The sequence below is a fragment of the Cervus elaphus genome, chromosome 20 (assembly GCF_910594005.1).
Source record: "Cervus elaphus chromosome 20, mCerEla1.1, whole genome shotgun sequence".
NCBI lineage: Eukaryota > Metazoa > Chordata > Mammalia > Artiodactyla > Cervidae > Cervus > Cervus elaphus.
This window is the reverse complement of record NC_057834.1, coordinates 119043795-119113988: the sequence shown is the minus strand read 5'-3', so window position 1 is coordinate 119113988 and position 70194 is coordinate 119043795. Positions and strand designations below refer to the sequence as shown.

General features: G+C 49.7%; 3 protein-coding genes across 8 annotated transcripts; 2 read left to right on the top strand and 1 right to left on the bottom strand.

Annotated features, from left to right (window-relative positions):
* Positions 1 to 29436: 29436 nt before the first annotated feature.
* LOC122677339 lies at positions 29437 to 52735 on the bottom strand. Of its 6 annotated transcripts, XM_043877331.1 has the most exons (9): positions 52311 to 52735; positions 44694 to 44864; positions 42909 to 43008; positions 40733 to 40818; positions 38718 to 38824; positions 38426 to 38465; positions 36847 to 36940; positions 34768 to 34906; positions 29437 to 30682 (listed from the first exon to the last, which is right to left on the bottom strand). In XM_043877331.1, exons 4-9 carry the CDS (start codon positions 40770 to 40772, stop codon positions 30080 to 30082), a joined length of 1023 nt encoding a protein of 340 aa, XP_043733266.1. In that variant the 5' UTR covers positions 40773 to 40818; positions 42909 to 43008; positions 44694 to 44864; positions 52311 to 52735; the 3' UTR covers positions 29437 to 30079. The 6 variants fall into 6 exon arrangements, 5 of the variants coding, with proteins under 5 accessions (XP_043733266.1, XP_043733265.1, XP_043733267.1 ...); XM_043877330.1 differs by having other exon boundaries at positions 42909 to 44864; XM_043877332.1 differs by lacking the exon at positions 40733 to 40818.
* FOXE3 (forkhead box E3) lies at positions 35113 to 37075 on the top strand. The gene has a single exon (XM_043877335.1). It carries the CDS (start codon positions 35379 to 35381, stop codon positions 36306 to 36308), a length of 930 nt encoding a protein of 309 aa, XP_043733270.1. The 5' UTR covers positions 35113 to 35378; the 3' UTR covers positions 36309 to 37075.
* A 225-nt stretch (positions 52736 to 52960) lies between the features above and the next one.
* On the top strand, positions 52961 to 56245 carry FOXD2 (forkhead box D2). The gene has a single exon (XM_043877328.1). It carries the CDS (start codon positions 53160 to 53162, stop codon positions 54618 to 54620), a length of 1461 nt encoding a protein of 486 aa, XP_043733263.1. The 5' UTR covers positions 52961 to 53159; the 3' UTR covers positions 54621 to 56245.
* Positions 56246 to 70194: the final 13949 nt, after the last annotated feature.

Here is a 70194-nt window from a genome sequence, read left to right as displayed (position 1 = left end):
CTAAAGTTTCATGGCTAACTTTTAGATTGGGTCAATATTCCCACATCAAGATGACCAAGTTAAAACAGCGGTATCAAAAAACTGGCATCAAGTGCTGTGTCAGAATGTCTTTGTCATATTCAGTATCAAACATGGTTGAGCAGAGACTATCTGTATTCCTTCCTCTGTTTAGGGCCTTTATCTAGGTCTGGTTAAGTACTGTTTAGAGAAGGAGCTGACTTGAGGCTGTTGTTGTTACTGTGTGCTAATGGAGGATTAACAAATTTAGAGGCTGGGATAGGAAGAGGGTAGGGAGAATAAAACCATTTGTATAGAGAAGTGGAGTTGATTGAGCCCTGTGCCGGGGGAAATATCAGTAACCTCAGATATGCAGATGACACCACCCTTATGGCAGAAAGTGAGGAAGAACTAAAGAGCCTCTTGATGAAAGATGAAAGTTGGCTTAAAGCTCAACATTCAGAAAATTAAGATCATGGCATCCGGTCCCATCACTTCATGGCAAATAGATGGGGAAACAGTGGAAACAGTGTCAGACTTTATTTTGGGGGGCTCCAAAATCACTGCAGATGGTGATTGCAGCCATGAAATTAAAAGACGCTTACTCCTTGGAAGGAAAGTTATGACCAACCTAAACAGCATATTAAAAGCAGAGACATTACTTTGTCAACAAAGATCCATCTAGTCAAGGCTATGGTTTTTCCAGTAGTCATGTATGGATGTGAGAGTTGGACTATAAAGAAAGCTGAGTGCCGAAGAACTGATGCTTTTGAACTGTGGTGTTGGAGAAGACTCTTGAGAGTCCCTTGGACTGCAAGGAGATCCAACCAGTCCATCGTAAAGGAGATCAGTCCTGGGTGTTCATTGGAAGAACTGATGTTGAAGCTGAAACTCCAATACTTTGGCCACCTGATGCGAAGAGCTGACTCATTGGAAAAGACCCTGATGCTGGGAAAGACTGAGGGCAGGAGGAGAAGGGGACGCCAGAGGATGAGATGGTTGGATGGCATCACCGACTCAATGGACATGGGTTTGGGTGAACTCCGGGAGTTGGTGATGGACAGGGAGGCTTGGCGTGCTGCAGTTCATGGGGTCGCAAAGAGTTGGGCACGACTGAGTGATTGAACTGAACTGAACTACTTCGTACATGTTGGCTTTTATAGGAACTTATTTATTCCACCCATAATCACTCCTACCAACCACCAATTCTTAATCTGTCCAGAGGTCTTCCTGATCATAAATCTCATTCCCACTCCTCTCCATAAGTATTCTGTTAATGAAAATGGGTTTCAGCTGTTAAGGTGATGCCCTTAACACCATCTATCTTTTTACTTTTAACTTGTGGTTTGAGTAATTTCATGATGTTTCTGAGTTTAGATTGTGTCTTTGACTTAAGAAAGCAGCCATTTAATAGTCATCAGCTAAATCATTCTTTTATATGGTAATACACAAATTATGGCCAGTTGCTAAAATAATAGATGCAATAGGAGGCATTATTACAGTGTGTGATCACATTCATTCCAGGGTCTGCCATCTTCATTGAGTTAATTGATCACATAGCAAGCCAAATTTCAGAGATGATAACCCTGTGACTGAGATCAGAGAGTCAGTTAAAAATTTGGTTGTCCATTCCTTCAAAATATCTTTGAGGCAGACTTGTTAGGAATACAGTATACAACCCCTGGTTTCTAAACTGTATTCTGTCTCTGTAGAGTGCTTTTAATTATGAGAACCTTTTTACCTCTGATCTAATTTTGTTTTCCCAACAAGGCAGGTTGGGATGATTCACTTACCAACCTGTTTCATGGGTGATTAAACTGAGGTCCAAGGAGCCCAAGTCAGTTGCCCCATGATCTTTACAACTTGATAGTTGTGAGTCTGGAGCTGGAGCCCAGACCTCTGGACCTTGCCACATCTGCCTCCTGTCTCTAGTAGTCCCTGCTGCCCTGTACTTAAGCCCAGTTTTGAAGTGTGACTCTAACACCTTACCAGACTTCCTCAGTCACTAGCCCATTACCCTCATTTATCTTCTCTGTTGCACATATGCACAATTTATGAAGTTTTCTCGGTGTACTTCCTGTTGATCTATGCTCGATTACAAGCGCCAGGAGAGCAGAAAGGTTGTCTGTCTTGTCATCTCTCTTTTCCAGGACCTGCACATTGTTGTCACTCAGTAATTATACGTTATATAACAGTTCTTGATAAATGGAGTCTTTGGGAAAGAAGTCTCTAAAAGGTCTTAGTTGTATTTCTTTATTCTCTTATCTAACTTAGCACAAAGTATATTCTTAATAGATTTTATTATTAATACATTTTATTGGTATTGAAAGAAGGAAAGTGTCTTCCTCAATGCCCCCTGCCTCCAGTTATTTAGAAGCAGAATTAGGCCTAGAACCAACTCCCATTGCTTAACACCAGTATGCCTTTATCCCCGTCATTACTATCAAGGACTTGGGAAAGCAAGTGATTCATTGTGTGATGCACCATAAACTATACTTTTTAATAGATTTCATTCATGTGCTTCAGTTTTAGTCAATGTCTTTTAAATCTTTTTTTTTAATTTAACCAATGCTGGCCTTCACTGATGGCTCAGTGCCAATACAGGAGATATGGGTTCTATCCGTGGTCTGGGAAGATCCCACATGCCATGGAACAGCCAAGCCCATGTGCCGCAACTACTGAGCCTGTGCTCTAAAGTCCAGGAACCACAACTACTGAGCCCTTGTGCTGCAACTCCTGGAGCCCGCGTGCCCTAGAGCCTGTGCTTAGCAAAAAGAGAAGCTACTGCAATGAGAAGCTCACTCATCGCAACTAGAGAGTAGCCCCTGCTTGCCTCAACTAGAGAAAAGCCTGTGCAGCAATGAAGACCTAGAACAGCCAATAAATAAATAAAATTATAAATAAACCTCATGAAAAAAGGAAAAAAACAATGCCTCGGGCTCCAAAAATTCTGATTTAAGCGTTCCCCAAGTGAATCTAAACCAGTGGTTCTTAAACTTTCAAATGTATCAGAAGCATTTGGAAGGCTTGTTAAACCCAGATTGCTGGCCCACACCCAGAATTTATGTGGTTCAGTCTATTTGAGATATGGTCCAAGAATTTGTATTTCTTTTAAGGTTCCAGGTGATGCTGGTATAGGTACTCTGAGAACCACTGTGCTAAACAGAGTGGCCGGAGGCAATATTGGAAATTACCAGTCTTGCTTCTTTATAGGCAAGGGACTATGCCTTCTTGGTCTTTGTTTCCGTAATGCCTAGCATGGTACTCAGTGCATGATGAATTGACAAACTGATAACAACCTTAATGGAAGCTTACAGATCAAACATTTGCCTAGCCTGCCATTCCTGAAGCTCATGGGTTTAGGGGAGAGAAATACTTTGAGAAAATCACATATGGTCCCCCACTAAAGAAGTTGTCAAATGAATGCCAACTTGACATAGTGGAGCTGGCTTCATCTCACTTAGCAGCTGTCACTGTCTTGAAAGTTAAGGTGAGCCCAGGAGGCCTCTGTCACTTTATTTAGCCTAAAGAAAAAGAGTAGCTATGTTTAGTGTGGGCTTGAGGGCAGAGCAAGGGCACCAGAAGCAACATAAGGAAGACCTTTGAAAGTCAGAGCCACCCAGCGGTTAACTGATCTGCTTGAGAATTTGATGAGTTTCCCATCACTGGAGAAAGCAGAGCCTAGGAGCCTGCTCTGCAGGATGCTTTAGAGTATTCTAGCCCAGCGATTTATTCACAGACCATTCTGTTCAAATTGTAATCTCAGTCTGAAGTCCACCTGAACCCCAGCCACATTCTCTGATCTCTCCTGAAACTCAGGACACCAAACAGCTCTCTGTCCGTAGAAGTGGGGAGGAGAGACTGAGATATGAGACTCTGCCTTCACATAAGAACTCAAATAATGAGAAGTTTCCCTAAACTTCTGTTTCTGCCTCCCAGGGCCCCTTGCCAGTACCTGGGATAGGTACTCAGTGAAGTTTGCTAATGGTAATGCTGCTGGTGGTCAGGAGGTACCTGGTTTGCATTGGAGGAAAAGTGTGTTCCAAGAGAGGGAAAGAAACAGCACTAGCAAAAGGGTGGCAGTGAGACTGCTCGAGGGGCAGGGGAGACCGTGTTCCAGACAACAGAGATGGGAATATGCAAAGAGAAGGCAGGAAAATAACAATGAACAAACCATAAAAAAAAAAAATCTAAAAGAATATAGATTTGTCCTCTGTTTAGCTGCATCCAGACCAGAACCTGGATAGCTCCTAGGCTGGATGAGCTGGTGTGACAAACGCTTCTCAGATTTTGGAGGCTGTACTTTTCCTCCCCTCACCCCTCCTCTTTATTCTTCTCTTTCTCCTCCTCACTGTAAGCTGTCCCTTGAGTTCTATTCTGAACTCTTAATGGTTTTTCCATCTCGCTGGGGACAGTGTGCAAACCCTCCTTGGCTTGGCCTGGGTTGGGGCTGGGCCCAATGCCAACTTAGGCAAGCAGGAGAGAGGAGGTGGCTCCCAGCAATAAGCAACCCACAGAATTGTGTCTGTTATTTAAGAAAAAGTTTCTGGGTTTTCGGCTAATTGCAAAAATACATAATGGATGCTTTTCGCATCTGCTAGTTATTCTCAAACAGGCCTGCATCCAAGAGCAAACTTTAAACAAACAATAAGATTACAGAGCTTAACTATTTCAATGTGTGACAGAAAAGAAAGCCAAGGCCCCCAAATTTGTGTTAACACACATGCTCTCAGACACGAGCAATGGGACAACGATACATATACAAATATACAGATGCACAACCTGGCAACGGTGCATACAAATGCATGCTTGGGTACTAGTACATACATGGATGCAAAACTCAAAACGTGCCCAATTACAGGCATCAACACACATACTCAGACACATAGACAAATGCACTTGCATGTACTCACATGGGCTTCCTTGGTGGCTCAGATGCAATGCAGGAGACCCAGGTTCGATCCTTGGGTCAGGAATATCCCCTGCAGACGAGCATGGCTAGCCACTCTAGTATTCTTCCCTGGAGAATTCCATGAACAGAGGAGCCTGGCAGACTATATACTCCATGGGTTGCAAAGAGTCATGTATATACCTACACAGTTGGGCAACACAAGCACGCAGACACACAACCCCAGGTACTAATGCAACAAGTGGCCCTCCAAGGTGGGTGAGTGGGTCCTCCCTGTCCAGAGGTAAGTGAGGTACTCAGCTGGGCACTGGCTATGCCTGGGTGTTATCAGGTGTAGTTATTCATTGTGGCCACCAAGGGGCACCCAGGATCCATACTACATCCACGTTTTTTTGCTATACCTACAAGTCAGTTTTTTCTCTACCTACAAGCCTGCACCTTCTTATATTCATTCTCTCCTTATCCCTGTCTCGAACCATGGAAACAAGCACATGTGTCCTTCCTGCCTCCCTCCTAGCTGAATGCATACTTCAGAACCCCCTGCTCAGTCCTCAGAGTGCTCTTTGGAGAAGTGGATCTGTCAGGTCTTAATCATAATGTGACCTCTATCAAAACTTCTCTCCCAGGAGCACCTGTCAAAATCCCACCTACTTCTCAAAGTCTACTTCAGCATCTCCCCATGTAGGACAGCCAAAGTTAACCATGTGTGTTAAACTAATTGAACGGATGAGTTAATGCCCCGCTCACACCTGACTCCGCCTCTTCCACTGACTCCAGCTGGAGAGGTCTCTCGCTGTCTAGCACCTGCCTCCAGGCTTTTTGTGTGCTTTTATGGAATGGATCCCAGCATCAAAACACAGTGAAGGCAGAAAGAACCCAGATCTCATGAAGTCAACCCTTTCCGGCACCCCTGACAGGTAGCTACCCTAGTAACAGAACTTACCCTTCCCTGAGCAGCCGGTCACTGGATCTAGAAAGTTCTTCTGTGTTCTTCCTCAAGAAACATTCTCAACGCTCCTTCTTCATGACGGGACTATGGCAGGCTCCAGACAGACCAGGATTTTGCCCTTCAATGAATTAGCAGTCTCAGTTCAGTTCAGTCACTCAGCTGTGTCTGACTCTTTCCAACCCCATGGACTGCAGCACACCAGTCTTCCCTGTCCATCACCAACTCCTGGAGCCTACTCAAACTCATGTCCATCGAGTTGGTGATGCCATCCAACCATCTCATCCTCTGTCATCCCCTTCTCCTCCTGCCTTCAATCTTTCCCAGCATCAGGGTCTTTTCCAATGAGTCAGTTCTTCGCAGATGGCCAAAGTATTGGAATTTCAGCTTCAACGTCAGTCCTTCCAATGAATATTCAGGACTGATTTCCTTTAGGATGAACTGGTTGGGTCTCCTTGCAGTCTAAGGGACTCTCAAGAGTCTTCAACACCACAGTTCAAAAGCATCAATTCTCTGGCGCTCAGCTTTCTTTATAGTCCAACTCTCACATCCATACATGACTACTGGAAAAACCATAGCTTTGACTAGATGGACGTTTGTTGGCAAAGTAATGTCTCTGCTTTTTAATATGCTGTCTAGATTTGTCATAGTTTTTCTTCCAAGGCGCAAGCATCTTTTAATTTCATGGCTGCAGTTAAACCATCTGCAGTGATTTTGGAGCCCCCCAAAATAAAGTCTGTCACTGTTTCCACTATTTCCCCATCTATTTGCCATGAAATGATGGGACTGGATGCCATGATCTTAGTTTTCTGAATGTTGAGTTTTAAGCCAACTTTTTTGCTCTTCTCTTTCACTTTCATCAAGAGACTCTTTAGTTCTTCTTCACTTTCTGCCATAAGGGTGGTGTCATCTGCATATCTGAAGTTATTGATATTTCTCCTGGCAATCTTGATTCCAGCCTGTGCTTCATCCAGCCTGGTGGATGTACTCTGTATATAAGCTAAAGAAGCAGGGTGACAATATACAGCCTTGACGTATTCCTCTCCCCATTTGGAACCAGTGTGTTGTTCCATGTCCAGTTCTAGTAATGGCTTTAATCAGTACAGTATGAGGCATGCAATAGTAGAGTAAGTACAAAGTGCAGGAGAGGATGTAATAAACTTTCCACAGGCGTGAGGTGGGGAGTCGGGAATATTTACAGAGGGAGTGAGAGCTGAACTAAGACTCACAGAATGAATAAGAACAATCATCATAGTTCTGTTTATTGAATGTTTACTGTGTTCATGACTGCTCATCTTTACAGAGGTGAAATTCTAATTCTAGCCCAGGTCTGCCTAGCTGTAGTCTGAGAGCCTCTGGGCTAAAACACCTCTTAGAACATAAATGAAAGTTTGGGGGAGGCAAGGAAGGGAAAGGCATGCCAGATGTCTTAGTTTTCTATTGCTGCCTAATAAATCACCACAAACTTGGTGAATTTAAATATCACCCACTTGTTACCTCACAGTTGTATAGGTAAGAAATCTGGGTTCTCTGCTCACAGTATCACAAAGCTGAAATCAAGGTTTCATTTGGAGGATCAGGAAATAATCCACTTCCAGGCTTCCACACTGTTGGCCAACGTAAATTCCTTGCAGTTGTAGGACTGAGACTCCTGTTTTCTTGATGACCGTTGGTCATGGGACACACAGTGCTAAAGGCTGTGCTCAGGTCCTTTCCACATGCCCCCTCAATTTTCCAGTCAAGAAACATAATCTTCCTCGTGCTTCAAACTCCTGACTTCCTCTTCTGTCACCTGCTGGTCTATCGTCTTTAATGCTTTGTTTACAGATGCATCCCAAAACTTAGAAACTAATAAACTGCTTTGCATGTAGTTGTGTTACCATCATTCACTGAAGAGGTAGTGATTCCTAGAATGCATGTTCTTTCTTATACCACTTTTCCCTTCAAATTCCTACCTGCCTCGTAGCTCTCCCTCATATTTATCCAGTCTCTCTTTCACCCAGTTTCCCTCTCTCCCCAGAGACTTCCTTCCAAGGCCTTCTGTTCTCATGCTCTATTGTGGTCTGCTAGTGTCCAAGCCTGCTGGGTATCTCACTTCCTCTCATAGCTTTCTATGTGGAGTCCATCCTTTTCTGAAACACAGTTTCTTCTTTCATGGTTTATATCCACGTTTGTCTAGAGCACACCCTCTAAGTAACCCTGAGGAAGGATGCATAGGACAAAAATTCTGAATCCTGGCATCTCTCTGTCTTTACTATATCTGTATAGTTGATGGTTCATATGACTCTTTTCCTTCAGCACTTGGAGGTATTTCTCCACTAACTTCTAGTATCCTGTGTTGCTGCTGAGAATTCTGAAGCCACTCTGATTACCATTCCTTTGTGATCTTTTTCTCTGTTTTTATTTTTCTCCCCTCTAAAAGGTTTTAGATCTCCTCCTTAAACCTGTGTTTAAAAGTTTCAGAACATGTTATCCGAGTGCAGACCACTTTTTCACTCATTCTGGGGGCACATATTGTGCTCTTTTAATATGGAGGCTTGGGGTTTCCTTGGTGGCTCAGTGGTAAAAAATCCATCTGCCAATGCAGGAGACACGGGTTAGATCCCGTGGAAGATCCCATATACTGTGGAGAACTAAGTCATGTGCCACAACCATTGAGTCTGTGGTCTAGCGTCTGAGAGCCACAGCTACTGAGCCCACATGTCACAGCTGCTGAAACCCATGTGCCCTAGAACCCATGTCTGCAACAAGAGAAGCCAGTGCGATGAGAAGCCCACCCACTGCAACTTGAGAGTAGCCTCCACTCACTGCAAGTAGAGAAAAGCCTGTGCAGCAATGAAGACCCAGCACAGCGAAAAATAAATAAATAAAATTATAAAAAATATGGAGGTTTCTCTCATAGTTAACTACCTCCTTATCTTTTTATTTCACTCTCTGAGAAGTTTCAACTTGAAAACATCGAAACCTATTAACATTTGAAATATAAATTTTCAAGATCTGTCTCTTGTACTCTGGTTGTTTCTTTTTTCTTCATACCATCTAGTTTTTATTTTATGAATATACTATCTCCTTGAATATCCATGAGGATGCTATTAAGAGTGTAAAACCTTGTTTTTTTTAAGTTCTTTTCTGCTCTTTGCATTACTTTCATTTCCGTTGCACTCATATGTTTGTCTTACTCTCTTTCAGTTTGGTGGCTTTCCTCAAATGTGTGGCAATCTTTGGCTGTCCATTCATATTTACAAATGAAGTACTACAGAGCTGCTAATTTGTATGCCTCAAGTTGACTGGGCAGTCGGTCAGTCTATAGCAAAGGACTTCCTCCACTCCCAACCCTGATGCTAGAGCATGGGAACGTTAGATTGTTCCAGAAGCCCCCTGGTCTCCCCCTGGAGAGTAGATCCTGATCTCTTGGTGCTCTGTGCCCAAGGTTGGGGAGATACTGTTCAATGTAAGATGTTTAATTAATCTGCAAGTCAAACTGCCTCCTTCCTTTACTGTATCTTCCCCTCCATGCACTCTGTCCTAAGGCTTTCTCTGCTCTGCTGCATCTGTTACCCATCCATCTGCTTTCTATTGTCCTGAAATTTGTTGTAATATCTGTCTACTAAGGTTACCTCACCCATCACCTTTATTGTTGTGTGTTTACATCCTTTGTATTGCTTAATAGTCACTTTAAAAGTCTCTCAAGAAAAAGAGGGATAAAACAAGCAATCAATTTATCATCCTCAGGGACATGTCAGCCCAAAGCTCTTTCTCATTATCCAGCTGATGATAGCACTGACCCAGTTGTGAGGTCCTCCAAGTATGTCTCCTGTGCTGTCTCTCTCCTCCCCTGGCCCCAGGCCCCTCTTCCTTACTTTTCAAAGCTCCTCCTTAGGAAAGGACTGTAAACTCTACTTTGAGGGTGCCTGTCAGATTAGAACTTCAGAATACACAGTCCCATTGGTTGGAACCTAATGGTGGGGGACTTCCCTAGCAGTCCAGTGGTTAGTGTTTCATGCTTGTGCTGCAAGGGGCATGGGTTCAATTCCTGGTTGGGGAACTAAAATCCCACATGCCTTGTGGTGTGGCCAGAAAAATAAAGCAAGTGAATGGTGAGATATTGGTTCTAGGACATAGCTTAGGGAAGTTCTATCTCAGGCATAAGTGTGTATCTTCCATGCCTCGAGGTGCTAAAATGATCCCATTGATGTTACTCACTGATGATACTCACTGATGTTCAGTTCAGTTCAGTCGCTCAGTCATGTCTGACTCTTCGCAACCCCATGAACTGCAACATGCCAGGCCTCCCTGTCCATCACCAACTCCCGGAGTTTACCCAAACTCAGGTCCATTGAGTCAATGATGCCATCCAACCTTCTCATCCTCTGTCATCCCCTTCTCCTCCTGCCTTCAATCTTTCTCAGCATCAGGGTCTTTTCAAATAAGTCAGCTCTTTGCAACAGGTGGCCAAAGTACTGGAGTTTCAGCTTCAACGTCAGTCCTTCCATTTCCTACTCCAGGGGATCTTCCCAACCCAGGGATCGAACCCACATCTCCTGCAGCTCCTGCGTTGTAGGCAGGTTCTTTACCCACTGAGCCATCAGGGAAGCCCAACGTCAGTCCTTCCAATGAACACCCAGGACTGATCTCCTTTACGATGGACTGGTTGGATCTCCTTGCAGTCCAAGGGACTCTCAAGAGTCTTCTCCAACACCACAGTTCAAAAGCATCAGTTCTTTGGCACTCAGCTTTCTTTATAGTCCAATTCTCACATCCATACATGACTACTGGAAAAACCATAGCCTTGACTAGATGGACCTTTGTTGACAAAGTAATGTCTCTGCTTTTTAATATGCTGTTTAGGTTGGTCATAACTTTCCTTCCAAGGAGTAAGCGTCTTTTAATTTCATGGCTGCAATCACCATCTGCAGTAATTTTGGAGCTCCCCAAAATAAAGTCTGACACTGTTTCCACTGTTTCCCCATCTATTTGCCATGAAATGATGGGACCAGATGCCATGATCTTAGTTTTCTGAATGTTGAGCTTTAAGCCAACTTTTTCAGTCTCCTCTTTCACTTTCATCAAGAGACTCTTTAGTTCTTCTTCACTTTCTGCCATAAGGATGGTATCATCTGCATATCTGAGGTTATTGATATTTCTCCTGGCAATCTTGATTCCAGCTTGTGTGTCTTCCAGCCCAGCATTTCTCATGATGTACTCTGCATATAAGTTAAATAAGCAGGGTGACAATATACAGCCTTGATGTACTCCTTTTACTATTTGGAACCAGTACTCACTGGTGATAATAGCACAAATATATCTTTCCCAGAGGACTGAGGGCTTCCCAGGTGGCACTGTTGGTAAAGAATCTGCCTATTGATGCAGGACATAAGAGATGTGATTTGATCATAAGTCGGGAAGAACCCCTGAAGGAAGAAATGGCAACCCACTTTAGCATTCTTGCCTGGGAATTCCTATGGACAGAAAAACACGGTGGGCTACAGTCCATTGGTTTGCAAAGTCGGACACTACTGTGTGCGTGTCACACACACGAACAGAGGACTGAGACGGTCGGGCCAACTAGAGCTGGAGAATGACTGCTTCTCCTCTGCACTACACGCCCTGCCCCCGGGCCCGGATGTGCAGCCTGTGATGGCCGAGGGACTGTTGTTTTCCCTGACTTAGAGACTGTAAAGCCAGATTGCCCTGGAGGTGGCTCTGCATCCCAGGCCTCCCCAAGGAGGACTCACTAAGTCCTGGTGTGCTCCAGCCGGAGGACCCCATGCAGAAGGAGTTGACCAGCTGGCCTGGTTTGCCCTGTACTGGGCAGCTCCCCAGATGATGTGAGATTTTCAGTGTAAGACGGGAAGGACATGCGCACATGCGCACTGGAACAAATTGATCACCACACCTGCAGAGGACGGCTCCCTGTCCCAATTTGGGCTGGTTTCCATAGAGGAAGGCCTCACCAACTACTCTAAAGCTGATTGCCCAGGGTCCCACCCAGGCCCCTCCCATCAGCTCCTCTTCCTCCTTACTAAGCTCTAAGGGGCAGTCCGTCTTCTCCCAAGGCAGAAGCCCTTCTGCAGCCTCCCTCACGGGGCCCCTCAGCTCTGCCTGTGCCCCCAGATGTGGAAGCTGGGCACTCCCAGAGGCAGCTATGTCCCTCACAAAGTGCTTTCCTGATGCCTCCCCTCAATAGCCTCAGCAATGATGTCAGGAACCACACATAGCAAGCTGGGTTTCTCTTCCTCATCTCAATAACATGATAAAATAACGATGATAAATAACATTTACAGACCACTTACTACGTGTCAGGGCTCATACTAAACTCTTACTAGGTATCATTTCATTTAATTCTCAGAATGAACTTAGAGCCAAGTTTTATTATTCCTAATTTACAAATGAGGGAATTGAAACTCACAGAGGCTAACTTGCTCAGACTCACATAGCTAGTAGTAAATGCAGAACCTGAACCCAGACCTAGGGGTATCAGGTACCAAAGTCTAAGAGTTTGAAATGATTTTGAAATGTCCAGTTTAAGCCCCACCTTCTCCAGGAAGTCCTCCTTTATTGTGTTTGCTTCTTGCTTCGGACTTTGACAGAAAAGCCAACTTACCATGGCTTAAGCCTTTAGAACATTATTTATTTACTTAAGTCTAGAGACTGTGAGGTAGCTCATAGGTAACAAGGACCATGACTCTTTCCCTGTTCCATATAATCATCCTCAGGGTGTGGGTATGGCAGATTACATTTTCCAAAGATGGAGGCAACAATATTTTCCATGCCCCTTGCTCTTCTGCAGTGTGACCCTGCTGTGCTTTCATCAAGAGCTGAAAATGGAATATTACTCAGCCATAAAAAAGGACATAATGCCATCTGCAGCAACATGAATGGACCTAGAAATTATCATACTAAGCAAAGTAAGTCAGAAAGAGAAAGACAAATATCTGATATCACTTCTTTGTGGAATCTAAAATGCAACAAAAATGAACATATTTATGAAACAGAAACAGGCTGACAGACACAGAGAACAGACTTCTGGTTGCCAATGGGGAGTGGGGTGAGGAGAGGGAAGGACTGAAAATGTGGGGTTAGCAGGTGTAAACTATTATATATAGGATGGATAAATAGCAAGGTCCTACTGTTTAGTTCCCTACAGGAAACTATATTCAATATCCTGTGATAAGCCATAATGGAAAAGTATATATATATATATATATATATATATATATATATATATATACACTTGTATATATTATAGTCACTTTTCTGTACAGCAAAAATTAATAACACAACATTGTGTATCAGCTATACTTCAATAAATTTTAAATAAAGAGATGGAGTCTAATTCTCTTCCACTTGAATCTGTACTGGCCTTAGTGACTAGCTTAACCCATAGAATGTAGTGGAAATGATATTTTGAGCTTTGAAGGCTTAGGTCATAATCCTTGCAGCATCTGTCTGGGCCTCTTAAAATGCTTAGTTAGTGCTTGAAACGCTCTCAGACATCCACACTGGGAGCCACCCAAGCCGCGTGAAGAGGCCCTGTGCAGGTGTCCCGGTCAGGAGTCCTGTCTGAGCTCTCACTGGACATCCAGCAGCAACTGCCAGCTACGTGAGGGAGCCATCCAGGACACCTGGCCCAGGTGAGCCTGCAGATGCCTCCTGGCCTAGCCTCTACCGGAAGAGACCTCAGGTGAGAACCATCTCTTTGAGCCCAGCCCACCTACCAAATGGCGAAGGACAATATTAAACTGTTGTTGTAAGATTCTGAATTTTGGGGGGTAATTTGTTACATAGCAAAAGATGACTGGAACAGTTGGCTTTCTTCCTCCAGCCTGTTGCCTCAAATTATAAGATGGCTGCCTCAACTATGAGCATCATTATAAACAACCACATCTGAAAGCAGACATGACGGAGTGAATATGAAGCAAAGCCTTTCTCCTTGAGTGACTTTGACTTCTATCTACCCAGAAGTCCCCCAGCAGAATCCCCCATATTCTCAGTTGGCCAGAACTGGATCACACAGCCTCTCCTAACCACAAGACAGGCTGGGTATAGCCTCTTTAGTGGGAGGCTAGCAAAACAATAGGAGGCTGGGAATACACTATCGTGTGGGCAGCCAACAGTGTCTCGTCTACTTGTTGATGGGATGGTTGTTCTAGGAGAAAGAAGAATCAGGTGGGGAAATGACACGATGCTAAAGAAGGAGCCCTCACTGTTCCTTCCAGAAGTTGCCTCGGTGGGTACAAGCTTATCGAAAAATCCTTCATTAGATAGAAGCATGGTGTACTGCCTGGAGACCTACTCTGGGAGGCAGGACCTGGCTCTAGAGCTTGCTAGTGGTGCAGTATTAGTGGATGAGTTCCCCATCCTGTGCTTCAGTTACCTCATCTGCACAATGAAACGATTCTTTCCAATCCCTTCACACCAGGAGAAGCCAGGGCAAAAGGGAAGTGCTGGACGCTTACCATGTGTGGAGGCCATGCGCTACCCAAGTCAAGTTCAGCAGAGCCTGCCTCTAGCCACAGATGTTGGGATTTGCCAAACAAACCCTAATCACTTAATGAGAAATGAAAATGGTGCCTGGTTCCTCCACTTAATTGCCCCTTTGAAAACAACACACGGGAGATTTATAGTAATCACCATAATCGCCTCGTAAAAACCCAAGAATTTGAGGACTGACACGCCTCATTTCTGGGAGGAATTAGAGGCAAAAAATTAAGGCAAGGAATTCTTGGCCTGCCTTGGCCTTGGCTCCTTGGAATCCAGGACCGTGCCCACAGAGCGCCTGCCACCCTCAACAGCCTCCTGGCCCAACCGAATATCACTCCAAATGCCTCACCGGAGTGTTTCCTTGAAAGCCTGCTCCCTGGGCCTCCTTGTCTCTGGGACTGCTTGAGGAAGGTAGACCAAGTGCCAGAGGGCCCAGCAGCCCTGAGGCTCAGCTGGAGGACCTCCAGGAGGAGAGAGGAATCTTGCTGTGCCCACTGCCAACGTCTGAGCTAGGGGACGGGAGGGGAGGGAAGGTCAAGGGGGGAACACAGGTGGGCCCTGGCTCATGGAAAGCCACCTCTAGACCCTCTAAAGGCAACAGGACTCCTTGACAAGTGGGCAGCCATCAGCAAACTGGGTTCAAGTCCCCGCTCTGTCTCTTTGCGGCTATGAGGCTGTCACAGCTAACGCCATGGCAGGCAGCCTAGATTAGGAGTAGGCCTGGTTTCCCAGGGTAACATAATTATCAGGCCTCCTGGAGCCAGCCAATCAACATATGCCTAGCCAGAAAAAAGGGAACCTATCAGGGGAAAGCTGAAAGCCCCAGGTTGGGCCAACAAAAATTACCTTGCAACTGTGTAACCAATCCGCTTATGCCAACTACCCACTGTGTAACCAATCCGATTGCGCCAACTACCTGCTGCTTATTTTGACCTAATAAATACCGGAGAGAACTGGGGCTCGGGGCCTTTCATCCTCACACACCTGGTGAGGGCGGGAGGCCCTGGCTCGAGTCAGTAATAAATTCCCCTATTGCGAGTTGCATTGTTTCGAGGAGTCTTTCCCGACCGGGGACTCGGACTACGGGCAGAACAGCGGCCACTCACCCTGGGGCAAGTCACCTCAGGGCCGGAGCACTATGTTCTGTTGAGTGAATGAACAATGGGGAGACAGCCGTAAAAAGATATAGCCCCTCCCCTCATGGGACTCAGAGTCTGGTGGCAGAGGCAGACATTAGGCAAATATCACCTATAGGACGGGCTTCTCAGGTGGCTCAGTGGTAAGGAATTTTCCTGCCAATGCAGGAGATACAGGAGATGTGGGTTTGATCCCTGGGTTGGGAAGATCCTCTGGAGGAGGAAATTGCCAACTCACTCCAGTATTCTTGCCTGGAAAATCCCATGGACAGAGGAGCCTGGTGGGCTAAAGTCCATGGTGTCACAGAGTCGGACACGACTGAGCATGCAGGCACACACCTATAGGACCAAGTGGCACAACTGTGGTGAATGCTGGTGAGCACACGGCAGGTGGGATGAGGGGGATTTGACAGAGGGCCAGGCAGGCCAGTCGGCAGAAATCTGGCATAAAAATTCTGTTTGTGTTTCTGTTTTTTCATTGTTAGTATATAGGAATGCAAGGGATTTCTGTGTGTTAATTTTATATCCTGCAACTTTACTATATTCATTGATTAGTTCTAGTAATTTTCTGGTAGAGTCTTTAGGGTTTTCTATATAGAGGATCATGTCATCTGCAAACAGTGAGAGTTTCACTTCTTCTTTTCCTATCTGGATTCCTTTTACTTCTTTTTCTGCTCTGATTGCTGTGGCCAAAACTTCCAACACTATGTTGAACAGTAGTGGTGAGAGTGGGCACCCTTGTCTTGTTCCTGATTTCAGGGGAAATGCTTTCAATTTTTCACCATTGAGGGTGATGCTTGCTGTGGGTTTGTCATATATAGCTTTTATTATGTTGAGGTATGTTCCTTCTATTCCTGCTTTTTGGAGAGTTTTAATCATAAATGAGTGTTGGATTTTGTCAAAGGCTTTCTCTGCATCTATTGAGATAATCATATGGTTTTTATCTTTCAATTTGTTAATGTGGTGTATTACATTGATTGATTTGTGGATATTGAAGAATCCTTGCATTCCTGGGATAAAGCCCACTTGGTCGTGGTGTATGATTTTTTTAATATGTTGTTGGATTCTGTTTGCTAGAATTTTGTTAAGGATTTTTGCATCTATGTTCATCAGTGATATTGGCCTGTAGTTTTCTTTTTTTGTGGCATCTTTGTCAGGTTTTGGAATTAGGGTGATGGTGGCCTCATAGAATGAGTTTGGAAGTTTACCTTCTTCTGCAATTTTCTGGAAGAGTTTGAGTAAGGTAGGTGTTAGCTCTTCTCTAAATTTTTGGTAGAATTCAGCTGTGAAGCCATCTGGTCCTGGGCTTTTGTTTGCTGGAAGATTTTTGATTACAGTTTCGATTTCCTTGCCTGTGATGGGTCTGTTAAGATCTTCTATTTCTTCCTGATTCAGTTTTGGAAAGTTATACTTTTCTAAGAATTTGTCCATTTCATCCAAGTTGTCCATTTTATTGGCATAGAGCTGCTGGTAGTAGTCTCTTATGATCCTTTGTATTTCAGTGTGAAACAATACCATTCACCATTGCAACAAAAAGAATAAAATACTTAGGAGTATATCTACCTAAAGAAACAAAAGACCTATACATAGAAAACTATAAAACACTGATGAAAGAAATCAAAGAGGACACAAACAGATGGAGAAACATACCGTGTTCATGGATTGGAAGAATCAATATTGTCAAAATGGCTATTCTACCCAAAGCAATCTATAGATTCAATGCAATCCCTATCAAGCTACCAACGGTATTTTTCACAGAACTAGACCAAAGAATTTCACAATTTGTATGGAAATACAAAAAACCTCGAATAGCCAAAGTAATCTTGAGAAAGAAGAATGGAACTGGAGGAATCAACCTGCCTGACTTCAGACTCTACTACAAAGCCACAGTCATCAAGACAGTGTGGTACTGGCACAAAGACAGAAATATAGACCAATGGAACAGAATAGAAAGCCCAGAGATAAATCCACGAACCTATGGACACCTTATCTTTGACAAAGGAGGCAAGGATATACAATGGAAAAACGACAACCTCTTTAACAAGTGGTGCTGGGAAAACTGGTCAACCACTTGCAAAAGAATGAAACTAGAACACTTTCTAACACCATACACAAAAATAAACTCAAAATTGATTAAAGATCTAAATGTAAGACCAGAAACTATAAAACTCCTAGAGGAGAACATAGGCAAAACACTCTCCGACATAAATCACAGCAAGATCCTCTATGACCCACCTCCCAGAATATTGGAAATAAAAGCAAAACTAAACAAATGGGATCTAATGAAACTTAAAAGCTTTTGCACTACAAAAGAAACTATAAGTAAGGTGAAAAGACAGCCGTCAGATTGGGAGAAAATAATAGCAAATGAGGAAACAGACAAAGGATTAATCTCAAAAATATACAAGCAACTCCTGCAGCTCAATTCCAGAAAAATAAATGACCCAATCAAAAAATGGGCCAGAGAACTAAACAGACATTTCTCCAAAGAAGACATACAGATGGCTAACAAACACATGAAAAGGTGCTCAACATCACTCATTATCAGAGAAATGCAAATCAAAACCACAATGAGGTACCATTACACACCAGTCAGGATGGCTGCTATCCAAAAGTCTACAAGCAATAAATGCTGGAGAGGCTGTGGAGAAAAGGGAACCCTCTTACACTGTTGGTGGGAATGCAAACTAGTACAGCCACTATGGAAAACAGTGTGGAGATTCCTTAAAAAACTGGAAATAGAACTGCCATATGACCCAGCAATCCCACTTCTGGGCATACACACTGAGGAAACCAGATCTGAAAGAGACACGTGCACCCCAATGTTCATCGCAGCACTGTTTATAATAGCCAGGACATGGAAGCAACCTAGATGCCCATCAGCAGATGAATGGATAAGGAAGCTGTGGTACATATACACCATGGAATTTTACTCAGCCGTCAAAAAGAATTCATTTGAACCAGTCCTAATGAGATGGATGAAACTGGAGCCCCTTATACAGAGTGAAGTAAGCCAGAAAGATAAAGAACATTACAGCATACTAACACATATATATGGAATTTAGAAAGATGGTAACGATAACCCTATATGCAAAACAGAAAAAGAGACACAGAAATACAGAACAGACTTTTGAACTCTGTGGGAGAAGGTGAGGGTGGGATGTTTCAAAAGAACAGCATGTATACTATCTATGGTGAAACAGATCACCAGCCCAGGTGGGATGCATGAGACAAGTGCTCCGGCCTGGTGCACTGGGAAGACCCAGAGGAATCGGGTGGAGAGGGAGATGGGAGGGGGGATCGGGATGGGGAATAAGTGTAAATCTATGGCTGATTCATATCAATGTATGACAAAACCCACTGAAATGTTGTGAAGTAATTAGCCTCCAACTAATAAAAAAATTAAAAAAAAAAATTCTGTTTGTGAGAGTATTGGACATGTACGGTCATGAGGATTTGGGGCATGAAGCTTTGGGAAGAAAAGGTGCTGGAGAAGCTCGGGGTGCTACCTCTAGGCCCTGTAAAGACAACAGGATTCCATGACAAGAGGCTGGCCATCAATAATCTGGGTTCAGGTTCCCATTCTGCCTCTTCACAGCCACTCACCCTGGGGCAAGCCAACTCAGGGCCAAGCACTAGGACCCACGTTTATGTGCTGGAGAAGGGACAGCTAGGCCTGTAGGGAGGAAGGGAGGAAGTGCTGGTCAGAGCTGAAATCTGTAGGTACTCAGCGTCTCTGGCCCCTTTCCTCTCTGTCCAAACTTTCAGCATCCAGTCTCTTCTTCATGCGGCTGCTCTGCTGCCTCCCCTGACCGCTCACAAGCCTTGGGGAGCAGTGTGAGGCAGGGAAGCATCTAATTAATCTGAATGTCAACTGCAGGTTAACAAAGATGAACAGGATCTTTGGGGGCATCGTGTCACGGAAGATAAGATTGATTTCTGCTGAGCCCCAGCCCCTCCTGGGCTCTGAGCCAAACGGGGTTGGCTCTGGAGTTATTGACTACATCTTCCGTCGGCCTCCAGGCCTGATGCCTGCTAGCCCAACAGAGGACTGTGTGACTAGAATGAAGCTTGAGGCCAGGGGTGGCCACCATAGCTAATGACACAGCTAGTGCTGCCAACTGCCCAGCTCTGGGGGGAGCCCTCCTTGACTGACAGCCTAGAGAGAGCTCCCAGCAGAGACCCGTGCACTCACATACACATGTGCACACACATGCATGCACCCATAGCCCCACACACTCTCAACTCCACAGCCCTCCACGGGAGTACGAACTCCCTGCTCCCTCACATCTTGCTCTCTCTCTTTTGATTGGTAAGTGGGGGCGGGAGGTTGAGGCAGCAAACATACCACTTCTTCCCATGGTTAGCGTGGACGATGGCTACCCTCGGGTGTGTAGCAAACTTTCCCGTACTGGGGGCCAACTCCACTTGTGGGCAATAGATAAGCAATGAATCAGATCTGAATCCTGGCCTCAGGGCTCGCATTCTAGTGGGGGCAACAGATACTTACACAGATAATTACTATGTAAACTGCACAGTAGAGGGTCCAAGTGGGAACCACAGAAAGAAAGCCTGGATTACACTTTGGGGGTTGGGGTGGTGACAGGAAAGGCTTTGGGTTAAGGTGGCTTTGAGCTGGGCTGAGATTGGATGGAAGGCCTCCTAGGCTGGTGTGTGTGTGTGTACTCAGTTGCTCAGTCGTGTCAGACTCTTTTGCGACCCCATGTAGCCTACCAGGCTCATCTGTCCATGGGATTTTCCTCGCAAAATTACTGGAGTGGATTGCCATTTCCTCTTCCAGGGGATCTTCCAACCCAGGGATCGAACCCATGTCTCCAATGTCTCCTGCATTGGCAGGCGGAGTCTTAACCACTGAGCACCCTGGCTGGTAGAACTGCACAAAGTCACAGAGGTTGGAAAGTGAGGGTCTGGAGAGTGAGAGGCCGGCAGGAAATGGCAAAACGCCTGATGTCAGCTTAGAGCACAGGTGGGATGTAATTGCTTTCACCTCAGTGATTCGGTTGGTAACCAACCCTGAGAAACCCTCCCAGGGGCTAATTCCTCCCAATCCTTCCCTGTATCCACCAGACATCCACCGGAGCTCTCCATGGCTCCTAGGGGACCAGAAGACCACCGTCCTTCTTGTTTGCTACTTCACTGCCCTGCTTGGCTCTACATTTGACTCCTTCAAATTAGCCTGTCTTGCATCATCTCAGGTGTCCCCTGGAAGTGCTTCTGCCTCTTCTTGCCCTGCTTATATGCATCCTATCCTTCAAGGATGGACAGAGGAGTCCTGCTTGCTCCAGTGAAGCTCTTCTGACCACTCCAGCCTACACAGGCCTCTTCACCAGACCACCTGAAATACCTGAAGTAACCATGTGGCTTCATGCAGTGACCCCTCCTTTGAGTAAAGGCACTTTGCCACATGCTATAAAAGGATGCCACTTTCATAATAAGAAATCCACTAGTCCATTTAATATATGTATATGTATAATGGATTCACTTTGCTGCATAGCAGAAACCAATACAACATTGTAAATCAACTATACTCCAAAAAAATTAACTTAAGAAAAGATATCCACCAGTCTGTTTAAACACAGAAAAGGGGGATTGATTACAAGGGACTTAGAGTCTCAAGTGACCTAATGTGGTAAAGGACTTGACCCAGCTCACGACCACCGGGGTGGGGACTACTCCCCACCTCTGTCTCTGCCTCTCTGTTCTTTTCTCTTCCCAAACTGGCCTTCTCTGCCCCTCTGATCAGATGCGGGAAACATGGCTGCTCACAGCACCTGTCATGTCCAGCCACGTGAAAAGAATCTCCACATTCCCAAGAGAGGATGATTGAACCAGCAAGAGCTGGTGTCCCACTCTTGGCCCAACCAGCTTTGGGAGGAGAACAGGGTCACATTTTGCCAACATGACTGCCAGGCTACCCTCTGGTGCCATTCCTCATAGCCCTGGGGATTGGTGAGTGGGCTGTTCTGAGAGAAGGGAATTGTCATGAGCAGAGCAGATACAGAAGATGCCTGTTATGTATATAGTACTGTGATGTGACTACATGCTCATGAATTCCAGTTCCAAACTATCCTACTGACCTCCTCTGTGACTTCAAGCAAGTCCCTACCCTCGAGGCTGGCTGAAGGCCCTTCACTTATACACAGCGGAGGGTAGGACTAAGTGTTTTATTGGGTTCTTTAACTCTCTTAGACTTTGGGCCAATTATCCTCTTTGAATCTCAGTTTTCTCATCTGTGAAATGGGAGTAAATATATCCACCTCACAGAATTATTGTAAAAGAGTGGGCAGGAAAATATCTAACATGGGTAGTGTACAGAGATGCTCAACAAATGCTAGTGACTCTAGCAGATTTAAATTGTGGTGGCTGCACAGTCCACAGTGATTTCCCCCAAGGGTCATGGCTGGGATGCCCTCGTGTATTTGGGAGAATTGCTCCTCCCTCAGTTGGGAGCTGCCATCCTCTGACTGTGATTTGCAAGGAGTGAGCAGGGGTCCCAAATTGGACCATTCAAGGTGCCTCTCGGGGGATTTTTTTCAAGTGCAGCTCTTTTGTCTCTGTTTGTAGAACTGTGAGAGACTGAGGCTTGCCAACAGCCAGGTTCCCAACCTTGTGGAGAAAGTGGTCTGGGACAGTGATGCTAACATAAAGAGAATGTCTGAGTACTTGGTCCTGATATCCCTAAATTGTTTCATCTTTGCCATGATTAATGTGCCAGTACACCTGCCTTGTTTTTCTTAAGTTAGTTTGACTTGGTATTCTGTCGTCTGCAACCAGTGGCTCCTGATCATGCCTTCTCCCTTCTCTTTCTAAGTCTCACTATCCTTATCGGTAAAATGATGGGGCTGGTGCCCCCTTGATCTCTGATGCTCTGTTACTGTGGTCATTAATTTATTCTTTCTATCAATTAATCAGTCAGTATCACTTGTGCATCTGTTCTGTCCCTGGCCCTATGCTGGGACACAGACCCTTGGTAAAGGAATAATTCCTATCGCCTATTCTCAAGACTCACAGAGTTAGGCAGGGGAGGGAGTTAGGCAAGCATTTTAGTACTGAGTGAGGTAGTGGCTCTGGGAAAGGGAAGCACAAGCACTGTGGGGAAGTCAGAGAAGGAGACGTATCCCTGTTTAGAAGGCTTCTTGGAGGAGGTGGCATAAGCTGAGTTTTTCAGAGATGGGTGGATGTGGAGAGAGGAGGAAGCGCACTCCAGACAGAAGAACCTGGCTTGTAAGGGTCCAAAGGAGAATGAGAGAAAGTGGCTGCCTAGGGCCAGAGGGGTGGAGACATAGGAGTTGACCTTTTATTTGTATTTTCCACCCATTTAACTTCTGGGAAAACAAGAAAAAACTCCCCCCTTTTTTTTTTTAAAGCTTGTAAAATCCCCAGGGTGAAGTCTTTGAACACGGATGAAAAGAAGTGACTTTAGACCACAATAAAGCACTGGAATGAAGGATGCGTCCCCTAGTAAGCTGCTCCACTGATCCTTGGTACCATCACAAAAGCCACGCTCACAGCTGCATTTGGTGGCTGGTCCCAGCGCTGTTAGATCCATCTAAAAATAAGAAGGCCTGGAACCTATGGCCAAGCAGATGACAGAAGAGCAGCCCAGGCAGGCCTGGGAGGAGTGTAAACATCCCCACCTCGTAGGAAACATACTCATTACATTCTGAGCAATAGTGGTTCACAACGCACCCTGGAGAAAATATGCAGTTATTGCCCGAAACATGCCACAGCCGCACTAACGACTGCGCGCTTGCTCCAAAGCAGAAACTGTTCCAGATGCTGCTTCTTGCTTCTAAGAGAGCCTTTCATTTTCTCTCCCAAGGTTCTGGACTCCTCCTTGGATTCTAGTCCTTAGGGAGACACAGGGTGGCCTGGGGTGGGCAAAGTGATTGCCCTTCTGGGTCTCATAAGAGCAGTCTACAGGAATCTCCAAAAACTGCTATGGACATGGCACCTGCCCACCGGGGGTAGGGTGGGGGGAGAAGGGTGCCAGGTGGGACATTGGGAACCAACACTCTAGGTGACAGTGGGGTGAAGGTGTGCACGCTCAGTCACTCAGTCACATCCGATTCTGTGCGACCCTATGGACTGTAGCTTGCCAGGCTCCTCTGTCCATGGGATTCTCCAGGCAAGGATAATGAAGTGGGTTGCCATTTTCTCTTCCAGGGGATCTTCCTGACTCAGGGATCAAACCCACATCTCTTGCATCTCCTGTTTTATCAGGTGGATTCTTTACCACGGTACCACCTGGGAAGCAGTGGGATGAGGAAGGTGGATGCTAAACTTAAGTATTTTCAGCTTCTGCATCTATAATGAGTAATGAGCCTATAGGGAAGCAGTAATTTGTAAACTCAAAGCCCCAGACACACCCAGTGACAGCTGCCACTGCGGCCCTGGGCTTGGAACTGTCTCCTGGCTGGGTGACTCTGGGCAGTACCCCAACCTCTGCTACTCTCCACTTCTTCATCTGTAAACAGGATGGTTTTGTAAATTAGTATTTTTCCTCTTGTTAATGAACTCACGCATGCTTATTATCTGTTTTAAAAAAATTTAATCAATCCATCTTCGAATAGGTGATACACTCACATGATCTCAAGTTCAAAGAATACAAATGGAAAAGGGATAAAGTCTCCCTCTCTCACTCCTGCTTTATAACCACATTGTTTTTCTTCTGCCTGTGGCAACTGCTATTGGTTTCTGGTGTATCAAATATGTAGAAATTTAAAAATTTTTTTACTGAAGCATTAGCACATGTAAACACAGCAAAATGCACATGTCTTAAGAGCACAACTTGGCAAATAATGTTTTTGTTTTAACTTCTAAAAAATTAGGAAAAAAAAGAAAAAAAATCACCCCAATCTATCATCTAGAGATAAAGCTTTTGATATTGTGGTGCATTTTCTTCCCATTCTTTTTGCACGTATATACACATATACAAACATTGGTATTGTACTATGTAACTTTTACATGCTGTTTTTTATATTTAATATTATATCGTAAATATTTCCTCATGTCCTTAAAAAGTCCTCAAAAATGTTCTTCTTTCACTACTTGCCGAATGTTTTCAGGAATAGACCCAACCTACTGCAAGACAGTAGGTTCAAATTTTCCCCTATTATAAATAATACAGTGAATGACCATCCTTGAATAAACCTGATTGTTGAGCACATCCCTCATGGTGAATTCCTAGCAGGGGAATTAGTGAATCAAATAGTATGAACTGAGTATTGGAACTCAGGATAGAATGATGGCGACGGTCAGGCCTGGTTCTCAGACCTACTGTGTTAGGGATGTCCTGTAAGATTCTTGGCTTAGTGCTGGACACAGACACAGGGTTCCCGGAGTGTGAGATAACGGCTCCTAGAGAGACCACAGGTCACTGCCTGATCTTCACCCGCTCCCAGGCCCTGCCCTCTAGGCCCTCCCTCCTGGAGCCCCCTGAGAGCCACAAAGAAGAGTCTCAGCCTTATCTGAGCTTTATTATTTTAATCACTGGAGCTTTGCCAAGTGGTGGGCTGCTGAATGTTTAACAGCTGGATTTGGGGTATGGGGGGGCACAAAATAGAAGGGAATAGGTTATGATTGGTAGCGTTTGTCAATTTCCAGTGCAAAACCTCCCACTGTGGCCAATTTGAAACTACCAACATGTCACTGAGGGCAGTGCTGGGAGGAGATTCACTAACTTCACCAGCTGGTCGACCGGCTCCAGCACTCCAGTTCTTGGAGTGCTGCCGTCTCCCTCTTCTCCCTTTTGCTTAACCCCTCCTCACTCATCCCCCACTCACTGGCTCATCCACGGTGATAGAGACAGAAGACTGTGGGAGCTGAGTGTGGCTAAAGAGCAAGAACATCCTCTCTCAGGTCTCTAAAGGAGAAACCGAGGCTCAGGGAGGCCAAGATGATGGCCCCACCTCACCCAGCCAGGTGATGGTCCACAGGGTGATCTTCCCTGGTCCCAGCTTGGGGCCCTTCTCAGATCCAAGCTTGTGCTTCCTGCTATTGGAATACATTGGCTTTTATAACCACTCCTCTTCCTCTCTGGTGATTCCTGTGCCTGGATCCACAAGAGGTTGAATCCCAGGCCTTGCCTTCAAGGAGCTGAGAGCCTGGTGGGTAAGCAGACATCTGTGAGTGTCTTGTATGACGCAATGAGGCAAGTGCTGTATGCAAGCCGCTCTTTTCACTGGACTTGAGGCTGGACTTTCAGCCTTCTTGCTTCTCTCTTTACATCAGTCTTTGTCCTTCCCTCCTTCCTAAGGGAATCTATTTGTTTTCAGTATCTACCTTCTTCCGCACAGCAACCCTGTTCATAGGAAATTGACTCATTCCCAGTTCTGGGGGTGGGTAGGTTCTGATTGCATGCATGCATGCTAAGTAGCTTCAGTCAGGTCTAACTCTTTGCGACTCTATGGACTGTAGCCCACTGGGCTCCTCTGTCTATGGGATTCTCCAGGCAAGAATACTGGAGTGGGTTGCTATGCCCTCCTCCAGGGGATAGTCCCAACTCAAGGGATCAAACCCACGTCTCTTATATCTTCTACACTGGCAGGTGGGTTCTTTACCATTAGCACCATTAGTACCACCTAGGTACTGATTAGTCCTAGTCAAATCTGTAATGCATTCCTCTCTTCCAGTGACTGTTTTAGGAGTGGGGAGGTGACCCAATTCTGGCCAATGACAGCTGAGGAGACACTGGGGTATGGGAAGGGGAGATTTCCTCTCCTAAGAAAGAGGCATAGGACACTTGCAAATCACTGCTGTAGTTCTGGGTGCTGTAATTATCCAATCACCAGCCTGATAATGAAGCCAACCCATGAGGGACAGCAGAGCCAAGAGAATCAGAGAGGAGAGCCACAGCCCTAACTGCATCCTCTCTCTGACCTTGTTAGGGGGAAAAACATATTTCCCTGCAGCCTAGATCACTCTGAGTTGAGTTTTTCTGTACCTGTAGCCCCAAACATCCTAAATAATACCCTAAATGAGAAACCCCTTCTGGTCTATCATCCACATTGCAAATGCAGTGGTCACTGAACAACAGGAAACTTATCACATCACTTCCTGATTCCAGTCCTCCCAGGCTCCTTGAGGATTAGGATAGAGTCTTTGTTCACTGTCACCTCTCCCTGACAGAATGTCAGTGCCTGAGGCCAGGATGGCGGCTCTCCATCACTGGCTCCCTGGTGCCCAGGGTAGTGTCCGCACAGGCAGGTGCTAATAAATACTGTTGAATAAATGCAGAGAAGGAGGAGCTGGGGGTCGGAGACCTAGGCTCCATTTCTGGCTTTGCACTGACTTGCTTTGAGACTTTAGGCAAACCTCTTTCCTTCCTGGACCTCAATATACAAAACTGTGAAGAAGGCATATTGGATTAAAGCGGTGGTTTAAGAATGGGGATTAACAAATACCTCTTTGCTGCCCCATATGATAGCAGTTGTGCTTTTAATATCCACTGATGGATTAAAAATTAAAATGACTACAAAGCTTTGCCCTGTGGGTATTTCTCAGTCACAGCAGCTTCCACATCCATTTGCAAAACATTCATACTTGTGTGTGAGACACATTGTGCATCCTCTTTACAGACAGCACAGGGTGCCACGTGGTTTCCAGATGCCTTGTTTTAGCTAAAGGGCCTCTAGGTTGGGAATCATTGGCCCAGATCCTCTTCAAGCCCTGGGGGTTTATGTGTCTAACATGGGCCACAGGAGTTGTGCAACTTGCTCAGGCTCACATAGCAAATGAGCGGCTGAGTCTAACTCCCTCTTTTCCAGCCCAGGCTTCCTTGGCTCATCAGCTGGTCTGGCTGACAGCACTGCTCCCCGTCAGCTACCCTGGAAATGAGAAGCAGGGAGGCATGAGAGTCCTGAGACTGCCTAGGTTGAGGGTGAGGAGGATGGCAGAACACTGACAGCCCTAAATGATATGGAACATACTTCAGATGCCAGGTGTGTGGTTTAGTAGTGGCTGGAATTGCACCCTCAGGGCTGAGCTGACACTGTCTGAGTCTGAGTCTGAATCAAGTCTGGACCCAGCCGAGGCAAGGATCGGGTGGGGGGTCTCAGCCCAGGACCACGAAGCTGAGCAGAGAGGCAGCAAGGGCAGGAGGCAGGTTCCTAGCTGGAAATCAGGTACCCGGATCTGTTGCCATTTCAGACACTTGTGGTGGTTCGTTCATTCATTCATTCATTCAGTGAGGTAGTCAGTCAGTCACTCAGCAAAGCTCCCTGAGCTGGGCAGCTCCTTGGCCTGGCACAAGGTCCACAGATGAATGGGGCACAGAGAAACACAGATGCAGAGCATGTGCTGAAGGCTCAATTGGGCCAGGGGCACTGGCAGGCCTTTGGCCTGCAGAAAGAGAAAGGAAAGAGAAACTGGGGAAGGTTTTCTGGAGGATAAAATGGTTATCTTCTGTGTTCTAGTGCTTAACCGCTCAGCCGTGTGTGGCTTTTTGCGATCCCATGGACTGTAGCCCGCCAGGCTCCTCTCAGCATGGGGACTCACCAGGGACCACCACTGGAGTGGGTTGTCATGCACTCCTTCTGAGGATCTTCCCAACTCAGGGACTGAACCCAGGTCTCCTGCATTGCAGGCGAATTCTTTACCATCTGAACCACCAGGAAAGCCCCCAAGAATACTGGAGTGGGTAGCCTATCCCTTCTCCAGGAGAACTTCCTGATCCAGGAATCGAACCAGGGCCTCCTGCATTGCAGGCAGATTCTTTACCAGCTGACCTACCAGGGAAGCCCTATGTTCTGTGAACTGTTCTCAGAGGACAAGAAGGGGTCCACCGGGCAGGCTGGGTGGATCTATCAGAGGGAAAGATGGACTTTCCTGTTAGTTAGGATCTTGGGAGATCAAGGGGCTGACTGGAGAAGTAAATGAGACTGCCTTTGTAGCTAAGCTGGAGAAGCGATTTGCTCACTTCGGCTAACAAAGGCTCAGAGTGGGAGAGGACCTGGCACTTTGCTGACAATGGGTCTGTAAAGAACACGTGTGTGCTCCGGGGGAAAGAGGGCGCAGGGAGACGGGGGAGAAATAGACAGTGAGGCCTTGGGTGAGTCAGGTGGTGTGGCCGCTGCCAGCTGGGTTAGGGACTCGGTCTGATTCTTGAGCTGATGGGGAGACGCCTACCATGTTCAACAGATGAGGCCCTTCTCTAGCTGCTGGGGATAGAAGGGATCTGAGTGGGAAGTAGGGAGCCCAGCCAGGAGGCCACTGCAGTCGGCAGCGTGGGAACTGATGTTGGTCTGAACGAAGACTGAGACAGAGGGACAAGAGAAGAGAGTGCTTGAGACAAACCTCAGAGAACTAATGGATCTTGGTGAGTGGAGGTGGTCAGAGAGGGAGAGAAATGAGTAGAGGGTGACGGCCAGTTCCTGGAGGTGTGACAAAGCTGGGGTTTAAGGCACTCTCTGAGATGGACGCTGGAGGCCCCTCTGCCCTGGTGAGGAGTGAATGGGTATGAAGAGTCTGCTGCTTCCCCAGAACTGGAGCCTCGTTCCAGTTCTGGAGATTCACAGAGCATCGTATGCTAGGCCTTCGCTGCCTGGTCTCTTAGCCGCCAGCCCCTTCCCTCTTCAGTCCATTGCTGTCACGCTGATCTAAACAACGGATCTGACCTTGTCACTCCCCTGCTGAAAAATATTCCAAGCCTTCCTGTTGTCTCTAGAAAGATGCAATCTCTGAAACTTGGCAAATAAAGTCATCTATAATCTGACTCCACCTACCTTCTCTGTCTCAGTACCCCGATGCTCTACACTAGCCACAGTAAACAATAATAATAACAAAAAACAGCTCATAATGTTTTTATTTTTTTTTTGAATTTTTTTATTAGTTGGAGGCTAATTACTTCACATTTCAGTGGGTTTTGTCATACATTGATATGAATCAGCCATAGATTTACACGTATTCCCCATCCATAACGTTTTTAGATAACAAACTTTTACTAAAAGACCAAGTGATTTTTTTCATCACATTGTTGATCTGCTTATTTTGACATGATTTACAATATTTATTATTATTTGGTTCACAACTTTTGTCTTTTTCACAAAATTTTGTCAGAAAAATATATATTCTTCATCTTAGAAAAACTGTTATAGTCATAGGCACCACTTACCAAGACCTATGTTCTATTAATAAATGTATTCAAAACAACAAAAGTTCAATGTTTTCACTAAAATAAGCAAATAATTAAAGCTTTATTGAAAAATAATAATTTTAAAAAGTTAACAGTTAACAAGCAGTATTGATGTGTCAGGCAGTGTCCTGAGAATTTTACAGGTATTTAGCTCATCTAATTTTTTTAACTTTTTATTTTATACTGGAGCACACAGTTGATTAACAACATTGTATTAGTTTCAGGTATACAACAAAATGATTCAGTTATACATATACATGCATCTATTCTTTTATAAATTCTTTGCCCAATTAGGTTGTCACGGATATTGAGCTCATCTCATTTTTAGTAGAAAAATACTGAAAGTCTTGCACTTCCCAGAATGGACTATATTCTCTTGTCTTTGCACCCGTGATTTTCTTGTCCCATTACTTAGCCATCCTTCCGACCATCTGATTCACATTTATCCACTATCAACTTGTACCAGGCACTATACTAAGTGCCAGGGATTCAAATATGAGTGAGACACGGTACCCGTAATGTGGGAAACAGACACATGGAAATTCAGTAAGTGCACTGATGAGATGAGGTGGGGGCACAGAGAATGAGCCCTCATCCAGCCTGGGCCTGCCCCCCTGCAGTTGGACTTCTACCCTCTCAGGAAGCCTTCTGGCTTTGCCAGGCTGGGTGTGCTCCCTTTTCTGTGCCCCTACCATCCCTTCTCTGCCCGCATCATACATTGACCACCCTGTATGGGCAGTGGCTGCATGGCTGCCCTCTCCTGGGCATAGCGAAGGCAGAGGACAGTCTGACTCTTCACTGACCCAGCACCTAGGACAGTCTAGACACAGGTCCTTGGGATTTGCTGAATGAGAGTGCTTGAGGAATGAAGATGCACGACGAGGGGCAGCCTCCTCCTGGGTTCTTCTCTGATGCTCTCTCTGCAGAGTCAGGCCTGCTGCCCCTGTTCCATTTCCTGAGGCTGGTGCAGGCCACTCAGCCCAGAGGGTGTTGCAGAGTTCAGGCTCTGTGGGTAAGGCTGGGGCTGCTTCTTTCATCCCTGGTTCAGGAGCAGCCTGGTTAGAAAAGGCCATCCCAGACTGGGCATCCAGTATGCCCCCTCGCCAGGCTGCAAATCTCTGCCCCTGACTTCTGAGGAAGGAGCAGTATCTCGGGCAGCTCTGGTCTTAGAGGTCAGACGGAGGAGGCCCTGAGGTGTCAGGGCTGGGGTGGGGGTGTCTCCAAGAATTCCTTGAGTTCCTAAGCCCCTTCTCAGCCTCTGGGCTATGGGTTCTGTGGCAGCTGTGATGGAGGGCTTCAGGAATAAATGACTCTAGAGTGGTCTCAAACTAGGGTGCTGCTGCTGCTGCTAAGTTGCTTCAGTTGTGTCTGACTCTGTGCGACCCCATAGACGGCAGCCCACCAGGCTCCTCCGTCCCTGGGATTCTCCAGGCAAGAACACTGGAGTGGGTTGCCATTTCCTTCTCCAGTGCATGAAAGTGAAAAGTGAAAGTGAAGTCGCTCAGTCGTGTCTGACTCTTCGAGACCCCATGGACTGCAGGCTGCCAGGCTTCTCGGTCCATGGGATTTTCCAGGCAAGAGTACTGGAGTGGGGTGCCATTGCCTTCTCCATCAAACTAGGGTATTTGAAGAATACTCTAGGAAGCCTTTCAGGGCCTAGTGATAGCTCAGGCTGGTCCTTTGGACCCTCACTGGGTTAACATAGCTCTTTCTCTCCAGAGTTTTGGCGGGGCAATCGGGGGCCCTCCTAAGGTGTCTGTGAATCTTGGGGCAAGGACCCAAGATAACTTTCAGCCTCAGTCCTCTCTCCCAGGCAGAGTGGCTGGGAAGCTCTGGCCCCCACCCTCTGATCCTTGCTTCGAAGGCCCTCTTGGCTCATGGTGCCTCTGCAGAGGTGGGGCTGGGGGCAGGGAGCCTTGGGGGTTGATGCTAACAGCTTTGGACAGGGTGGGAATTTCCACTCCTATCTAGGGAGCCATCAACACTGTGTGCCCTGACCTGGGCCTTTGGCCTCTAAAGGGCAGTGGGAAGGCCGGCCCCAGGGCCAATCCCTGGCCATTAATCCCTCCTGCCAGCCTGAATATCCACCCAGCATGGTCAGACAAAGGCCTGCCCAGCCCAGCCACTGTGTTCCTCCCGCCCCAGGGGCTCCACTCAGACGCTGGGCCGCCTGGAATCCAGGCCCATGAGAAAGGGGCCGCCTTCACTGGCCATCTTATGCCCGGATGCTCAGCCGCATCCCGTCCGGCCCAGGGCCTGTGAAAAGAGGGCCCAGCCACGCTGAAAACAAGGATTAGCCCTTGGGCCACCCCCTGACACCGGCCTGCTTGGCTCCGGGAAGCAGGCCCAAAGGAGGGGGCCAGGCAGACACAGAGAACTGGAAAAGTCTGGGTTCTCACCCCTTTGGCCCAGCTCCCTGCCCCCACTCTCCCCAAGAGTAGCACAGCCAACCACACATTCAGTACCACTTACTGAACATACACTATATGTCCCAGACTCTACACATAGACTGGAAAATTGATAGCACAAGAAAATTTCAATCTGCCAAGGGAGGTAGTAAGAGTCATTCTCTTACAACCCACTCCCGACCCCGGGAGGCTGTGGAAGGGGTCTTCGGAGAGGGGCTTCAGCCCTAAGGGAAGGGGAGAAAGAGTGGCTCTGGTTTCCTGCCTGATAATAGCGGCAGCATTCTGCTGCACCTGGCTCAATACATGCAGGCGCTGAAATCATGTCTCTGGCTCTGCCTCTCTCCTTCCCTTCCTGGTTTAATACCAGAAGTGCCAGGTGTGTAGTAGAAAAGAAATCTCTTATTTAAAGTCTATTACCAGGTGCCAGTGTGGGCCAGGCACTTTCATACACGATCTCATTTGAATCTCATAACAACACCAAGAGGGTCCATTATCGTCCCTCTTCGGCAAGCGAGGAAACTGAGGCTCAAATGAGCAATCGGCCCTGGACACTAGGCTCTTTGAGCCAGGTTCCCTGCTGCTGCAGCTGCTTGTCTTGCCTTCCTCTTTGGTGAGCCGTTCACTGTGACTGCACCATGTTATGCTCCTAAGGCCTGTGCCAGGCAGTAGGATGCAAGCTGGAGAGGGGCTCAGGTGGGGTCTCTTCATGTATAAACCAGGCTGACTCTTCACTTGTGGTGGGAGGGTGGTTGTCTCTAGATCTCTCTAGAGTGTCATCTTCTCCTTCCTCTCTGCTTCTCGGTCCTCTCTGCCTGTCTTTCTCAGAATGGGTGGTAGTTGTCTGGGTGTCCATCTCTTCACTCTGTCTCTCCTAAGCACTGGCAAAGGACCTGGCACAGAAGTGCTCGATCAATGATGTGGGTGAAACTGAGGCCAGGAGAACTGAAGGAAGGACGGATTTGGATCCACGTGGTATTGATAGGACTTGTGGATTGCTGAGACGTGAGGAGTGATGGGGGAGGGAGGAGCCTGAGATGATGCCCAATATTTCTGATCTGGGTGGTAAGGGGCAAGGGGTCCATTGGCTGAGATTTGGACTGCAGGATGGGGACGAAGATGGAGTTGGGGGTGCACTGGGTTGAGGGTCATGTCAAATGAACACTTGGATATGCTGACTTGGAGGTCAGGAGAGAGAGGCTAGGCACCAATTTTGCAGATGAAGTTGTGAGAGCTGGAAGGACTCTAGAGTAAACTATTTCAATAGTCTCAGCTTTAAAATATCATGGTATGATGGTGTGCTGGTACACTGAACTCTGGGTTTAATCCCACCTGCCACTTACTAGCTATGTGAAGTCAGGCAAGTCTTTTAACCTCTCAAAGCCTTAGTTTCCTTCTCTGCAAAACAGGGATAATAATAGTATAACCTCACAAGGTATTCACATTTAAGTGAGCTACTGTATGTGTTTACCACATACACAATGCTCAGTAATGGTGGCTGTTATATTATCTGCTGAGATTGGAGCTGGGAGAGCAGGCTGTTGAGCTTTGAGTTTGGAATTTGAAGCCCTAGGCCCTCTGGCTGCTGTAGCTAGCTTTGATCATCTGTACCCACAGGCACTCCATATCAGCCAGAGCTGGGGTGAGACACCTAGGGCTCCAAATTTAAGGAGGCACTGGCTCTCAAATGCTGACCTTGCACTTGTATCACCCTGACAGTGAGCACTCCCTTAAATTTGGGCCACTTGGGTAGTCTTACTTACTCTCAGCCCTGCTCCCTTGAACTTGCCTATCTCCAGGAGAGACAAGCCTCTTTAAAACAAGGCTTTTTCATCCCTTAGTTCCCTCCAAGCCAGGTCTGGCTTTCCTCTCACTTTGGAAAAGTTTCCTAAAACAGGCTCAGGGGTGCATCTCTTTTGAACAGTGAGGTGGGTGGTGGTATTTCCTAGAGATAGATTTTAATAAAGAATAAGGGACCTCCTCATCACCACCTTCCCCAATGAGCTGTGAGTCTGGTGTTTCTGGAGCTTCCCAGATGGCACTAGTAGTAAAGAACCCTTCTGCCAAAGCAGGAGACACAAGAGACCTGGGTTCAATCCCTGGGTCCAGAAGATCCCCTGGAGGAGGGCAGGGCAACCCACTCCAGAATTCTTGCCTGGAGAATCCCACGGACAGAGGAGCCTGGTGGGCTACAGTCCAAAGGGTCCCAAAGAGTCAGACACAACTGAAGAGACTTCGCATGCACGCACCCCGCAGAACATTCCCCAGTGAGATGTGAGCCTGGCATTTCTGAGCCAGTAAGCAGCTCGCTCAGATTTCCAGTCTATGGAAGCACTTGGGGGGTCTCTCTCTGAGCCAGTAACTGCTTCTTGGAACTTTGGGCTGTGCGGCTGTGTTTTGTGCATCTTCCCAGGGTGCATGACATGAAGGTGTGAAAAAGGGAGCCTTTTTTTCTAGAACAGAATATGCATGGAGAAGAGGCATCCAGAAGGTAATTCCAAATTACAGATTTTCTAGCGGGCTCTTGATTTAAAGTAATCAGTTCTCCAGTTCCCAAATCTGCTGGCTGGATCGCTTTTCACGATTTTGTTTTTTCAAAGGATGCTGGCCTGGACGGGACAAGGTTGTGGGGGAGATAGCGGAGAGAGGAGACGCTAACCCTGGAGCCAGGAAATATCCTCCCCTAACAAAGCCTGCCTCCTGCTCTTCCCTTCCCCCCTCCCTCCCCAACCTACCTTTCTCCATTGTCTAACGTCCTGGGGTGGGTTTGACACCTCTTTGACCAGCACAGCATCAGGATGCTGAGGGTTGGCAAGTTGGCTCTGGGCGGCTCTCATCTCTGCCCCAGCTGGGATTGGAAGGACTGGAGGGGTACTAGGAGAGAAGGATGGGACAGGACTTAGCTGAGAGAAGTAGGATGGGGAGGGGGCCCAGAGAGTGCTCTGAATGGATGGATTTGTGATTGGCATTGACCCAAAGGGGTGGCGGTTGAGGGAAGAGTGGGAAGGGAAGTGGGCTGATTGAGTCTGGTGTGATGGGGCTTGGGCCAGGGGCTGACCCAATGGAGATGGAGAAGGGATGAGGCTGGGTCTGGGAAAGACTGACCCAAAGGGATGAAGCCAAGGGAGGGGTGAAAGGCTGCGGATGGGGAAGAGAACTGTCAGCCTTGAAAGAGGATTGGGAAGGCAAATTAGAGGGGGAGGCACTGGCCAGCGAAGGTCCGAGCCCTCGCCCCTGGCTGGGGGCACAGAGGGAGGGGACCGTGTCCATATAAGGCAGGTCATTGGCGCGGCTCTCTCCGAAAGCGCGGGCAGCCCACCGTATTCCCACGACTGGGCGCAGCGATATGGAGCCGCCCGCAGCTTTCTCTGGCTTTCCCGCCCCGCCCTCGGTCGCGCCGTCGGGGCCGCCGCCGTCGCCGCTCGCCGGAGCCGAGCCCGGGCCGGAGCCCGAGGAGGCGGCGGCGGGCCGCGGGGAGCCGGAGCCTGCGCCGGCGCCCGGCCCGGGCCGGCGGCGGCGGAGGCCCCTGCAGCGCGGGAAGCCGCCCTACTCATACATCGCGCTCATCGCCATGGCGCTGGCGCACGCACCGGGCCGCCGCCTCACGCTGGCCGCCATCTACCGCTTCATCACCGAGCGCTTCGCTTTCTACCGCGACAGCCCGCGCAAGTGGCAGAACAGCATCCGCCACAACCTCACGCTCAACGACTGCTTCGTCAAGGTGCCTCGCGAGCCGGGCAACCCGGGCAAGGGAAACTACTGGACGCTCGACCCGGCGGCCGCCGACATGTTCGACAACGGCAGCTTCCTGCGGCGCCGCAAGCGCTTCAAGCGCGCCGAGCTGCCCGTGCTCCCGGCCCCGCCGCCGGCCGCCGGCCCGCCGCCCTTCCCCTACGGGCCCTACGCTCCCGGCCCCGGGCCCGCGCTGCTCGCGCCGCCGCCCCCGGCCGCCCCCGGCTCCGCGCCGCCCGCGCGCCTCTTCAGCGTCGACAGCCTGGTGAGCCTGCCGCCCGAGCTGGCAGGGCTAGGCGCCCCCGAGCCGCCTTGCTGCGCGGCCCCCGACGCCGCCTTCTCGCCCTGCACCGCCTCCCCGCCGCTCTACTCACCGCCGCCCGACCGCCTGGGGCTGCCCGCGACGCGCCCCGGCCCCGGCCCGCTGCCCGCAGAGCCGCTGCTGGCCTTGGCAGGGCCGGGAACCGCGCTCGCCTCCCTCGGCCCGGGGGAGGCCTACCTGCGGCCGCCGGGCTACGCGCCTGGGCTGGAGCGCTACCTGTGAGCCCCCTTCCCATCGGCGGGGGGCAGCCCGGGCCCCTCTTCCTCAGGAAGGGGCGCTGCTTGGGAGCCCCAATCTCTGTCTCCGTGCCTTAGAGCGCACCTCGGAGCTCCCCAGCTCTGCCTCGTGGACTGAGCACACCTGTTTCACCCGCCGCTGTCCCTCATCCCCGGGGAACCTCGCAGCATCTCTCCACTGGATTAACCCCCCACCCCCATCCCGAATTGTAAGGCCTGCTTTTCTTCTCCCTCCACTGTGAGCCCTCATCTGTGCATGCCCCCGACCCCTGCACTATTTTGGGTCCCATGTCCGGGGACCCTGGAGCACCACCTGTGAGCCACCACCTCGAATTTCTGGTGAATTTCAAGCCTTTGGAAGTCAGACCTTCGATCTCAAACTGCCTCCCAACTGGTCTTTAACCTCACCTGGGTGTTTTGTTTTTTTTTTTAATAACACATTAGAGGCCAGACTCCTAGGTCTGTGACTCCCTGGCTGTTATCCTTTCATTCCCCCCACAAGCTTGTCCCCCACTCCCACTTACCTGTCCGTTCCGTTTCCTACTGAGAGAGCACTCCCCTTTGACACAGACTGGAACCTGGCTGAGCTCCTCCAGACCCCAGGATAGCTCTTCATTTCTGAGACAAGCAACACCAGGGACTCCTTGACTTCAGGAAGAGTTAGTGGGCTGCCCCATCATCTGAAAAACTTGAGACTTACTAGATTATTATTATTTTAATTAAAACTAGTTTAATTAAAAAGAAGAAACTTTCCTCTGGGCTTGGTGTGCTGGCTGGTGACTTGGAGTGGTCTGGGGAGGCAGTAGGGAAGTTCTGTTCAGGATCTTGGGTTGCCACATGGGGTGAGCCCCTTGTGAGTTACCGGGCAAAGGTTCTTGAAGTAGGATTAGGATGTGATTCAGCCATAGCTGTGCACATAATAGGCCTGGTGAAATGCCATCCATCACCTGCTGGAGAAGCTGGTAAAGATGGGGCATGCAGGTGAGTGTATTTGGCCAGTGCGTTTGTCTGCTGTGTGGGATTATTCCCAGCTCCCATGGATAAGGGAGCAATGGCTACTCCTCCAAAAAGCACTCACTGAATGTGCCAAGCACAGGGAATGTATCACTAAACAAATGGGCAAGATCCATGCTTTGAGCTTATGGATCAGTGGCGAAGAGACATTATCAATCAGTTCTCAGAGAAATGAGACAAGTACCCTAGAGCCTTCCACTCAAACTGTGGTCCAGGTACCTGGGAGCTTGGTAGAAATGCAGAATCTTAACTCAGACCCACTGAATCATCGGTTTCCACAATTTAACAAAATTCCAGGGTGATTAACACGCACAGTATTCTGGAGTAAAGGCACTGTGCCAAGGCTGGGACTCAGTTTAAAAAGCTATTCCCTACTTTAAGGAGTGGGACCAGGCTGGAGAACCATACATGCCCTGCGGAACTTCTGGAGCTGGATTCTGCACCCCATCTTAACTCCCCTGCTGAAATGGGAGCTGGAGCAGCAGGGACTTGAGCTGATTCATGACTGTCCCCAGCACCAAGGACAGGGCAGCACTGAGCACTCAGAAGTTGCAGGAGAGGGAGGGAGTTGGCCTTTGACCCTATCTCGCTTTCTGGTGCTGATCCAAACGCTAAGCATCAGGCTTTTCCCAGCTCCTTTGCCCCTGGGCTCTCAGTCAACTAGGACCTGAATTAGGTGTGGGGAAGGGCAGGGGAGGGGATCAGTGTGTCTGAGCCCAGGGTGAACGTGATTTGCATGTTGGACGTGCCTGATACAAGTGTTTAAAGCTCTGGGGGCAGCGATAGAGTGTGAGCACAGGGAGTAAGCAGCTCATAGAGGAGAAAGGTTCAGGAAATCTGAGAAGGCAGGGAAGGCCCTCTTTGGAGGTAGGGCAGTAGGTATGCACAGGCTGGTATGAAATGCTCTGGATAGACCCCGTTCCCTCAGCTATTAACCCCTTTGGGCAAGTCAGATCTAATTTGCCTGATGCATAACAGCCCTTCACTCAATATTTGATGACTGACTGAATGAATGAATCCCTAGTGTCTAATATTGTGCTTGACTTACTGAATAATGATTGGGCTGACAGTACTTTGGCACCTTCTTACCCATTCTCACTTGCAGTCCTCCCACTGATCTGCAGCAGAGCTGAAAGACATGGAGGTGGAGACTAAGTCCCCATTGGTCCAATGAGAAAATCACCCCTCCCTGCAGCCAAGCAGGTAGGGAAGATCCCGCCCTCAGTTCTCTAGGGAATAGAGCCCCGGGGAGATCAAAATGCAAACTCGCTTCTGCTTCAAATGGTGTTACAGTCCCTCCTTCTGCCTCACAGAACTTCATGATAAATTCCTTTCAAATTCAAGAAAGTTCCACAGACAGGAAGAAGAAGTTCCTTCTTACTTGGCTGAAGTCGGGAAGTGCTTCTTGAATTCTGAATTCAAATCTCATTTGCCATACAAGTCTCTGTCCCTGGGATCTTGAAATAGTGGGGAGGAGATGAGAAATGTCTGCATGGAAATACCAGAAAGGTAAATACTGACCTAGAAAGTCAGAAAGATTTTATTTTAAAAATGCTTCTTTAATTTTCCTGTATTCAACATCATGGAGGGCTGACTGTGTCCCGGACCTTGTGCTGGGCTCTGAGACCAATAGGGATACAAATGAGAGTGTTTATGCCCTTACAGAGTTCATTGTCTGGAAAGCTACATGTCGTAGAGCATCCTAAGAATTTTGACACTTTGGGAGGTGTTGAAAAAAACAAAGCAAAAGTCTTAATTCAATTCTGTCTTTAAAGCACCAAATACTTTTTTTTCTAGAAGTGAGATTTCAGTATAATTTCCTCTGCCCTCTTTTTAGAGGAAATAATTTCAATAGTCTTCAGCAATGTTAAGCAAATACTTACCCCTTCATTTTTATAGAAAACTTGATATCATCTTTACTCTGAAGATACATTTTTTAACACTTAAGTTTTGTTTTTATTAAATTGAAACAGTCACATAACCTAACAAGTCAAATAGCAATCAAAGACCTTAGGACTTGTGCTTCATTTCTTAGAAGCATCTATTTTCAGTTCATATTTGTCTCCTTTGGATCTACTTTCCTATCTCCATGCTTACACTATTTTCTCTTAAAACAGAATGATTAACTTCCTATTATGATAGATGATCATTTACCTCTAAATCTCTATCTCTTCCCCACTCCACCTGAAATTACCAACGTTTGGTTAAATTAGTTTCTAGGATTTACACTACTTCTTCTTCTTGTTTAATTACTAAGTTGTGTCTGACTTTTTGTGACCCCATGGACTATATAGCCGATCAGGTTCCACTGTCCATGGGATTCTCCAGGCAAGAATACTGGAGTGGGTTGCCATTTCCTTCTCCAGGGTATCTTCCCAATCCAGGGACTGAACCTGCATTTCCTGCAAGTTAGCAGGCAAATTCTTTACTACTGAGTCAACAAGGAAGCCCTTTTACATGACTAATGCCACATAAATTTTGTTCTTCAATAAGTTGCTAGTGTACCATGACTAGGCTTCCTTTTTTTTTTTTTTTTCCTTTTGGTGCAACTTTGAATTTTCCTGGAATTATTGCCTTATTTTTTTTTTTTTTTCATTTGCTTAGCTTTATACCTGTGGCTAAAGCTTCTTCCCATATCTTCCAATAGCACAGTTTTTCATGACGTCAAACCTATCAGGAAATCTGTCATCGCTTTTGGTCATGTTTTTCCTTTCCCGGGGGCATCTCTCCCAGAGCCTTCTGTCCTTCACCTTGAGACTGGGCTGATTGTGCTCCATGTCTGCTACCCAGATGTGGCCCTGAGATTTCCCTTTACTGTTTTCCTTGGAATTCCCTCTATCTCTATTCTGTGTTGGATCCTGTGCTCCTGGGATTCCAATCTCCCCTTTTGATTTATTTCTTTGTTTCAGTCGAGGTCAATTTGGGGAAAAATTTTGCATTACCTGAAACTAAGATGATTATTTTAGCATGAGAAACTAAGTTTGCATTTTGACAACTAAATAATTGTGTCAAAGCTGTGTTCTGTAGACCTTATTTAGGGGTGGTTGAGAACGAGGGGAATGGGAGACTGTTTCCTGGGTTCAGTACACACTTCCCGCCTACCCTACCTACCTACTGGGAAACTTGGAAGGAGGCTCAGTGTTATAGAAATGAGGGATGCTTGTTTGGATAGGAGAGTTAAGCTATGGGAACGGTCCTGAGTTCCTTATAAGAATAAGGAGTTACTCATAGGTGAGCTGAGAGGGGCTGCTTCCTGACTTAGGGGGATTTGGAACCCCCGGAAAGAATGACTTTGGGCCCACAATGGTGCTGGGCTGCTCAGAGTGCTTAGAGGGCCTGTGCGATTCGGCTCAAGAAAGTGGCCACCATCACCCTGGCAGGTAGAAAATTGAGTACCTAGGAAAGTGACGTCCTTGGCAAGGACACAGGCCAGCATGTCAGTAGAGAAGCTCCTTCAAGTAATCTTCAGGGTTGTGCTTCACCTGGGAAGGGAGAAGAAAAAATGGGCCACATGGAGAACCCTCTACTGCTAGGGACTGGCTTGGCTGGTTTTAAGCCCATGGGAAATACCGAGACGTATGAGGTAGGGGGAAGATTTTGCAGGATACAGGAGGCTAAAGTGGTCTCCTCCTAAAGGAATAAAGCTCTGTGGGCCCCCAGAATTGATTTTAATTTTTTATTATAATGTCATTTAGTACAAGCAGGTGTAAATTCCTTAGACTTGTATCTCTCATATAACTGTAAAACAAAGTATTTTAATAAAAATTCAAACAGAGCTACAAAATAAAAATTCAAATTCATTACATTAATCAAATGTAAAAAAAGACATTGTTTTGCTGAAACGAAACACTTGTACCATGAATGTGACCAAACACTGTAGGTCTTTGGGTTTGGTGTGCCTGACCAGTGATGGCTAAATCCATCCACTGTTTTTTTTCTTCTGAATGAAGTGCAAGCATTCCTCCATGTAGCAGTGCATGTCACCAACAGGCCCAAACACTGTACTTATTTATCAAGGCTACATCATTTTTTACCTTATCTCAAGATTAAAGAACTCCTTGATAATAAATACAAATGAAGACTCTAAATACCAAGTTTCTGATACGTATGATATCAGGAGGTCATTTAAGTGATCCACAATACGCTTAAATAAATATGTTTAAGATTACTATTGAAACAAAAACATAACATTAAAAAATGTTCATAAATTTGTGATTGTATAAGAATACGTTCTTGGACCAGATTTTGAAACAAGCACTTGAAGATTTAAGTCGTTTATCTAAGTAACTAAAATTAGAGGATAATTATAGTTTCAGACTATAAAATCATAAAGGTGAGAATAGCACATATTAAAATCCATACAATGCAGTCGTAGGAAAAGTCTGAAAGGAAATTTCATAGCCCCAAATATGCTGTTAGAGGGGAACTGGGGTGGGGTGGGGAGACCAATTAAAAGGCTACTGCAGTATCCAGGCAGGAAAGGATGGTGGCTTGGTAGCAGTAATGGTGGTGGTAGAGAAAACTAGTACAAAGGTATAGAAACAAGCAGCCATTGGCTAAAACCATCCTATTCCATGGAGGTTACATACTTTCCCATTTAATCGCAGCCTCATGCCCACTCCCTGATAGCTCAGTTGGTAAAGAATCTGCCTGCCCCCGTAGGGGACCCCCGTTAGATTCCTGGGTTGGGAAGATCCCCTGGAGAGGGGAAAGGCTACCCACTCCAGTCTTCTGGCCTGGAGAATTCCATGAACTGTATCATGGGGTCGCAAAGAGTCGGACATGACTGAGTGACTTTCACTTCACACGCTCACTCTGAAACTTCGAGGGGCATAGGCATTTGCCTAGCAGACAATCTGGTTTCATTTGACTAATTTAAAGAGTAACTAATCTTAATAGGGGCTTCCCTGGTGGTTCTGTGGTTAAAAAAAAATCCACCTGCCTAGCAGGAGATGTGGGTTTGACCTGCGGGTTGGGATGATCTCCTGAAGAAGGAAATAGCAACCTACTCCATTATTCTTGCCTGGGAAATCCTATGGACAAGGGAGCCAGTCCATGGGGGTCTCAAAAAAAGTTGGGCACAACTTAGTGACTAAAACAAACAACAGACGTGTGAGTACAGTAGAAAACAGAAAACATTGCCAGAGACCATTCCCCCACTGCTCCCACCAGAAAGCACTTAGGCTAGCCAATATTACCAGTGATTCTTTCAATCATTAAGGAACCTATTTTTCTAGTTATATAAATTGTTCCAGAACACAGGAAGAATGGAAGTCATCCCAATTCTATCTACTTAATGATGTTATCAAAAACTGATAAGCAGTGAACATGCAAACGATAGCTATTCTCACATATGAAAGAAGCAGCAGAGTTCCTTAATGAAATATCACCAAATTGAAGCCAGTAGTATATTATAAAAATGCACGATCAACCAAATACAGTTTATTCCGGGAATGCGGCATGGCATTATTAGAATTCTTTACCATCTGAGCCACCAGGGAAGCCTGTTACAATTCTTAGCTTCACTTAATAGATGATGAAATCGAGTATCATAAAAGGTTAAGTGACTTACCCAGGTCAAGCTGCAAAATGACTGACTCAGAACCGGACTCCAGGTCCTCCTGACTCCCAAGTCATTCTCTTCCTCTGAGAGAGGCCAGTGGAGATGGAAACTTGGGTGGAAAGCCCCAGACACCAGTAAAATTCCTCATCCCAATATCTGTGTCCCCCCAGCTCACACCCACAGTCCTGATATTGAAAGCTACTCTCCCAAGCCAAGTGACAGGTTCTGGTTTCCTTTTTCTTTCAGTTTTCCCCTTCCTCCCTCTTGAACACTCCCCTTCTCTCTCCCCTCTCCTTGAATCAGGTGTCTCTCCCCTGTTCTCCCCTCATTAATTTTGTGGAGGCAAAAGCGCCACCTATTGGCCACCTTGTATGCACCTGATTTGAGCTGCAAATCTATAGAAGAAAGCTAGGATCCATTTGGATGCCAATTGGGGCTGAGAGTGGCTTCTGATCTCTGAAAGGCACTTGCTCATGAGGAGCCCAATGATTTGTTTTACAAGAGAAAACGGGCTGCAGTTTCCACCTCCCCCAGGAAGCCCTCCAAGATCTTCCATTCTCCCCTATTCTTGGCAGCTGCCCTCTTTTATTAAACAAAAGGACTCTCAGTGACTGTGGTCAGAATTTCATCTACTCAAACCTCACTGCCCTCCTCCCCGGTGGCTTTCCCAGAGATGTTCTGGTCTTCAGATTTGGGAAGGCTGGGCACCTCCACCCTGGGTGGGTCTATGTCCTGGGTATCAATCTGTGCAGGGTGATCGCTACTTTTCCCTTCCAGCCCCCAAATCCTGGGCATCACTGGCAAGTGTAGGGACCTCCAGGCCTCCTGCCAGACATTGCCATCTGCCCTTCTGGCCCTCCACGTTCAGGCCCCAATCATGACTCCCTTCTTCTGATCACAGAATCATGTTCTAAGATGTGTTCCTCTCTGGCCTTTGATTTCCTATCTCCTTGCCTCTAATCATCCAAATCTGAGTAGCCCCAGTCTTGTGGGAGGAGGTGGACGAGGGAAGATCAAGCAGAGCCCTTTGTGAGAGGCAAGCATGTGATGATGAGAGCCAAACTCCTGACTGAAAGCAAATCCCTCCACAGCTGGGGAACCTGGGGTCATCCCAGATTGATGACATCAGCTCATGCAGCAGATGGTACCATTCCAGGCTGACCTGGGCTGGGAAGAGCAAGAATCTGGGCAAGGTCAGGCTCTACAGAAACATGATAATTATTATTGCTGTGAATGTCAACTGCTCACATTTGGAGTTATAGATAAGGCACAGTACTGTAGTTAAGAGCCCTGATTCTGGATCCAGACTGCCCAGAAGAGAAGATGCGCTTCTCACATGTCAGATAAGGAAACTGAGGATGGGATAAGTAGGGAGGTGTATCTGAGGTGACACAGGAAGGGAGGGGAAGGTCTGGGAGTAGATCCCAGGCCTCAGGTGCAACTGCTCCTCTCCAGTCTCATGAACAAACCAGGGGAGGTACATTCCCTTGGCAGGTTGGAGCAGGCATGCTAAAAAATGTCAAGGTTGAAGAGAAGAGCGAGGAGCCTCACCAAAGCCTCCTGACTCCTAGTTGGCTCCAGCTGGAGTACTAGGTTTCATAAATCCCTGAGAGGTAGTGCCAGGAAATTTCCTTGGTTTCTGTCTCCAACCTAGCTACCTGGATACTTTACAAGTGAGAAAACTGAGGCTTAGAAAGATTATTTGTCTGAGGCCAGTAAGTGGTGAGAGTGCTCTTTCTGCTCTACCTGGATGCCTTAAGATTCGGGCCCAATGATTGTCCGGCCTCTACTCACGCATTTCCAGTGATGGGGAGCTCACTACCATCAAAGTAGCAAATTGAATCTCTGAAGGACAGCCATGATGCAATTTCTCCCTTCCATGGAGTCACAGAAATTGAGTCTCTTTATAACCTTCAGATTCCCTTTTGCCTTGGTCTTTGTGCTCCAGGACAGCCCTGTAGAGATCTGGAGATGGTGGCTATGTCAACACTGAGTCCTTTATTCTCCAAGCTAACACCTCCCAGACCAGGCCTCATGTCTTTGAGACATTCCCCCATCCCTCCCTGTATTAATTACGGTTAAGTTCAACTGTGAGCAACTGAGCAACTCCCCCCCAACCTTACATACCAAAGAAAATTCCACAACAGTGGCTTAACCAAGATTGAAGTTTATTTCTTTTTCACATAAAAGTCTGTGCAAGCAGTTCAGAAGGGCGTGGCACCTCAATGGTCTCAGGAACTCAGGATCCTTCTCTGCTGTGGTGCTGCTGTTTGTGAAAAATTCGACTCAAGCTACTACGCAGAAAGGGGAATATCTTTAGAATACCTGAGAAGGCTAACAGTTCTAGTTTCAGGCAGAGGAAGAGGACTCAACATTGTCACTAAGCTCTAGCTCCTTAGGGTGTTTTCATCTGTGGTTGGACTTTGATGTCAAACAGCACTCTCCACATAACAGGAAGGATGGCTGCTGGCAGCCAGGCCTGCGTGCTCATCTTCTGATCCAAAAGGAGAACTTCCCAGAGGTCCACGTCCATGTCTCCCAGAGCCCCAGAGTCCTTATAGCCTGGCATCTCAGAGTTCATATATTGAATCTTGTAGAAGGAGTGATTGGCTTGACTTAGGTCCTACCTAGGCCTATCACCTTGGGCTTGCAATGCTATGTTTAATCCAACCAGGTTGCCTGTCTGCTCCTGGAGGCAAGTAGGAGGAGGACAGAGACTGAACAGCCCTATCAGGAGGACCACATGGAATACAGAAGATCTTACCCAACAGAGATGTGGGACATCTCAAAACTGAACATATTCAGCTCACCATGCTAAGGAGATTAAGTTTTGTCTCATAGGCAACGGAGAGTCCCCAGGAGATTCTGGCAAAGTGTGGCTGGTTTGATTGATCAGAACCATTTTAAAGGAAAGAAACTGAGGTAGAGAGCATGAGAGAGAAATCCAATGACTTCTGGGTTCAGGGACCAGGGGAAAACTCTCCCTGATGGGGGCACACATTCTCCTTCATTCAGAGAAGGGGACTGACGGGGGAGAAAAAAATGTCATTAGAGAACACATATCTCTAGTGATGATGTAAGCTAGATACAACCTTGTCTAGAGTCCCAGACAGAGTGAGAAGTATGTCATATGATTCACTCATTCATTCATTCATGTATCCACATATCTAACATTATCTGAGTGTCTACTATGTGTTGGATTTTGTGCCTGGCAGAAGGTAGTGTTTAATGATGGTGATAAGAAACAGTTATTGAGCTTCTCTGAAAGTTTCAGGCACTGGGCTAAGTGCCTTATTTCATTTAATTCCCACAACTATTCAATGGGGTAGGTTCAATTATTACCCCCATTTTGTAGAGGAGGAAAGATGAGGATGAACACAATGTAATTTCTGTTCTCAAGGAGCACAGTCTAGCGAGGGCAACAGACTAAAACAAATTGTGACATGAGAGGGAATCAGCATTTTGGAAACAGAGGCAGGAGCTCTGCACAGCCTGGCCAATGTGGGGTGTTATGGGGTTGGGGGAAGCAACTCAGAAATCTTGACATTTGAAATGGATGGATTAGGAGGAGTGAGCTGTGTGCAACGTGAAGACATGAGAAACAGCAAATCAGTGTCAAGGCTGGAGATGAGGCTGGACAAGCAGGCAGGGACCAGGCTGCCTGGTAGTCTTTGCAGAGAAGCACATGATGCCCAGGAGAGCATCCCTGAGGAGGCTTCCAGGCAGGTATCACAGGAGCCTCCTACAAATTACATGCCAATCACCCTCCCAGCTTCTCCCTTAACCTTCCAACTGCAAGCACCAGAAGGCCTTCTCTGGCTGACCTCAGATCTCAGCAGCACTCTCTGGGTATTTATTATGGGCCCCTCTCTCCCTTTCCAGGTTAGAGGAGAGGGTGGTATTTGCCTGAACTGAAGTTGTTTTCAGCTTCCAACAGACCTGCTGGCTGATGTAAGGACACTTGGCCAATCACTGTAATTTGGAGCCCTTCAAACTAGCTTGATCTGGGTTGGAGTCAGGGGAAAGAAGAGTTTGATCTTCCAGGGCAACTTTGCCCTCCCTGCCCTCCTTACTGTCCCATCCTGGAGCAGGAACCCCCACCCCCCAACACCCGCCTCCACACATGTACAAACAAGTTCCTTCTGGCATTTCTCCTTCCTATTCAGGTGAAATGGAGTGGGCTCTGGGCTGGGACATGGGATCTAATTCCACCTTTGCTGTGTGACCTTGGGCAAGTCAGCCCTCTCTCTGACTTGGAAATGGATCTCAAATTTCCCCATCTAAGAAATGAACATTGAAAATAGACAGTCCAATTTTGGGATAAATGATTTCATTCTTTATTTACTGGTGGTGAAGGGGGGAGGAAGGAAAACAGCACATCCAGCACGGAATGCAAAGGGTGGGTGGAATGGATGGATTAATGACCCTTTCTTTGGAAAGGGTGCCTAGTACGGTAGAGGGCTAGAGGCCAGGGCTCAGGCTTTAGTTTCTTAGGAGCTCAGAGCAGGAAGAGGAAAAGATGATTTGGGCTCTCAAGAAGGCGTCTTTCTGGAGAAGGCAGGATTTGAAGCTTGGGTACAAGCTGGGAAAGGAAACAAGCATGCGCAAAGGGGAGTCCAGAGGTTATAAGTCTCTGAATGATTTTGCCAACAGAGTGGGGTGGGGAAGGGGCGCTTTGATCCCAGACCTGATCGTCCAGTCCCTGCCTCGTTGCGTGTCTGCGCGGCTCCTCCAGAGGTCGCTGTTTCCTTGGAATCCGTCCCCAGCTCCCGCGCTGCAGAGCGGGGACTCTGGTCCCCTAACTCGGCTTCCGCCGGGCTTCCGCGGCTCCACAGCAGCTCCAGAGGACTCAGGCCCAGCAATATGTACTCCCCCGCGCGAGGACTTACGGCATCATCAGTGACCCTGCCTGGGGCTCCGAAAGGCTAAACGTGACGGCGCGTTTGCGCGTTCGTGCGCATAGGGTAGGGGACGCTCCGCACCCGCCCCTCCCTCTCCGCCCCAGGTCGCGGCTGCGGAAAGCCGTCCGGTTCCCGAAGCACTGCGGTCCTAGCCGCCGGCGAGGAATTCATAGGAAGGAGGCGGCCGCTGCAGTCCTCCTGGTTCTCCGCGCGAGGCCCCTGTCCCCTCCTCTCCTCGCCATGGTGCAAGCCCCCTGCCCAGGTTCGCACCCTCACATCCTCCTTCCCTGGAGTGTCACGCCGTGGCCCAGAGTAGGTCTGCAGCTCGCGACCAGGTCGCAGTCCTTCGGGTCCCGATGTGGAGCTGTGGGCCTGGCTGGCGATCGTTCCAGGGCTGTCCCCGGCCCAGATGTGCGGTCGGGAAGGGGAGAACTCGGCACCGGCGCCGGCCTCTCAGAGACGTACTTGAGCACACAAAAGCACCGTCGCCCTACGCCCGGAGGGGCAGACACTCGCACGCGGACCCAGGACACACTCCGCAAGGCACTCTGACCTGATGCCCAGGCCTCCACACACCTGGAAGCGTCTCCAACTCCCCACGCCCTGCCGCATATCTCCCAAGCGTGTACGGCCGGCCGGTCCTTCCCGGTCGCTGCGAAGCCGGCTTTCCTGGTCTGGCGGGTGGTCTGGGACCCAAGCTGTTTTTTCATCCTCTCCGGAGCCCGCAACCCTCTTCCCGCGAACTAAACGGAGTGCACAAGCTCCGCGGCGCCCAGAGCTGGGGCCGGAGGGTGCTCCCGCGAGCCCCCATCACGCAGCCGAGGGACGGTGGCCGTGCACAATGGAAGGAGCGAAAGTCGTTTCCTCCAAGAGGCTGAGGATTCCCGAGGTGTGGGGGACCGCAGAGGCACCGACCCCTGAGCCGGTGCAGAGCTAGCCAGCTTAGGAGTGAAAGAGCTCCCGCCGCCCGAGGCCCTGCCATTTCTGGGCTCGCGGAGAGGCCGGTCTCTCCCTGAACTCCTTTGTGTATGGAGCCCCACCGCCTGCAGCTCGCCCCTGCAGGTCACACGATCTGGAGTCTCCCGCCTCCCACTCAGGGCCAAGACAGCCGACCGCCTTTGAGCAGGCGAAGATCTGGAGGAGAAAGGGGAGATGGACCCGCTGCGGCCCAACCGCCGTCTTGCTCCAGAGCTGCGGCCCCGGGGAGAGACCAAAAGAGCGGGTGGCTGCGCGGTACCTTGGCTAGGTTTGTGAGTAAAATCAGAGAAGCATGCAGGCGTGGGGTCCCCTGCCTGGCTCAGGAGGCGCTTTGCAGCGGGTCTGCATGGAGGAGTGGACCTCCGCGCTCACCGCACGCACCGTGGGAAGGCCGCGGGAGAGCTCCGCGCCGCGCCCCCGCCTCTAGCTAGCTCTGCGCCGCTCGTGGCCGGTTTCGTGATGACAATTATATTCTTATAATCATCCGAGAGCTCTCCTTTCCCTCCAGTGGAGGAGAAGAGCACGTCTACAGGGGCCAGAAGAAGAGCAGGGAGGAGCCATAAGGGGAGAGACGCCTTTGATAGCTGCACAGCGCAACAAACAAGCAGCAACCTCTTGTCGGTGCTCCCAACATTTCCGAGTGGAAAATTCCCCGGATCGGCGCCCGCCATCCCCTCCCCCGACGCTTTCTCCCAATCCTTTCTGGGCTGCTCGAGAAAGGTGGCTAAATAGTGAGACGGAGGAAAGAAGAGGCTGAAAACTACCAGTGACATTGTAACCAAGACCCGCACAATCTGTCGCCTCCTGCTTCTTGGAGGCTGCAGGCATGGGAGCTGAAAGCCTAGACTTCTGTCAGCACCCAGGTTTTCGCGGCGGGGAGTGACAGACACACCCAAGGACGCACACACGATCCAGAGACGTCGAAGAGGCAGTCTGCAGGCAGGAAAGACTGGAGCCATGAGAGAAGGGCAGGAAACTAAACGAATCCCGAATATTGGGTCGCCCTTCTCCCAGCCCCAGGGCACCTACCCCTGGCATTGTTCGAAACAAATTTGGCCAGAGCTTTGGGCGGAGTGAGAAGCTCCCAGAGAACACCCCTCCCTAGGCAAGCGTTGAGCTTGGGTCAGGTGTTAAGCAGTGTTATTTGAATAAATAAAGGAGTTCTAGTCTGGGAGCCTGGACACCTGGGCCCAACCCCACTAAGGGGCCCTTCAAAAAGCCTAGCAAGTCACATGATCTCCTTGGCCTGTTTCCATTCTTATAACTATGTGTTCTGAAGAATCTGGAGGATTTCTTAAGAATCACCTTGCAGAACAGGGTTGGGGAGCCAATGTCTTCTTTCCTTGACCCGAGTCTCAGCAGAATGGAGGGTGAAGCAGGGCCAGACAGAGGTGTGGGCTGGTGGCTGCAGCTGCTCTGTAGAAAGGTAGTCTTGACTGGAGCAAGAATCAGGATATTTGGACAGCAAATGCCTCAGTTAGTGTTACTCTGAGCTTGGGCAGGGGGCTGGAGCAAGGGGAACCAGGAGAGAGTGCTGGCAAAGAAAGAAGCTACTGGTTCACATTTGCCATTTTAGAAATAAAAACATTTAGAAAGTGAGATGGAGAAGGATGATGCCAGTGTTGTTTTTCTCTCCATTTACTTAGACATTACCAGAGCTCAGCTGGGTTGGAGCTTGTGTGTATGTGGTGGATGGTATGGAGTGTCTGTGAGTGTCAGTGAGAGGCCTCTGTAGTAATGAGCAAGCTTGGGGATTGCATAGGTTTGCCAGATAAAATAAATCTGGTAAGTCTAGCAACCCTGGGTATGTGAGTTTATCTGCACTCATGCAAATATTTCTCCCCAAGGCTTTTATTTGCTTCCTGGAGGGTCCTAACACCTATGAAATTATGATTTCAGGGCCACTAGTCTGTCCAATTTCTTGATTATGGTTTGAGGACTGGAGCACTTCTCTTTTCCCAAGGACAGTCTTTTTTGCGGACCTAGCACACTAGGTGGATCCGGTTGGTCTGAAGTCCCAGATGGGGATGCCCAGCAGACTTGCTCTCACAGGATATGCCTTCCACTCTCTTCTGCCCTTAGCCAAATCGCTGGGGAGGATGGAGAATTCTATTATGAGGATTCCATGACAAGGGTTGCACCCAGCCATGCTTTTCCATGTTGGAGAGGAGACTGAGTCCCCCTGCCCCCCAGGCCTCTGTTGTCCCACCTGTGGAATACACTAGAACGGAGACTGCTGTTGGGTGAAAGATTTCATCCACTCTTACGTGACCCTGCAGGGCGGACAAATCCCTTCTACTCTGCCCCCAGTACTATCTACAGAAAACCTAGTTCAGTAGGCTAACTGCAGAGGACTATTAATAGATAGCAAGGGTGTAACCCAGCCCAGGGCTAGGAGGGGGTTTGAGATCCAGATGGGAGACTACACTGCCCGGAACCCTTTTCTCCCCAGGAGTCTGCAAAGTGCCTTCAATATCCTCCTTTGTATCTAGCCTACAGTGATGGGGCTACTTTTACAAATTAGTCAGGGGGTGGATGTTTTTAACCTCATTTTTACAAAGAAAGAAACACAAAATACAAAGAGCGGGTAAGAAGTGAAGCCAGCACTGGGATCCCAGCAGGCTAGCTTCAGGGTCTTTGCTCTTAACTACTGTTTAGAGCAGGAAACTGAGGCGGCGTGTAGGGGTGGAGAATCACTGCTGACTGTCCTACAGTCTGCGACAGCTGAGCGCAGCTAGGGCTCGCCGCCTGCATGCCTGAGCTTTGACCACTGTGGGGCGCTGTCGGGGCAGCAGCCGGTCCATCGGCTCTGTACTTGATCACGTCCAGTGCCCATCTCCCCCGTCACCCCCAGAGGTTGAGACGGCCCCAGTCTGAATTGGGAGTTACTGGTTGCTGGAGGGAGGCCAGGAGAGGAGGAGTCCTAAAGGCATGGCCAGGAACCCAGCTGATAGAAAAAGAGCACGGAACCAACACCGCGTGCACAGGATTGTGAAAGCTGAAGGCAACACTGGCTTGTGGTTGAGGTCAGGGTTCATTGACGGAGGTCTCGATGCTGCCTGTCGGTAGAACCTGCAAGTCCAGCAAGAGAAGGGGGAAGGGAGAAGGAACGCAGGTGGCTCTGCAGTGCGACTGGGGGTGGGAGAAACGGGGAGACTGAGAAAAAGATTCTCAGACCGACGAACAGAAATCCAGATAAATGCAGGGTTTCCACAGAAAACAGAGGCAGAGATTCACCGAGGGCTAGAGAAACACAGTCACAGAGCCTGAGTGAGACAAACGGGTACCAAGAACCAAGAAGATCGGATACAGCCAAACTCAGTGATGGGCCGGTCCGCACTCTCGAAAAGACGACCAAAGCTCCCCAGAAAAGCTTTAGGAAAGCGGGCAACGGGCACGCGACGCGCTCCCTGGGTCTGACCACACACAGTTCCCCGTCTGGAGTCCCGCGGTGTGGCAAGGGGATGGGGTCCCCTTGTGGCGGGGTCCAGGCCTTGGAGGGGAAGACAGGGGCGCAGCCAGAATCGCTCACCTCTCCGAGGCCCGAATCTGAGAACGCCAACTTTGCTCCTTGCGATCACTCAAGTGCGTCTCGCCTTGGGCCGGAAGCCGCTCGGGTTCCTTCGGGCCCCGCTCCGGCAGCGTTGGTCCCGGCGTCTCAGGCTCTGCTGGTGCGGCTCCAACTGCGCTTTGGCCTCGGTGGCCCGGGCGCTGCCTTGGGGAGATGACGGGTGGGGGACTGCCGCTGCTACTCCCAGCTCCAGCTGGCACCCGCGTGAACCCTTACCATCCAGGGCTGAGCGCAGTGAAGGCAGCAGCTCCAGGGAGCGAGGGTTTGCGGGATCTGCGGGCAAGAGGAGAATCTGCCTCCGGCCACCCGAGCAGCGCTCCCGCCGAGGCGGCTGTTTGTTCCCGCCGGGCCCCTCCGCCGAGGCACTCTGCCCGCCCCCGCCAGCCCCACCCCGCTCAGGGAGCTCCGCCCCGGACTCGCGCTCTTCCGCCTTAGGCTGCCGCCAAGCGGGAGGGACTAATCCCCCGACCTCTCCAGCCCGGGGCGGGGGAGGGGGAGCTGGGGCCAAGACCGGCAGAATAAGGGGGGCGCCTCAGCTCCTTCCGCCCGCGCCCTAGGAGCTGCCCCCGGCTCGGGCTCCCGGGGCAGCGGAGAGAGCCGTCGCCAGTAGGGTACTCATCGAGAGATGAGAGCGGCCAAGTGAACCACGAGGGGGCGCTGCAGAGCTGGGGGACACCCCTCCCCGCCAGTCCTCAGTCCCCCGCCCCCTCCCCGCCCGCGCGCAAAACACACTCGCCCCAGAGGCAGCGCGGCGGAGCCCGAGCCGCGGCCGGAGCGGAGCCGGAGAGCGGCGGTGGCGGCGGCGGCACCATGACCCTGGGCAGCTGCTGCTGCGAGATCATGTCCTCCGAGAGCTCCCCGGCCGCGCTGTCCGAGGCCGACGCAGATATAGACGTGGTGGGCGGCGGCGGCGGCGGCAGCGGTGGGGGGGAGCTCCCTGCCCGCTCCGGGCCCCGCGCCCCCCGGGACGTGCTCCCCCACGGCCCCGAGCTTCCCCCGGAGGAAGCCGCGGGGGAAGCCGTGGAAGACGAAGAGGAGTCCGGCGGCTGCTCGGACGGCGAGCCCCGCGCTCTAGCGCCCCGAGGGGCGGCGGCCGCAGCGGGAAGCCCCGGGCCAGTTTCGGCGGCGGCCCGGGGCGCGGCGGGGCCCGGGCCAGGACCGCCGTCGGGGGGCGCGGCAACTCGGAGCCCCCTGGTGAAGCCGCCGTACTCGTACATCGCGCTCATCACCATGGCCATCCTGCAGAGCCCCAAGAAGCGCCTGACGCTGAGCGAGATCTGCGAGTTCATCAGCGGCCGCTTCCCCTACTACCGGGAGAAGTTCCCCGCCTGGCAGAACAGCATCCGCCACAACCTCTCGCTCAACGACTGCTTCGTCAAGATCCCCCGCGAGCCGGGCAACCCGGGCAAAGGCAACTACTGGACGCTCGACCCGGAGTCGGCCGACATGTTCGACAACGGCAGCTTCCTGCGGCGCCGCAAGCGCTTCAAGCGGCAGCCGCTGCCGCCGCCGCATCCACACACGCACCCGCACCCGGAGCTGCTGTTGCGCGGCGGGGCTGCAGCGGCGGGGGACCCCGGCGCCTTCCTGCCGGGCTTCGCGGCTTACGGCGCCTATGGCTACGGCTACGGACTGGCGCTCCCGGCCTACGGCGCACCCCCGCCGGGCCCGGCCCCACACCCGCATCCACACCCCCACGCCTTTGCTTTCGCCGCCGCCGCCGCCCCTTGCCAGTTGTCGGTACCCCCGGGCCGTGCCGCGGCGCCTCCACCCGGACCTCCGACGGCCTCGGTGTTCGCGAGCGCAGCCTCGGCTCCGGCCCCTGCGCCTGCTCCAAGCGCAGGGTCGGGCCCGGGCCCCTCGGGCCTGCCAGCCTTCCTGGGCGCGGAGCTTGGCTGCGCCAAAGCCTTCTACCCCGCATCCCTGAGCCCTCCCGCAGCAGGCACCGCACTCCTGCGCCCAGGCCTCAAGACGGACGCGGGCGGAGGGGGCGCCGGGGCCGGGCAGAGGCCTTCCTTCTCTATAGACCACATTATGGGCCACGGTGGCGGCGGGGCAGCACCCCCGGGCGCCGGCGAGGGCTCCCCGGGGTCGCCGTTCTCGGCGGCGGCGGGTCCTGGGGGTCAGGCCCAGGTCCTGGCCATGCTGACTGCCCCGGCCCTGGCTCCAGTGGCTGGCCACGTTCGCCTCTCGCACCACGGGGACGCTCTCCTGTCCTCAGGGCCCCCGTTTGCCGGCAAAGTCGCAGGCCTCAGTGGCTGCCACTTCTGACCGTGTCGGGATCCGGGCCACTTTGAGCCCGCACTCCTCAGTCTCTCCTGGAGCTCCTGCGGTCCCAGCGGAACTCAGGGAGTCTATTTATGAAGAGTCTCCAGACCTTGGGCCGGCGCCCGTGGTTCCACGCTCGGAATCTCTCCGACAGTTGGGACGAAGCGGGCTTCATCGCTCAGGAAGAGGCCCGGGTCTACGCGACGAGGTCGCTAGCCGTGATCCCATTTCAGTTTGAGCAGTAAAAGGGGGAGGGGATGTCTTCGCTGTTTCCCAGTCTCTGCGCCTCTCGGCAGCCCCAGAAGAATATTTTCCCGGAGAGGTGCCTGCCCAGGCCGGGGCAGATCCCGCCATAAACACCCAACTGCGCAGAGAGGTCTCCCCTTTTGCTTCTCCCTCACTCCTTCCCCAGCTTTGAGGCCCTGATTGTTCAATATTATAATTTAAAGACACCTATTATCTACTTTGTGCTTAAAAGGAAAATGCAACATTTTTTCCCCTCGTTCTTCTCCAAAGCAGTTCGTTCTCTCTCGGAAGCCTACTGCAGTGTCTACACAGGCGAAGGTGAACGGAGAGGTGAAGCGAGGGTCTCCACAATGCTTGGGCAATCCCGAGATCCCACTCCACTGAGGAAAATCCTCCCTCTTTTGCGTCGGGGGCGCTTTGGAAGGAACTTTACCCCTTTCCCGTGGCCGGCTGGGTCCAGCCATCCAGGGCCAGCAGCCCTCTCCGCGGTCTGCTCTGTCCCAGGCCCTGGGATATTTATTGTAGCTAAAGGCAATGAGGTTGGGGTGGGAGAGGAGGGTCTGGGTCAGGGACCGGAGAGGTGGGGGTGGGGTGGGCCAGGGCACACCTTGTGGCAGGGGTCCTGTAACCGTGTGTAAATATCTGTATCGCAGGCTGCTGTCTGCGTTCTCGGTCCACTGGGTGTGCATTGATTTAGACTTCTCCAATTGGGGAGACTCTGTGAAATCTCCTGATGGTTTGTGTGGAAGAAAAGAAAACCTGTCTCCCCCCACCCCCCATCAGTGTCAATTGAATAAATGTACGTGAACTCCAGCAGTCACCAACTCTGTCTACTTGCCTGCACTCCCCTTTCCCAGTCCGGAGTCTCACAGACTCCTAGGCAGAGCGAAGTGAGGAAGGGCCCTGAGCAGGCCAGGCAGGCAGAGGAGGGCTTGGGTTTGTCGGATACAGGGGACACTGTGGCCTTGGCCTTCGGCTGTTAATAAGGCCAGGATTCTGGGATGCCTGTGACCCCTCCAGCACTTTCATTTTTGCTCTGGTCCTTGAAGGTTTCTGCGTGGGGTGTCTGCAGAGAGGTTTTATTTCAAATGTACCTGGGGGCTTCTCATCTCTTTCTAGTTCAGACTTAGCATGGCCTGGACAGATCTGGGTGCCTCAGGCTCATGGACACTATACCCATTAAGCACAATGTGAGTGAAAGTGTTTACTGATGCATATTCTGTAAGCCTTTCTGTGCTTCTGGACATGGGGGCTCTTATGGAGCTTGTGTTCATGTTTCTCTGGGTTGTCATGTAGCCTCGCTTTTTGTCCTTTTTTGGGGGGGTGTCAGTTGTATTTCAGGATATCTGTGTTTTTATTTCTGTGTGTATCTGTGACCATGTGTCTGTTTTCGATTCTCTGTCACCATCTCTTTCTGTGTCCCTAAGAGGAGAGAGGTCTCTCTCTGACCATTGTAGGGCATTCTTTGCACCCCCCAACCCCCCCCCCCCACATGGAATAATCAGAGTGAAAGGCCTGAACTGGAAACTGTGAAACCCCTCTCTCCGCCAGCCAGAGAAACTTGGGGGAGAGGGCAGTATGAACTAAAGGAGAGGGTTGGTGAGGCCTTGTTCTATGAAGGTAAACTTCCCCAATCCTTGAGCCTTGCTCAGAACCTATTGCCTGAGTGCAAGGCCACTCGGCTGGCTGGAGTCTTCCATAAGCTCTGAGTCTGGAACTCCCAGTGGCCAGACTTGCAAGTGTGTTGGGTGAGAGGTGATGCTTGGGGTGAAACAAAGATGGTTACTTAGCTCTTTTCTCTGGACATTCAACTAAGGTCATAGGAGAAAAAGAGAAATATGGAGGTGCAGTGAGAGGCAGTTCAGCCTTCAGAGAAAATAGACACATGCTGGGGGCGACAAGTCTGTTGGGAGACAAGTGACAGAGAAGGAAGAAGGAAAGGTCAGAGAATCAGATGGAGTGAGCTTGAGAGGGGCAGACAAGGAGAAGCCTTACAGGCTGCTTTTGGCAAATCTCAGGCTTTAGGAGCAGTAGGAAAGAAGGAGGAAGTAGAGGAGAGAGTACCCTGTATGAAAAGGGTCAGAATCAGGATCAGGGTAAGAACGCACCAGGGTCCAGGAAGAGTGGTTGGGACTCCTAAGTCTCTTAACACCTTCCCCAGTTAAGGAGAGAGGAGGTTCCAGGCATAGATGTTAAATGCAACCCCTCTGCCAGAGGTGAGGCATCCTCTCCTCCATCTTGTTGAGAGTCTGCAGGAATGGAGTGAGACTGAAGCACGGACCTCCCTTCCAGTGATTTTATCAAATAGTCCAGGAGAGGGAAGGTTAGATACAGTGGTAGATAGAGGGAAATGTCTGCTGATTCTGGAATAATGGTCTCTTGCTGGCTGCTTAGTTGACTTCTGTTGCTGAATTTGATTTCATTTCTTTTCACTTGAGGAAGGTTGAGCCTTTGAACGTGATCCTGTGTTTGCCCTCAGTAAAACACATTGTAGCTTAGATGATCTTATTTACCATGAGTATGCCACCCCCAGATGTTAGGTTGGAGCTTTAAGTAAAAGAAACAAATTTGTTTCTCCTCTAGAAGAGAGAAAATTAAGTCAGCCAGAATTCATATCTGATGGTGTAGATAGATATTTCCACAACTGCTACTTCCAGGAGAAGCAGTGGGTCTTTCGGGATTGTTCAGTGTCTTTGTGAAGAGTGTTGTGTGTGTGTGAATTTATCTATGCATATTGCTAGGTGTATATGCGTCAGAGGGTCTGTATCAGGAAAAGGTAGAAATAAAGAGGATTGGAGAAGAGTTAGATGCATCCTTCCAGGGGATTCTAGGGAGCTTGGCGTCTCAGACCAATTCGGACCCCAGTTTTGCCCTGGGTCAAGAAGGCCAGATCTGGGCCAGATATAATTACTGGCCTTGAAAAATACCAGACAAGAACTGTTGAGATATGTGCACCGTTGAAGTCGGGGGAGAAGGGAGGGTATTTTGAATTCAGAACTCCTTCAGGTTGTGTGGGCTGGGAACCTGTTAATTATAAGCTGGCAAGGACCCACCTGGGACCTGGACTGTAGGGAGGGGCAAGGAGAAGGCTGAAGTAATCCCACGTTTGTATGGTAGAGTCCTGGGACTTTTTCCCCCCCTCGCCCTGACAAGAGAGGTTCTGGAAGTGGCCCCCTCTCACCCTCTGGGTGCATAAGGGTGGTGGTTCAGCATAAATCCGCTTACCTAGGAGGGAAGCCAGCCTTCTGGGAGGAGAAATAGGCCATTCCATCTGGAGCCCCTCCTGTGGGTTCCCTGGCCTTCTGGGTGGATACAGCTGAGTCTCTGACCCCGCAAGCTCCAACGATCGGTGACAATAATAAGAAAATATCCAGGGCACACCTTCATCTCTCGAGGTGAGAAAAAAAATGCTAAAAAATCGGCTTGGGGTTCAGAAAGTGCTGCGGAGAGCGGGCAGTTTAAAGGAGAAGAAAATTGGCGAATTTCACTGGTCAATTTCACTTCATTTCGTTCAATTTCGTTCAATTTCATTCCTTTTCATCCGGCGCCGGGAGGCCCGAGGCCACAAAGAGGGGGAGGGGGTCTTTCCGGGCAGAATTTCCCCATCTTGCAGATTTACTCTCTATGGCTGAGAACAGCCTTGATTCTCAAACTTTGACATACGTCTTTCAGCCAAGGCTAAAGGCAGATATTTTATTTCATTTTTATTTTATTTTACTGAAGAGTGTTTGGTTTCGGTGATCGGGGCACATCGGTGAGCCTCTCCCCATTTCTCTCTTGAAGCCCAATTAAATTGGTTAATTCTTTTCACCGCCGATTCCTCCCCATCTTTCTTTCTCCTGGGGCTCCCGGGACCACCCAGGAGCGGGAGTTGAGGTGGGGGCGGACACTTCCCCCTCCATATCCAATTTGTTCTCGCCACAGCGGGCGCGTCTTCGTGGTTACAAAGCGCTTTTCCCCTGATGACTTTTTTCCCCTTTTCAAAAACACTTTTCCCTCTCCCGTTCAACTAGCAACCCACCCCTCCTCCCTCTCCGCTCGGGTTTATTTAAACTTCGCCTCCTCCAGCGCCGCCGTAGCGCACACTTAATGAAGTTGAAGGCTCGGTGAGCCCGGGTGAAGAGGGTTTGGAATCTGTTGAAAGGGGCGTTTTGTGACACTGATTGGGGCGGGGGTGGGGCCGACCGCGGATCAGACAATGACGGATCAGGCGGGTTTTCCTCCGCTTAGGGTCAGGCGAATAAAGGCGCCGACGCCGTTTAAACGAGGGACCCGGCAAGAAAGAAGGGGGAAAAGATTTGAGTGTGGAGCGTGCCTCTTAAGATTTCAACCTTAGCGGGCCGGTGTGAAGAGGCGGGTCGCCTAGGGTCTTTATGGATCGGAATCGGAATTTAACTGAAATGCTGCGCATCCCGCCAAAGAGAAGCGAGGCGAGTTTGCGTTTGCTCCCAAATTATCCCGATACGTGGTTCAAAAGGTTGTCAGGGTTGGGGCCTGGCGAGGTATCCAAGAGGACCCACCCGCACGCTGAGACCCAGCTCGCATTTGACCTTGCGGCTGGCGTTCTGAAATTTCCGGAGAAACGGTGAAAGAGAATTAAAGGTGGCAGAGGTCGTGCAGGATAATTCAGCCTCCTAAGCTTTTCGTCTATCAGGGCATTTGAGAGCAAAACAAATGTTAAGAGTTTTGGAGTGGAATTATTCTGTTTCTTAAGGTCGGCATAGACACGTACCAACACAGAAAGCTGTAGGAAGGACAGAGATTCCCAGCTCTGGTTTAGGGAACGAATCTTTCCGCGAGCTGGTGGGCGCGGCGCGGGGCGGAGCGGGCACCGCCTCCTTTCCTAGCGGAGAAGCTGTGCGGCCCGAGGATGTCGCCGCTCCGGAGCCGCAGAGGCTTCGGACTGTTGGTGAAGGAAAGCGTTCTCCCCTGGTACCTGCGCCCCAGGGCTGGACTGGGCGCGGAAACACCCTCGGGGTTGTTTCCGACCCGCGCACAGCTCCCGGCTCTGAGTCCTGGGTGTCTGTGGAGCTGTCTTTTCGCTCCACACGGACTCAGAGCGGAAGACGCTCGTCGTCTGCGCCTTCGCTTTTCTCCACGCGGCAGGGGTCTGCGCCTGGTGTCCTCCCCCCGGCCATGCCAGCTTCCTGGCCGCAACCTCGTCCTCCTGAAGGGGGTCGACAGGGTCCCGGTCCTCAGCCGGTACCCGCCTCCTTCCCGCCCAGCTTTTCGGGGATGCGCGGCCCCCAAGGGCTACGCATCAGCGCCCGCAACTCGGGCGACTGGGAAGATGCTCACAGCCGCCGCTACGGGGGTTCCTGAGCGTTTCGCCCCGGGAAACCGGGGTCTTGGAGGTCTGTGCTCATCTCCCCCGATATTGGAAAAACATCTTAGGATAGTCTCACCTTCGGGGCATTTCTGTCTACTCAGGCAGAAGTATTCTTGGAATTGCGGTTGCATGGATCTTAGGACTGGAAAGGACGAATTACTGGGAGAACAAGATATTTAAATCCGTCCCAACGATTCGGAAGAATCGCCGCAGCCCTGAAAAGCGTATTTCAAATGATGTGTGGACACTGCCAAACGGTGTGTGTGTGTGTGGCGGGGTGGGGGAAGATGAGGGTACAGGAGTGCGGCTTATTGTCCAAATTAATTCATCGCCCCTTCCAGAGGGCCCTCGCTTTGTGTCCCCCTCCCCAGCAGGTGTCGGTGTTGTTGGATTCCTAGACTAGCGGCCCATTCCATTCAGATGCAGATGTGCGGGTCCAGGTCACGGTGTAGGGAGACCACCCCCCCACACACACGCTCTAGTCCTCACAGGCCCTCCGGGCTGCGCCTTCAGGGCCCATCCGGCTAGAGTCAGAACCGCGAGTTCCATGCAAATGTCCAATCTTTGGGGGCTAGTTCTCCCTTCCCCACGTGTCACTCCAGTCCAGAGAGCACAACTGGTGAGGTTATCACTTAAACCAGCCTCGGACCCAGATGGCAGGAGCCTAGAGGGTTCTGAGGATGATATGCATTGGAATGGAAGAGACCAGACCGGGATTACACAACAGAACAGTTGTGGATCGGGCCAGTGGATCCGAGAACTTGGGCTCCCAGTATGAGGAGTCGATGAGTCCGATCGCAGGGCTGCAGATGCTGGTGGGCTGGCCTTGCATCAGTACCACACGACAGCCCCAGGCAGTCACTCTTTGTGGAGCCCCAGGCAGACTGGAGGATCAGAGGACTGTTCTGAGGATCTCTTTGCAAAGCCTTTGATATAGCATTAAGAGGGCAGATGGACTTTGAGGCAGCTTCCGGGTTCTGATGGGTCCCGGGCAGCAGGTCTGGCCTCTGATCTGTTTACCCCATCCCTCCTCCCTCTGTTGACCATCTGAAGAGTGTGAGGCGAGTGTCAGGGCTCAGTTTGTGTGAAGAACAGTTTTCCTGTTCAAGGAGGTACCTGTAAGGATCAAACGCTGGCGAGTCAATTTGCCTTAGGCCCTGAACATCTCTCAACTCTTTGGTTCCTTCTTTCCACAAATATTTATTGAACACCTACTGTGTGCTTGACATTGTACCAGAGGTACAAGCAGCAAACGTCTGCCTAGCATCATTAGATGCTGTCTAATTCTATAGTGGAGAACAGAAGAGAAACAAAAGAAGTGATTATTACCATATTTAAGGTTAAAAAAAAGTGGTATGTTAAGGGTTAAGGATGGTAAATTTCCACTGTATGCTGATGGTTCCAGGTATCACAGTCTGTGTATATGTGATTTTGAGTATTTGGGGTCTGTGACTGTGTATATGATTGTGACAGGAAATATGTGTCTGTGTGGGTGATGGCTCGGGGCTGAACACTTGTGTGTGCTAGCGTGTATATTTGTGACTGTATCACTGTGTGAGAGTGTGCTCCCCGCTCCTGGGGCAGAGGCAGAAGCTGGGGGTGTGGGTGTGGAGGACTGGGGTGGAAGGGTTAGGAATAGGTTTCTTCAGGGGTGGGGAGAAGTCCTGAGTTCTGAGCCTCATCCCTTAGTCTTCTAGCAAAGACTGAGACCTGTCCACCTTCTTCCTACTTCCTTCCCCACTGCAGGCAAAGCTGGGATTTTGGGGCAGCCAGTGAAGGTATTGAGGGGCACAGCGACCATCCCGTAGAGGAGCAGATTAGCCTTCCCCTCAAAGCCTCCACTTCCTCCCTATCCCACTCGTGTCCAGTCCCTTTATCCAGGCTCTTCCAGAGCAGCGAAGAGGCTCCACAGTCTGGCCTCTGACCTGCTCTTCGGCCTGGTGCCATGAAACCCCCCTTGCCCCCACTCCTCCAGCCCACACAGAGGGACTTGTCGGCAGCCCGAGGGCTTTGGAGGCTTCATTCCTAGGAAATTAATCTCGCAGCAAGAGGACGGGGTGCCATTTGTTGAGCTGGTAACACCGGAGCTTGCAAGGTTTCCAAGGCTAACATTGAATGGATGGAGAAACAGGTCTAGAGGAGGGGTGAGGATGGGTTCACTCAAAGTTGCTCAGCAGGATGCCAGATGTAATGCTGGAATCTGCAGCCTCTATGAACCAACATCAATAGTTAAAGTATTTGCTTAGGCATTTTGAGGGAAATAAAAACCCAACATCTCCCCTGGTACTCTAGGGAAATCTTAAGTGTAGTCTGGGTTATGAATGCTTCTGAATCCTTTCTTCCCAGAGGCAGGACTGGAGGAATGTTGAGATCCAGGTGTGAGAGAGCAGACTATGACTCAGATAAATTAGGGTGTGAGATTGGTTGCCCTTCGGTGAATGAGGTGCAGTAAAGAGGAGTGTGAGTGAGCAAGAACCTCTTGTGCTCCACCCTATGCCAGGTTCCTGGGCTTGGGAAGACAGCCGAATCCTTCCGTGAGCCCCAGACATGGCGAATTTGGGGCAACAGCTTGGCAGTGAGGAAGGGGAGGGGGTGGGAGAAGGGTCAGGGTTTGCCAGTAAATTGTCTCTTTCCCTTCAGTTTTCCTAGGGAGTAGCATTCCTCCTTCCCTGTTTCTATGTCTGTTGGCCAATCTGTCAGTCCACCCACTTGGCTACACCAAGTCTTGAGCCCCATGCCCCATCAGACTTTAGACCTTTCACACAGTGGAGGATAAATGAAGCAAATCCTGAACCTCAGGATAAATAGGCCTGAGGTTCCCCCGGCTGGAGCCATTTCTTCCTGAACCAGGATGGATGGAATGGCCCAGTTTTAGGGCTTTGAGGAATGTTGGTGGGTGGTAGGCCAGTGTATGTGACCCCACTTGCGTGCATGCACAGGGGTGCATAGAAATTCTGAGTTACACTGACCCCCGAATGGTACCAGACTTTGATGTCTCTTTCCCTTCCTTTGCAGTTTTCATTTTAGCACCTTCCTGAAGATGATTAATACTAGGGGCAGAGAAGGGGAGGAGGAGAGAGGCTTGCTGACTCTGTGACCTGGGGCCCAGTCCTTCCCGCCCTCACTGAGCCTCAGTTTCTCTGTCTGAGAAATGAGCTGGGTTGTGTTAGCCTGGACTCACCTTCCAGGTCTGGGGTCAGTGACTTCGCCCAGCTCCTCCCTCTAGTCTGCCAAGGAGTTCTTGCTCCTCCCTCCACTCTCCGAGGATGCAGGAAGGGACAGAGCTGGCCTGCCACAGGTTATGCTGGGACTCCAGAGAAGGAGCCCAGGTGGCCACCTCAGGGTGTCCATTGTGTTGAGGGGCAGGAGAGTGGGGGCTTGACTCACTCCTTTCTGGACGCAGGAGACTTCCAGCCTAGACTGTGTGATCTGTCCTCCCCTGGCAGAGCTGTTGGAGGGACTGAGTCTCCAAGGACTTCTTGGTTCCCTGATGCTGCATAAACCTGCCTCCTTTGTGGATAACGGGGAACACATGCTACTATGAGGGTGAGTCACCACCTGGCAGCCTGCTGAATTCCCTGCCCATTGTGGCACTGGGATAGGTGGCAGGGAATGGGAGGCAGGTCCCCAAAGTGACAGGGAGCCTCTTCCCCAGCCCTCTTTACTCCTGCCTCTGTTCACCCAGAGACACTGCATCCCCCTTTCTGGGAAGCCCAGTGGGGAGTGTCCACGTGTTTAGGAAGAGGGAGAGGGGCTGGAAGGACTGGAACCAAGGTAGGTGGCCCGCGGTGTGGGAAGGACAGTTCCAAAGCTCGGCTGGGGAGTGGGCTGTTTTCTGCTTCTTCCCTCGGTGTCTCGTCTGAGTGCAAACTTTGAGAACTTAAGATTGTGTAGGGTCGCAGCGGCAAGTACACAGAGCCTGGGGCTGGGGGGTGGACCGCGCTCTCAGAGACAAGTCCGCAGCAAGCCTGTCCGCAGACCGAGACTCAAGGCAGAGGGGAGAGGCGGGAGGGGAAGGGCCGGGCTCCGCGGTCGCTTCTCTTGGAGCGGAGACTGGAATTTCCCCATGACTCGTCTGCTCTCCGCCTGCCTCTAGGATTCTCGCTCTCAGATGCGCTCACGCACCCAGTGGCGTGCTGTGAGCAGAAAGAGCCCCAAAGATGTGTGTAAAGAATACTGGGAAGCAAAACACTTCCTGCAGGGCGAGGCCCGGGACCTGGGTCCACCAGGCTCCCCACCTGAAAGAGAGGAACGAAGTTCCTGAAACCCTCCCAGACCCGGATCCGAGCGCCGACGGGGCCCTGCCACCTGGGGGCGCCGCTGGCCCCGAAGTACCAGGAGCTATTCCGCCGCTACCGAGGAGGGGACCCCGCCCCTCCCCCCCCCCCCCCCCGCCCCTCTCTGACCCTGCTTTAGAGGCTGATCTGCAAACAGGGAAGCTCTTGCTTTAAAGCGAGCCGACCCAGCGCCATAAGAGATGACCCAACTCTGAGCACGCCTGACCCTGCGCTAACAGGCGTGACCCTGCACTGACCCGGGCCGATCCACGCTAACGTGCTCAGGGGATGTGCTTGGGCTAACCTGCCTGGCTCTGTGTTCTAGCTAGCAAGGCGGCAAACCCCACAGATTAAGTGCTGAGGCTGTCCAGTCCTTGTCGTAGGTCCCCAAGCTCTGACACCGAAACTGGACTCCTCATCCTCACCCCCACCTTCACACCCGTCGCTGCTCCATCCTTTCTCCCTCTGGCACATAATTTGAAGAGAAGGCTGGGCTTGCCATAAAGGTGGTGGAGTACGGATGGACGGGGAAGGAGAACTTCCTTAAGAAACTGATTCTGTAGAGGCTGGGGCATCTTGGGGGCCAGGGTTATGTGTGCCTTCCTCTGTATGCTCCCACCCTGTAACAGGCCTCCCTGCCCCCACCTCTCTGTCTACACTGGCAGCTCGAGCTTGGGGCAACTCCATCCTCTGTGGGCCCAGTGTTGCTCTCTGTGAAATGAAACGAGCTTACCACCAGGCCATCCCTCATTTGCTGAAATGTCCTTCCATATCCACTCATCAATCTCAATTCATTTCAGCAAGTCTCTTATTACCTGCTTTGTGCTTGAGGATACAGTGGTGAGCAAAACAGATGTTGTTCCTGGTCTTAAGGTGGTGATAATCTAGGCAGGAGAGGAAGAAACAGACAGGTGCATATTTAATTAAAACTGTAACATTGGCTCCGAAGGCAGGATACATGGGGCTTTGAGAGAGACTAGCTGGAGGATATAATTTAGGAGGTGAATCACTTCCCCACTCTGGCAGGCCACAACCTGTTGGGGAGACTGACCACCACCCAAAGCTCCATCCTGTTTGACTCTGATGCCTATCAACAGAGCTCTGACCATTGGGTTACCAGTCACTGCATTAGCAGGGAGCCCGGGTCCCCTCCTGCTGTGCCATTGTCCATCCCAGAGAATTCCTTTCATTCCACCAAGAGGGATTCACCCTTCTTTCTTATATTCAGGGAAACTTCAAACTCGTTTTCCTCTCCCCTGGTCCTTGGAGTTGGAAGAGACAGTCTACCCTTCAAGAGCCGCTATGGAAGCCAGGCCAAGTTTGAGATACAAGATTCCTTTGATTCTGAGATCTTTTTACCCATCATGGTCATCTGGCACAATACATTGTTGTTCACTAGAAGAATGATTCTAAATGTCTATGATTCTACCCTTTGATAAGTCCAAGAGTCAGTGATTCAAAGGTTCATGCATTGGATTGTCTCTTCCCCTTTCTATTAATACCTGGGTCACTCCCAGCCCCGGTGTCACTTCTTCCAGGAAGCCTTCCATCTCCATCCCCCAAGGTTGGAGTTAGATCCTGTCCCCAGTACTTCTACAACCCCTGGTGCTTTTAAATAACTTATTGTAGAGTGTTTTCTACTCATTGTTCTACCTCCCTTACCAGACTGGGAGCTCCCTGAGGGCAGGAGTTGAGTCCAGTGCATCACTGTGTTCTCAGCACATGACATAGGCCTGGCACCTGCGTGAATGAATCAACCACCTGCTTGTGGAAGTGCCCCCAAAATGCGTCACATTGCTCAAAGTCAAGTGGAGTTAATGTTACTCAGAAGTTTAACCCTTAATAGAGCAGTGATGATGTTTGGTGCCCTGTGTGGTGGGGGAGAGGGAGTGGGCACAGCAGTATCCGGAGCAGGACCTGGGGCCTGTGAGCCCCACGGTAGCACGAAGAGAGAAAGGCAGCAGGGACTTCAGCTCATCTCCGTTCTCTTCTCCCTTCTGAAGGGAGCTTGAGCTGGCAGGAGCCCTCTGAAAGAGGGGACCAGAGACCTCTCCACCGTTTCCACTCTCCCATGGTGCAGCAGCTGTCAGGGGCAGGTCTGAGCTTCCAGAGCTACACGGAGAAGAGACGTGCTCCCAGTCCAAGGGCAGAGGCTTCACTTGCCTGGTGTGAGTGAGGGTGAGGGAGGGATGGGAGAGAGGGGAGTGGGCAGAGAGAGTGGCTTTCAAGGGTTAGGGACAAAGAGGCTGCCTCAGCTGGGACCCACAGAAGGCATCTTTCATCGGACTCGTCTTGTTTTGAACTCCTTCTAGTCTCATCTGGCTACCCAGACTACAGAGACCTAGAGAACAGATGTGTTGATTGGGAATCCAGACTGAACAGAAATAATCTCAAGAGAAGGGAACTTGAGGCCCCAGTGTGGGAAAGCACTAGTGCCCCCTCACCGTCGCCTACGCCATTTTCCCTAAGCTGAATCAAACAGTTCCCTGGCCACTCACCTACCTCCCATGCAGCAAACATTTACTAGCTCTACCATGGCTGATCATTCCTGAACTGGGCCCAACTGTAGTGGGGGGCTGTAAGCTGGGGGACAGGAGGGGAATTTATCCAATGTCTTACCCCTGAGGAAGCTCACAGTCTGATGTTGGTAGTGCTTTAATTCAAGGGCAAGGAGGTTCTGGAATGGGGAGGAGACCTAGGAAGACTTCCTGTAAGAGGTGGCATTTGAGCTGGGATTTGAAGTTTTGGGAGCATTTGGACAGCAGAAGTTTGAGGGGAGGGCATCCAGGGCATTCCAGGGTCAGCAAGGGCATTTAGGAGAACTAAGACTGAGTCTAGAGTTAACTCAAGCCAAGAAGTCCACCCTGTACTCTTCCTGGATCTACAAAGACTACTCTCTGTATATAAAAGGTCTTCAAAGTTTTAGTAGTTTAACAAATGAAGATTGTTTTTTATTCATCTCATAATCCAAATGTTGAATCAGTGGTGGTGGTGGTAGGGCAGGGGACATCATCCAGAGACCCAGGGCCTTCCCTCTAGGGGCTCTATTACTCTATAGAGGAGGAGTTCTTATTTTTTTGTGTGTCGTGGGTCCTGTTGGGCACGTGGATCCTGTTGGTTAAGCCAATGGACCCCTAAGAGTAAAAATGTTCAATACGTAAAATCCAATTCATGGGACTGTAATTATATTGAAATTCAAGTATCAAGGTGTTACAAATTTTTATATAATAGGATGGAATAATAATAATATAACAAGTTAAATAGGAAATAGCAAAAGGATTAATAGTACAACTTCAACAGTTTTCAGTATAAATGATCTTTTGGTATTTTGGCAGCCACTTAACATGATTTAGAAAAATACTGTGATTTCTATGGGTGACCTACTTACAGGTATAGGGAATACCATTGGAATTTGTTGCCTCTCTTTGAAGTTGAATATAATATTGAATCTCAGTTTAGAGGTTCAGTAAAAATAAAGATAAAAGTTTTCTCATCCAAATATATGAAGCTCCAACATAGCAAATTCTATCATCGACCTCTGGGGATTGTGTACCCCAGTTCTAATGGCTTGACATCCTCCACTGGATCTTCTAAACTCAGCAGAGGAGGAAAGAGAGCGGAGGATTTGGAGTGGGGGTGGGGTGGGGGGCGTGTGTGAGTTTTTAAAAGGCCAGGTCTACAGGCAGCAAATATCACCCTGACCACTTTCCTTGGTCACAACCCAGTCACATGGCTCCATCTGATTGCAGGGTAGCTAGGAAATAGTGTCTGGTCTTGTGCAGAGGGGTCTTTCTAGGTGGTAAAAGAATCTGCTTGCCAGTTTAGGAAGTGCAGGAGACCTGGGTTTGATCTCTGGGTCAGGAAGAAAACCTGGAGGAAGAAATGGCAACCCACTCCAGTTTTCTTGCCTGGGGAATCCCATGGACAGAGGAGCCTGGCAGGCTACAGTCCATGGTGTCACAAAAGAGTCAGACATGCCTGAGCACAATGCTTGTGGGCAGGAGGAGAAGGAATAGGGAGAGGAGTAGACTGACATTGCCACGCTTCTATCAGGGGAAAGTCATCTGAAACCAAACAGAAGATGCTTGAGAAGGGAAGGTTGAACTGAATGTCTGAAGAAATGACCTTTGCTCTAGAAGTCTCTTGCCTTCTTGTTGCCTCCGTCTTTATTCCTCTGTCCCCCCATCTGCCCTTCAGTCAGTCTGTCTGATTTTCCCCTCTTAGCCAACTCAAATGCTTTGTGGGATGAGGAAGGACGTAGAAACACACATAAGTATTAAGTGTAAAATGTCCCTGTTGGCAAATAATTGTTCACTGTCATGCCTATGCTGTCTCATGGCTTCTCCCCTGCTGGCAGCCTCCATCAATGAAGAGTTGCACAGACCTCGCTAGAAAGTATTTCCATCCCCATCGCCTCATTTGGTCCACCTGGGGACTTGAGGTGAGCATCTGTATTTTCCAGATGAGACTTGTAGAAGTTAAGGGGCTCCTGCAAGGTTGCACGGGAAATAGCATCAGGACTTGAACTCTGATCTGATTTCAAGGGTCCCTTTGCTCCTTTGTCCCCACTGGAAGGTTTTCCTTTTCTTCCCTCCCACCAGCTTCCTGCTCCTCCATGGGCCTCCAGGCGGGCTCTGAAGAGGGAGGGATACTCACCCCTCCCCCTGCCCCCCTCACAGTGTTGTCCAGGTCCCAGGGAGGTTTCCTTGAGGATTCTTGGACAGGTAGGGAAGGATCCACTCTTTGTCAATGACTTGCTAAGGCTGCCAGAGAGACCCTGGTCCTGAGTCCTTTCATCCCTTCCTGCTGCGAGGGTTTCTGTCCTTTATTTCAGCACTGCCCTGGGTCCCCTGTTGGCCTCAGTCTTCTTATCCATCCTACTCAGACATTTCTTCTCTTCTCACTGCCCCTCTGGTTCTTCCCTCTTTCTTTCCTCATTCATCTTTCCACCATCTCCGCATCCAGTCTGAATCTCCTTTGTCCGAAGGCTGCTCTGTGGGGTGTCTTCTCAGCTCAGGCTCACTCTGGTGCCTCTGTCTCCTGGAGCCCTCTAGGCACCCTGCCTCAGCAGCTCCAGGAAGGGGGCTGAGGCTGACCCCCATCCTCTCAGATCTGGTGACCTCAGAGGACTCCTGAGGGGCTGGAAACCCAGGTCCTCCTCAGACCCTCAAGCAGTCAGTGTCCAGGGCTCTGGACCATCTCCTTGGTGATTACAGAAGAGCACGTGTTCTTGAATCTATTCTCCTCTGGACCGGCAGGTCCCGGTCTCTTTCTCTGCCCTCCCTCATCCCCTGCTCCCGGTCTCTTTCAGAACACCCCTCCCCCCACTGCTACATTGATGGGGGCTGCGAGGGGATCTGGTTTCTGATGTGTTTGCTCTTGGATAGTTATGCAGAGGGCAGCCCTACCCTGCAAAGACTCCCCGGGGAGAGAGGCGGCCCCAGAGTCACAGTGCGGGGTCTGCTCCGTACAAACACACACACACACAGGCAGCCGTGCTGGAGTGTGAGCACATGCACACCTCTCACCTTACCTACCCTGCAACACACATAGGCGCCCACACTCAGATGTGGAGTCAGGGCTTTAGGTGTACACAGCAGGATGAACCTTTTCAAACACTGGCGGAAGCGGAGAGAATGGCAAAATGAATTCCTTATACACCCACCACTTAGGTAAAACAATGATCAGGTACAGGCATATCCAAGTGACAGCCGCATTTAGCACA

What these genes read in the sequence shown, in the direction of transcription:
- FOXE3 (XM_043877335.1), top strand. Translation starts at nt 35,379, where the DNA reads ATGGAGCCGCCCGCAGCTTTCTCTGGCTTTCCCGCCCCGCCCTCGGTC.
- FOXD2 (XM_043877328.1), top strand. Translation starts at nt 53,160, where the DNA reads ATGACCCTGGGCAGCTGCTGCTGCGAGATCATGTCCTCCGAGAGCTCC.
- LOC122677339 (XM_043877330.1), bottom strand. Translation starts at nt 40,772, where the DNA reads ATGCTGGCCTGTGTCCTTGCCAAGGACGTCACTTTCCTAG. An exon ending in CACTTCCCGACTTCAGCCAA is followed by an intron (nt 38,466 to 38,717) that starts GTAAGAAGGAAC and finishes CATGTCTTTCAG; the next exon opens with CTCTGCTGCAGATCAGTGGG. An exon ending in GTAGGAAACGGAACGGACAG is followed by an intron (nt 34,907 to 36,846) that starts GTAAGTGGGAGT and finishes CTTCTCTCCTAG; the next exon opens with TACCCCTCCAGTCCTTCCAA.